Source organism: Hemiscyllium ocellatum, chromosome 23 (genome assembly GCF_020745735.1).
Source record: "Hemiscyllium ocellatum isolate sHemOce1 chromosome 23, sHemOce1.pat.X.cur, whole genome shotgun sequence".
NCBI classification, from domain to species: domain Eukaryota; kingdom Metazoa; phylum Chordata; class Chondrichthyes; order Orectolobiformes; family Hemiscylliidae; genus Hemiscyllium; species Hemiscyllium ocellatum.
The window spans coordinates 57,656,915-57,729,003 of record NC_083423.1 but is presented as its reverse complement, the minus strand read 5'-3'; positions in this window follow the sequence as shown (position 1 = coordinate 57,729,003).

Below are 72,089 nucleotides of genomic sequence, written 5' to 3'. Positions count from 1 at the left end.
ATTCTGTTGGGAGGTAATACCATATACTTCCAAACCAGCATGGGTTGAGAACTCCTAACGGCATCAATCTCAGGATTAATGGAACATGCAAGCCTCTCCACTGTGGCAAGGTGGCAATCCATGCCATAAACCTATCAGACCATAGGTCTGATCATTTATTGGGAGGGATTACAAAAGGGACACCCTGATGGTAACCTCCGTCGGTGTGAGAACAGAAACCATGCTTTTGACATCATTCTGCATCATAAACCAGCTGTCCAGCCAACTGAAATAACTTGATTCCCAGACACCCTTGCTGTGGACTGCCACCTTGTGATAGTGAAGAGATTTGAGTGTTTGGTAGATCAAGAGTGATGCCATTGGGACTTCTGAACTCCTGGCAGGGCCACCTCTAACAGTGAGGTGAGGGGGCAGGACCCAGACAAGGCACAATCCTAAAATTATCCTCAATGGTAATTCAGGCAGAAATTATTTTCATGTTATCAATGGCTGCAATGACGGATGAAGGCTGCAACAGCACCTCGAAAAGGACAGCCAGTCAGGCAGCATCTGAGAAGCAGGAGAATCAGCATTTTGAGGATAAGCTCTTCTTCAGGATTGAATCACTGAAGCTCTTTCATCATTCCTGATGAAGAGCTTATCCTCAAAATGTCGACTCTCCTGCTCCTCAGATGCTACTTGACCATCTGTGCTTTTCCAGCACCACACTCTTCAACTCTGATCTCCAGCATCTACAGTGCTCACTTTCTCCCAGTCTACCACAAGATGTCTACCTGGAGGAACTCAAACCCCCCAACATCACAGACACAGACACAAACACTCACAACATAAACCCTATGGCAGAGAGGTGATGGTGGCAGGATTGAGAGATCTGAAAGACTCTCACTTCAGATCAGAACATAAATGGTGAAGTTTCATTCAGTCATTATGTTCCTGGAATATGAACAGAAGAATGCACCAATGTCCTGGCAGGGAGGTTTGCCAGTACGACAATACAATGGTTTTTACTGTCATAGAGTTATTGAGATGTACAGCATGGAAACAAACCCTTTCATCCAACTCGTAACTGCCAACCAGATATCCCAACCTAATCTAGTCCCATTTGCCAACACTTGACCCATAGCCCTCTAAACATTTCCTATTCATATACCCATCCAGACGCCTTTTAAATGTTGCAATTGTACCAGCCTCCACCACTTCCTCTGGCAGTTCATTCCATACACGCACTACCTTATGCCACATGCTAATTAGCACAAGGGGAAGAAAATTAGGGAAATAAACACGTGGCTAAGAGATTGCTGTGGGAAAGAGGGATTCCATTTCATGGGACATTGGCATCAGTTTTGGAATCGGGGAGATCTGTACCGATGGGACGGTCTCCACCTGAACTGATGTGAAACCAGTGTTCTGGTGAAAAGGATAAATAGGGTGGTCACTAGGACTTTAAACTTGTGAGTCAGGGGAAGGGAAAAGGAAAACAACAGCGAGTATGGAGTCAAGTAGAAAGATAAGCAGCAGGTTAGCATGTGTGCAATTTTAAGTGTGAGGCAGACTAAGAAGAAGCAAAAAGGAAGGTTAACTTAGGACCTACTACTAGAGGTGCTGGATATCATGAGGATAAGAAAATTAGCATTAAGATGCTTTACCTGAATGCTCGTGGTATTCGGAACAAAGTAGATGAATTAACAGCACAAATCATCGTGAATGATTATAATGTGGTAGGCATCACAGAGACGTTGGTTGCAGGGGATTCAGGACTGGCAGTTAAACATGCAAGGATTTACAACTTGTCGAAAAGACAGGAAGGTGGGCAGAGGGGGCAGGGTTGCCTTCTTAGTTAAGAATGAAATTAAATCTATGGCACCGAGCAATACAGGGTCAGATGATATGGAGTCTGTGTGGGTGAAGTTGAGGAACCACAAAGGCATAAAAAACCATAATGGGGATTATGTACAGACCTCCCAGCAGTGGTCAGGACCATGGACGCAAGATGGACCAGGAAATAGTAAGGGCATGTCAGAAAGGCAAGGTCACTGTGATCATGGGGGACATCAATAAGCAAATGGACTGGGTGAATAATGTTGCCAGTGGATCCAAAGAAAGGGAATTCATGGAATGCTTACAGGATGGCTTTTTGGAACACCTTGTGATGGAGCTCACAGGGGAGCAGGCTATTCTGGACTTAGTACAATGTAATGAGCCAGACTTTATAAAAGATCTTAAAGTAAGGGAGCACTTTGGAGGCAATGATCATAATATGGTAGAGTGCAGACTGCAATTCGAAAGAGAGAAAGCAAAATCAGATGTAATGGTGTTACAGTTAAATAAAAGGTAATTACAAGGGCATGAGGGAGGAATTAACGAAAATCGACTGGACGCAGAGCCTAGTGGGAAAGACAGTAGAGGACCAATGGCAGGAGTTTCTGCATGTAATTGAGGACACAGTACAGAAGTTCATCCCAAAGAAACGAAAGATTATCTGGGGTGGCGGGGAGCATGTTTGGATTACACAGCCATGGCTGACAAAGGAAGTCAGGAAATGCAACATAGAAAGAGAGAGAGCCCACAAACTGACCAAAAGCACTGAGAAATCAGAAGACTGGGAAGATTCCGAGAGAAATAAGGAAGGAGAGGATCAAATTTGAAGATAAGCTAGCCAGCAATATTAGAAATAATAGTAAAAGTTTCTTTCAATACATAAGAAACAAACAAGAGGCAAAAGTAAAAATTGGGCTACTCCAAATTGATGCAGGAAGGCTCATGATGGGAGATAAGAAAATAAATGCTTAATGAACTTAAATACTTTATGTCAGTCTTCACAGTGGAAGACATGAGTAATATCCCAACAATTAAGAGGAGTCAAGGGGCAGAGTTGAATATGATAGCCATTACAAAAGAGAGTGTGCTCAAAATGTTAAAAGGTCTAAAAATTGATAAATCTCCTGGCCTCGATGGCTACATCCTAGAGTTCTGAGGGAGGTGGCTGTGGAAATAGCGGAGGCATTGATTATAATCTTTCAAAAATTACTGGAGTCAGGGAAAGTCCCAGATGATTGGAAAATTGCTGTTGTAACCCCCTTGTTCAAGAAAGGATGAAGACAAAAGACGGAAAATTATGGGCCAATTATCCTAACCTTGGTTGTAGGTAAAATTATAGAATCCATCGTTAAGGATGAGATTTCTAAATTCTTGGAAGCCCAGGGTCGGATTGCAACAAGTCAGCATGGATTTAGTAAAGGGAGGTCATGTCTGACAAACCTGTTAGAATTCCTTGAAGAGGTAACAAGTAGGTTAGACCAGAGAAACACAGCGGATATTATCTACCTACACTTCCAAAAGGCCTTTGATAAGGTGCCGTGCGGAAGGCTGCCCATGGTGTTCAAGGTGAGCTACTGGCATGGATTGAGCTTTGGCTGTCTGACAGAAGGCAGAGAGTTGGAATAAAAGGTTCTTTTTTTTGGAATGGCAGCTAGTGACAAGTCATGTCCTGTAGGGTTCAGTGGTGGGGCTAAACACTTTATATATTAATGATCTGGATGAGTGGACTGGGGGCATTCTGGCAAAGTTCGCTGATGATACAAATTTAGGTGGACAGGTAGGTAGTTCTGAGGAGGTGGGAAGGCTGCAGAAAGATTTAGACAGTTTAGGAGAGTAGTCCAAGAAATGGCTGATGAAAAAAGAATATAGGGACGGACTATTTTCTAAACGGTGAAAAAATTCCTTAAGCCAAAGTAACAAAGGGATCTGGGAGTGCCAGTCCAGGATTCTCTAAAGGTTGACTTGCCAGTTGAGTCTATGGTTAAGAAAGCAAATGCAATGTCGTCATTTATCTCAAGAGGGTTGGAATGTAAAAGCAGTGATGTGCTACTGAGGCTTTATAAAGCTCTAGTTAGGTCTCATTTAGAATACTGTATCTAGTTTTGGGCCCCACACCTCAGGAAGGACATACTGGCACTGCAGCGTTTCCAGCAGACATTCACATGAATGGTCCCTGGAATGGTAGGCCTCACATTCGATGAACGGCTGAGGATCCTGGGATTGTGTTCAATTAGAGTTCAGAAGATTGAGGGGGCATGTAATAGAAACTTACAAGATAATGCATGGTTTAGAAAGGGTGGACACTGGGAATTTGTTTCCATCAGACAGGGTAAGTTAGGACCCGTGGGCACAGCCTTAGAATTAGAGGGGGTCAATTTAAAACAGAAATGAGGAGACATTTCTTCAGCCAGATAGTGGCAGGCCTGTGGAATTCATTGCCACAGAGCACAGTGGAGGCCGGGTCATTAAATGTCTTCAAGGCAGACATTGATAAATTCTTAATCTTGCAAGGAATTCAGGGACACAGGGAAATGCCCATCAGCCACGACTGAATGGCAGAGTGGACACAATGGATCAAATGGCCTTACTTCCACTCCTGTGTCTTATGGTCTTACCCTCTGTGTGAAAACATTGCCCCTTGGATCCCTTTTACATCTTTCCTCTCTCACCCTTAAACCTATGCTCTCTAGTTCTGGACTCCCCCACCCCAGGGAAAAAGACCTTGTCAATTTACCCTATCCATGCAACTCTATAATAAACCTCAATAATGTCACCCTGCAGCCTCCAATGCTCCTGGTAAAACAGCCCCAGCCTATTTAACTTCTCCCGATACCTCAAATCCTCCAACCCTGGCAACATCCTTGTAAATCTTTTCTGAAACTTTTCAAGTTTCACAACATCCTTCTAATAGGAAGGAGACCAGAACAGCACAAATATTCCAAAAGTGGCCTAACCAATGTCCTGTGCAGCTGCAACAGGACCTCTCAACTCCTGCACTCAATACTCTGACCAGTAGAAGAAAGCATACTAAACGGGGAGAAAGTGAGGTCTGCAGATGCTGGAGATCAGAGCTGAAAATGTGTTGCTGGAAAAGCGCAGCAGGTCAGGCAGCATCCAAGGAACAGGAAATTCGACGTTTCGGGCATAAGCCCTTCTTCAGGAAGGGCTTATGCCCAAAACGTTGATTTTCCTGCTCTTGGATGCTGCCTGACCTGCTGTGCTTTTCCAGCAACACATTTTTCAGTATTAAAAATACAGTTTGTCTATCTATTGACTGTATATATGCAGTTCTTATGCATACATTCCATAGTGTATTTCTTAAACTTCTTCAGGAAGGACTTATGCCCGAAACGTAGAATCTCCTGTTCCTTGGATGCTGCCTGACCTGCTGCGCTTTTCCAGCAACACATTTTCAGCAAAGCATACTAAACGCCTTCTTCACTATCCTATCTACCTGCGACTCTGCTTTCAAGGAGCTTTGAATCTGCACTCCAAGGTCTCTTTGTTCAGAAACACTCTCTAGGACCTTACTATTAAGTGTATAAGTCCTGCTTTGATTTGCTTTCCCAAAATGCAGCACCTCACATTTATCTAAATTAAACTCCATCTGCCACTCCTCAGCCATTGGCCCATTTGATCAAGATCGCGTTGTAATCTGAGGTAACCTTCTTCGCTGTCCATTACACCGCCAATTTTGGTGTCATCTGCAAACTTACTAATTCCACCTCCTGTGTTCACATCCAAATCATTTATATCAATGATGAAAAGTAGTGGACCCAGCATGTTCCTTGTGGCACTCCACAGGTCTCCAGTCTGAAAAACAACTCTCCACCATCACCTTTGAGGTCTTCTAACTTTGAGCCCTTTCTTTATCCAAAAGGCTGGTTCTCCTTGTATTCCACGAGAACTAACCTTGCCAATCAGTCTCCCATGGGGGACCTTGTCAAAGTCCTTACTGAAGTTCATATATATCACGTAATCCACTCTGCCCTCAAAAATCCTCTTTGTTACTTCTTTTAAAAAAACTCAATTAAGTTAGTATGACATGATTTCCCACACACAAAAGCTATATTGACTATCCCTAATTAATTCTTACCTTTCCAAATATGTGTAAATCCTGTCCTTCAGGATTCCCTCCAACAACCTGCCCACCACCGGTGTCAGGCTCACCGGTCTATACTGCCCTGGCATGTCCTTACCACCTTTCTTAAATAGTAGTTACACTCTAGCCAACCTCCAGTCTTCCAGCACCTCACCTGTGTTTATCAGTGTTAGAAATATCTCAGCAAGGGGCCCAGCAAACACTTCCCCAGCTTCCCATAGTTCTAGTGTACACCTGATCAGGTCCTGGGGATTTGTCCACTTTTATGCATTTCAAGACATCCAGCACTTTCTCCCCTGGTATATGGACATTTTTCAAGATGTCACCATCTATTTCTCTACATTTTATATCTTACATGTCCTTATCCACAGTAAACACTGAAGCAAAATAGTCCTTTAGTATCACACCAACTCCTGCACTTCCACATAAAGGCTGCCTTGCTAATCTTTGAGGGGGCCCTATTCTCTCCTTAGTTACCCTTTTGTCGTTAACGCATTTGTAAAAACCCTTTGGATTCTACTTAACTCTATTTGCCAGAGCTATCTCATATCTCCATTATGCCCTCCTGACTTCCCACTTAAGCATACTCCTATGGTCTTTATACACTGAGGATTCACTCAATCTATCTTGTCTATACCTAACATAAGCTTACTTCTTTTTCTTAACCAAACCCTCAATTTCATCCAGCATTCCCTATACCTACCTTTCCTTTCACCCTAACAGGAATATATTGTCTCTGGATTCTCGTTGTCTCATTTCTGAAGGCTTCCCATTTTCCAGCTGTCCCTTTACCTGCGAACATCTGCCCCCAATCAGTTTTTGAAAATTCTTGCCTAATACCATCAAAATTAGCCTTCCTCCAATTTGGAACTTCAACCTTTAGATCCGGTCTATCCTTTTCCATCACTATTTTAAAACTAATAGAATTATTATCGCTAGCCCCAAAGTGCTCCCCCACTGATACCTCAGACACCTGCCTTATTTCCCAAGAATAGGTCAGGTTTTGCACCTTTTCAAGTAGGCACATCTACATGCTTAGTCAGAAAATTTTCTTGAACACACTTAACAAACTCCTCTCCATCTAAACCCTTAACACTATGGCAGTCCCAATCTATGTTTGGAGAATTAAAAGCCCTTACCATAACCATCCTAATATTCTTACAAATAACAGAGATCTCCTTACAAATTTGTTTCTCAATTTCCCACTGACTATTAAAGGGTCTATTATACAATCCCAATAAGGTGATCATCCCTCTCTTATTTCTCAGTTACACCCAAATAACTTCCCTGGATGAATTTCCAGAAATTTCCTCCCTAAGTACAGCTGTAATGCTATCCTTTTTCAAAAACACTACTCCCCCTCCTCTCTTGTACCCTCTGTAGCTCATAGCACCACGAGTAATCAAAATATTACTACCCTCGAGGAACTCCTTTTTAAATTCCTGCCTAACTTTCGATTTCTTCCCTTCAGAATCTCATCCTTTTCTCTTCCTATATCGTTGGTTCTAGTGTACAATGACCTCTTGCTGGCTCCTCTCCTCTTTGAGAACATTCTGCACCGTCTCTGAGACATCCTTGATCCTGACACTAGGGAGGCAACATGCCATTCTGAGTTTTCACTGCTGTCCGCAGAAGTGTCTGTCTGTCCCCCCAGACTGGAGAGTCCCCTAATACAATCGATCGCTTGGAACCAGACACACCCCTCACTACATTAGAGCTTGTATTGACACCAAAAACTTGGCTGTTCATGCTACATTCCCCGAGAGTTCATCATCCCCTACATTTTCCAAAACAGCATACTTGTTTAAATGGGGATCGCCACAGAAGACTCCTGCACAAGACCTGCCTACCTCTCCTGCCGTTACTGGAGTTAACCCATCTATGTAACAGTATCTGCGTCTTTTCTTCCTTCCTATTCTTTATTGCCTCTAAGTGTCGCTCCAACTGATCCATTCGATCTGATAGGATTCGCAACCAAAGTCAGTTATTGCAGATGTAATCCTCAGTAACACGTAAACTCCCACATCCAACAAGAAGAGCATATCACTCTGCTAAAGGCCATATTTGCTCCTTCACAATCTACAGATGCAGAAAATAGCACCGTCTTATTGCTCTAAAAAACACTGCTCCAGGATAACTTAATACTTAGGACTTATATTTTTAAAATTCAATGAAGCAACAGATCTCAATAAAACATATAATCGAGAAAGAACCTACTCTACACACTATTGTAGATTTACAGCAAGGCTATTCTTAAAATTATGCACTTATCTGTTTCTGTGCTGTGACCTCTCCCAAACAGGTTCCTCCAAGATGAGTTGTGAATTTCGCTGTTTGTTATGTTTTCCTAGATACACTCTGATGTCCAGAGACAGATGAATTTCAAACAGCAAAGGCAGTAACTGTGCAGATTCATCGCTATGTCAGTTTTCTTTCTCTCTCTCCTTCATTGACCATGTGCTACCTATTGTCTGTCCTTCTCCCTTTTAAAAGTCAAAGTTGTTTTGACTTTTTTTCCCAAAGCTCCAAAACAATGCAACAGCATATAAAACAGTCATTGCTACTCCAGAAATACAAGGAAATCATCTCTAACACCTAAAATACCTCAAAAAGGAACAACTCTTGTAGCCAAATTTTTCTGGAGGTGCATTTTGTTTTTATTTTGAAAGAGAGATTGTAAGGCAAAGGTTCCAACACTCAAAGTAAACAGCTTGTGAAGCCATTTGGTATCTCTTTTTAAGCTGGAACAATAGAAGAAGCATGAATGAGTGTGGTCAAGCTCTCACAAAACTAAGATTTTTAGTTTTAGTTCTCAGCAGCTGTTGCTGGGATCTCAGCAGGCTTGGAAACTGCAGGACATCCTTCCCTGCTATACTGTCAGAGTTTCTTGATATTTTTCCTCCTGGGCTGCTAGAATTGCACGTGAGTCAATCTATTTTATTGACTTCACCAATGGTGTGGTTATTGGACGTTACTATATTGGAACATCTACTATTTAATAGTAAATAAAGTTAAGTTGTTCCAATTTCCTCTTTTTGTCATGTTTTAACTATAGTGTATGAATAAAGTGTGTTTTGCTTTAAATTCAGTAGTTTGACCAATCGAATTGCATCTGGAACAAAACATCTGGCACCTACCTTTAAAATGGAAAGAAGTTAGTGTGTAGGCTATCTTTTTAATATATTTTGAGGGGGTTTAATTTGGTCCATAACACCATTGCCACTCTAGAGGGTTTAAACTAGTATGGCAGAGGAGTGGGAACCAGAGAAATAGGTCAGCAAGTTAAATGACCTAAGGAGCCAGAGAATAAGGCCAGCAAGACTAAGAGGAAGAACAGACAGGGAGTAGTTACTGAACACTGTAGGATTGGTGGTGAAGGGTGTTTTTTTAAAATTGTGAGCAATATCATGAACTTAGAGCTCGATTAATACATTTACCTATAACGTTTGAAATTTTTTTTAGACTAGATTAGATTACTTACAGTGTGGAGGTTGAGGGAGAGGATCAAGATTGGCAGCTTGATGCTCCAGGATTTAGATATTTCAGGTGAGATAGAAAGCGATGTAAAATATGTGGGGGAGTTGCATTACTGATTATGGAGATTATCACAGCTGTACTAAGAAAGTACCTTGGAGGCTCAGTGAGGCCATAGTGGGCGGCACAGTCACACAGTGGTTAGCACTGCTGCCGCACAGTGCCAGAGACCCAGGTTCAATTCCTGACCAGGCGACTGACTGTGTGGAGTTTGCACATTCTCCCCGTGTCTGCGTGGGTTTCTTCCCGGTGCTCCGGTTCCCTCCCACAGTCCAAAGATGTGCAGGTTAGGTGAATTGGCCATGCTAAATTGCACGTAGTGTTAGGTAAAGGGGTAAATGTAGGGGAATGGGTAGGTTGCACTTCGGGGGGGAGGGGGGGGGGGGGTCGCTGTGGACTTGTTGGGCCGAAGGCCTGTTTCCACACTGTAAGTAATCTAGTAATCTAATAGATCAGGAAGAGTGCAATCACTTTAATGGGATTATACTACAGGCCTCCCTGCTATTTGGGAAGAAGCCTGGCCAGGTGATGGAAGTTTCAGTGAGGAAGCTTTTTAGGAGCAATGACCATCATCCTCAAAGTTTCAAGTTACTCATGGATAAAGTTAGGTCTAGTCTTTAGGTGAAAGTACTAAACTGTGGGAAAGTAAACGTCACAATATTAGGCAGGAACTGGGAAATGTAGACAGATGTGGTTGTTTCAGAGTAAATCTACGTTTAGCATCTGGGAATCTTTTAAAGGTCAATTCATTACAGTTTAGGATCAGCATATTCCTGTGAATATGAAGGATATGGATGATAAGACTCAGGAACTTTGGATGACAAGAGAAATTAAGATCTCTAGTCAAAAAGAAAAAGGAGCCACAGGTAAGGTTTAGGAAACTGTAGACAGACAGCGCACTCTAGGAATAGAAGGTAACAGGAAAGAACTCACACAAGGAATTAGGAGAGCAAAAAGAGACCATGAAATGTTTTTGGCAAACAAGGTTAAGGAAAGTCTCAAGCATTTTAAACAAGAGTGTTGACTAGGGAAAGGATAGCTACACTCAAGGACAAAGGAGGGAACTTATATGTGGAACACAGGAAGTAGATGAGATGCTCAATGAATACTTTGCAGCTTTATTCATAAAGGAGAATGACATGGTGGATGGTGAGCCTCAAGAAGGTTATGTTCATATTCTAGGGTGTGTCAGTATAAAAAAGGTGGTGGTGTTGGGCGATTTGAAAAGCATTAATTCAACAAGCTCCAGGACCAGATGGGATCTATCCCAGAATGCTGAAGGAGACAGATGAGAAAATTACTGGGGGCTTGTACTTGTGGACAGCATGGTGACGGAGGGGTTAGCACTGCTCCCACAGCACTCGGGACCCAGATTCAATTCCAGCCTCAGTCGACTGTCTGTATGGATTTTGCACATTGCCCAATGTCTGTGTGGGTTTCTTCCTAGTCCTCCTAGTATGCCAACAGTTCAAAGATGTGCAGGTTAGGTGGATTGGCCATGCTAAATTGCCCATTGTGTCGAGGAATGCGTTTGTTGGTGGATTTGCCATGGGAAATGCGGGGTTACGTGAATAGGGTGAGGGGGGAGTAGAGGTGAGATTCTCTTCAGATAGTAGGTGTGAACTTGTTGAGCCGATAATCTTTGTCTCCTCCACACATGATGTCAGCTATGGCCCTCACTGACAGAATCCTTTGAGGTCAAGTCAGGGATCAAAAGGGGTGTGTTATCACCCTCACCTTTTTCTCCATCTTCATCATCAGCGCTCTTCATCTCAAGAACAAGCTTCCCAGTTGTGTGGACATTGTCTAATGATGGATGGAAAACTTTTCAACTTCAACAGGTTGAAATCCAGAAAGCAAACAATACCAATACTGCTGTGAAACTTCAATATGTGGATGACAATGTCATCTCCACTTACTCAGAGAATATTCAAGCCTCAATTAATGTCTTCGTGGAAGCATACTGATGAATTAGTCTCAGCCCCAACCTCAAGATGACTCAAATCCTTTAGCATCCTGCCTCAGGTCAAGTTCCAATCAATCCCTCCAGTAAGATCATAGTCAAGTCATATAGCACAGAAACAGCTCTTTAATCTAACTCATTCATGCCGACTAAGTTTCCTCAACTAAACTAATCTCATTTGCTTCCAACTCCCTCTACGCCTTTCTTATTCATATACCTGACCAAATTTGTTTAAAATGTTCTAACCACACATGCATTTGCCATTTCCCGTGGTAGATCATTCTACATACAAACCACCCTGGGTGAAAACGTTGCCTCTCAGATCCTTTTTAAATCTTTCTTTACTTATCTTAAAATTACATCCCAAGTTTTGAATACCCCCACCCTACGGAAAAGACCTTTGCTACTTACATTATCTATTCCTTTCATGACTTTACAAACCTCAATGAGGTCACCCCTCAACCTCCTATTCTCCAGGAAAAAAAGTCCCAGCTTATCCAACCTGTCATAGAGATGTACAGCACCGAAACAGACCTTTTGGTCCAACTCGTCCATGCCGACCAGACATTCTAACCCATCCTTGTTCCACCTACCAGCACTTGGCACTTATCCCTCTAAACCCTTCCTGTTCATGTCCCCATCCAGATGCCTTTTAAATGCTGCAATTGTACCAGCCTCCACCACTTCCTCTGGTAGCTCATTCCATGCACACACCATCCCCTGCATGAAATAGTTGTCAGTCAGGTCTTTTTTATATCTTTCCCTTCTCACCCTGAACCTCTAGTTCTGGACTCCCCCACCCTAGGGGAAAGACTTTGTCTGTTTCTCCTATCGATGCCCCTTATGATTTTATAAACCTCTATAAGTTCACCCCAGAGCCTCCAATACTCCAGGGAAAACAGTCCCAACCTATTCAGCCTCTCCCTATAGCTCAAATCCTCCAACCCAGGCAACATCATTGTAAATCTTTTCTGAACCCTTTCAAGTTTGACAACATCCTTCTGATAGAAAGGAGACCAGAATCACACGCAATATTCTAAATGTCCTGTACAGCTGTAACAAGACCTTCCACCTCCTATACTCAATGCTCTGACCAATAAAGGAAAGAATACCAATTACCTACTTCGCTAGAACTCAAATCCCCCATTCCCAGTAACATATTTGTAAACCTTTTCTGTTCTGTCTCCAATGTAATAACATCCTTCCTATAGCAGGGTGCACTCCAAGAATGGCCTCACCAACATCCTCTATAGCCACAACGTGAAGTCCTAACCCCCAAACTCAATGCTCTAACCAATGAAGGCAACCATGCCAAACACCTTCTTCAACAGAGAAATCCTCACAAAGGTGGAATATATCCCCTTCCTGGGAAGCTACCTCTCACCTAGGGTTGAGATCAGTGCAAGGATTGAACATCGCATCCGATCTACAAGTGCCGCTTTCAGACACCTCAGGATGACAGTCTTCAATGACTGTGATATCAGCGCTGCTATGAAAATCCTTGTGTATAAGATAGCCATCCTTCCGACTCTTCTCTGTGGCTCCACAACTTGAACGAGGTAGCCCTTGAGAAGTACCATCAAAGCTGTTTGAGTCAGATTCTCTGCATCAGCTGAAAGAGCAAGTTTACTAACATCAGAATCCTTGAAACAATCAATAGCACCAGCAAAGAGGCCACGATCATCTGAAACTGACACTGCTGGACTGGCCATGTGCTTAGGATGCCTGGGTTCCAACTGCCAAAGTAAATCATCTTCATCCAGCTCAAGGTAGGCACTTGAATGAGAGAAGGACAAAGGTAACATTTCAAAGACTCCCTGAAGGCTTCCCTCAAGAAATGCAACATAGATGTCACAACAGGGAAACCCTCATTCAGAGGAAACCATGTTGGAAGAAGCTCTTGCTTGATGAGATACCATTCTTTGAGAACACATATCAGCAGGAAGAAATACAGGGAAAGAAAATCAGAGAAAGGAGTGCCAAAAACTTCAAGGTCAAGGACCACAACCCCCTCCCAGAAACATCTACCAAATTTGTGGTCAGAGATGCAAGGACCCAAGAGCCTATGCCCAGTGACGTGGAATTTTGGAGCTAGACAATCATAAACGTTAGCACATGATTCCTGATAATGAGATTGATAGCTTCCAGATAATGAAAGTAAGAAAATGAGACATGTGATCCATTAGTGCTCAAACGGTTGACAAGCAACTACATCAAGAATAAAGGGTCTCAATAGCAAGTTGCATGGCCACGGTGCACTGCAGTTTTCATGAACCCCACTTTTCTTACATTCCCAATTTGTAATGAAATAACATCTAAATAACATCTTCCTGTTACATATCTGTGGTACATAAAGCTGTATAGTGCTTTCCAAAATGCTCACTACTCACCACATACTGAATCATTAACATACATTTTTAGAGCAACACAATAATGAGTAAGAATAAGGTTGCAGAGATGAGTACCTGAGTGACTTTCACTCACCAGACTGTTACTTGCCATCTATCCCATCTATCTACCGAGAAAGAGGGGAAGAGGAAAGTCATATACTTGTCAAACCAAGACCAAATTTATCAAAACATAAAAACAAAACAAAAGAACTGTGTATGGTGGAAATCTGAAACAAAAGCAGAAATTGTTGAAGAAACTCAGCAGGTCTGGCATCATCTGTGAAGAGAAAGCAGAGTTAACGTTTTGAGCCCAGCGACTCAAAATACCAACTCTGTTTTATCTCCACAGATGATGCCAGACCTGCTTGGTTTCTCCAGCAATCTCTGTTTTTATTTATTGAAATACAGTTCAGTTACAAGGCCACTTGCTGAATGAAACCAGAACAATGATGTTCTTTGTTAATTTCTCAGTGCCCAATTTATATCTGTGTGATTATTCTTTGAAGTGTCTTGAAAGCAGGGCCAGCCTTCAGAAGGACATGATCCAATGGCTTTTGAAATTTTCTTAGGAAATCCAGTGCCATAAGAGCTGCTTTGTTTATCTGATAGTTAGCAGTTTTCACAAAACAGCTGACAGATGGAGGACGCTGTGCAGCTGCCAATGAAGATTAAAATATGCAGTTTTGTCAAGCAGGATTAGTGCAGCAAAATCCAAATGTATTCAGCTTTTATCCTTATACATCAATTAAAACCAATAATTGAAAGGAATTGAATGCTACAGCAGTAAATTAAGATATTTCAGAAGGTCAAACATGAGGCAAGGATCAACTAGAAGTCCAAAGTCCATGGAAATGGAAGGCAACCAAACGGAAGCAAAACAAGAGTCAGTGCAGAAGCCATCACACAAATGTGTGCTGAATATTTTCCAACCTGGAGTCTCCTAGACTATTAGTTCCGATAAAACAGACAATTTACTCTTGAAGAAATTTGTTTTCTTGAAACAAACTGGAGTATGCCGTCAAAACAGAACAACTCATTTAACAGAATGACACCACCCTTTAAAAGCCTACACAGCAGGCTTGCTTACTGGAAGTTTACTGTATTATTGCGATTTTTGCAACGTCCCATCAGTCAGTTGAGGATACAAATGAGAAGGGTCTCTGCCAAAAAGTTTTATTTAAGCCAAAGTTGCACTTTTACTTAAGTGATATGTGCTGTAAAGTCGAAAAAAGTGTGGTGCTGGAAAAGCACAGCAGGTCAGGCAGCTTCCCAGGAGCAGAAGAATCAATTGATATTTCAGGCATAATCCTGCTGAAGGGCTTATGCCCGAAACATCAACTCTCCTGGTCATAGAGTCATAGCGATGTACAACACGAAAACAGACCCATCCATGCCAACCAGATATCCGAACCCAATCTAGTCCCACCTGCCAGCACCAGGTCCATATCTCTCCAAACCCTTCCTATTCATATACCCATCCAGATGCCTTTTAATGTTTCAATTGTACTAGCCTCCACCACTTCCTCTGGCAGCCCATCCATACACTTACCACCCTCTGCGTGAAATAATTGTCCCTTAGGTCTCTTTTATATCTTTCCCCTCTCACCCAAAACCTATGCCCTCTAGTTCTGGACTCCCCAACCCCAGGGAAAAGACTTTGTCTATTCATCCTATCTATGCCCTTCATAATTTTGTAAACCTCTATAAGGTCATCCCTCAGCCTCCGATGCTCCAGGGAAAACAGCCTCAGCTTATTCGGCCTCCCTTAAAAGTTCAAATCCTCCAACCCTGTCAACATCCTTGTAAATCTTTTCTGAAACCCTTTCAAGTTTCACAACATCTTTTCGATAGGAAGGAGACCAGAATTGCATGCAATGTTCCAATAGTGGCCTAACCAATATGCTGTATAGCTGCAACATGACCTCCCAACTCCTGTACTCAATACTCTGACCAATAAAAGAAAGCATACCAAATGCCTTCTCCTTGGATGCTGTCTGACCCCTGCTGTGCTTTTCTAGTACCACACTTTTCAACTCTGATCTTCAGCATCTGCAGTCCTCACTTTCGCTCAGATGGTGTAAATCAAGCACAGCAATGATGTGCAAATCCTCTGCATCTATTACTTAGTATGTGTTTTTACATTGATAATGTAGACCTGTTAAACAACCAGAATATTTGATCAACCAGCACACTCCTAGTCCCATAGGTGCTGGTTAATAAAAAGTTTGCTGTACTGTGTATATTTTGTGTCATGCAGCAAGTATGATATGATGACCTGATTGCTACAAGTTTAATGAACATTGAAATCCTATTCAATAACACTACTTTACTAGAACCAGCAGCACGTTTTTGAACTCTAGAATGCTATTCATCTACAAAATACAAACAAACTATAGCAGCACATTCCCCTCTCATCTGTGCAATGATTACTGCTTCACCTTTTTTACACTTCCGTCTTCAATCACACTTGCTTCTTCAACTTATTTACCTTGCCTGCCAATTTGAAATCTCTACTGTCCAAAGATGTGGAGGCATTCTTCCGCTATAAGCTCCTAAGACCACTCACCTATTGAGCAGTTTGCTCCAACAGGAAGACCATGCTTGGGTTTACGTGGTGAAACAAATGGTTCCATAGCAATCAGTAGATCCAAATCAAGCTCATAACTCTTCCAGGCCAGATTTTCATTTTTCTGAAAATGAATGAAAAAGTACAATCTTGAAAGATAAGCAGGAGATTCAGTTTACAGCTCACTGTGTTTATCAATACAGGCATTACCCTTAAGAAACTGAGAAGTGGTGCAACGATGATATCGAATACTTCCAAGTACTCATAGCAGAATGCAGTCTTTGCAAACCTTACAGCAGCCTCCACACTTACACCATCCTCACCTATAAACATCAAATAAAAATAAAAGGTTAAGAAATATTGCATAAGTATGTGATTTTTTCTTCATTCTTGCTGTGTTTGAAAGTTTCTAGGAAGTTGACACAACTACATGACTTGCTAGGTCACTTCACAAATTATTTAAGACTAAACTTTGACTGGAGTCACAGATGGGCCAGCAAATTTGTTTTTCACAATTATCCAGTAATATCATGGTTATTTTCACTATATTTCCAGATCTTCTGAACATAATTCAAATTCATAGACAGCTATGCTAGGTTTGCAAAGAATCATTGCATTATGAAGTGCAGAATGAGCTATTTGAATTCAACGAAAACGATCTTGAATTGAATGCTAACCTGAAAGTAACCATATAACCACTGCTGGCTGTTGTAAAAAAAAAGTCTCATCTGGTTCACTCATGTCCTTTAGGGATGGAAATCTGCCGGCCTTTATTTAAAGTGGAAGGCAGGAGGTTGAGAGGTGGTGTGAGGAAAAATGTTTTCACCCAGAGGGTGGTGGGGCCTGGAATATACTGCCTGGGAGGGCAGGCGAGACAGTAAAATTTACAATCTTTAAAAAGTGCTTGAATGAGCACTTATAACGTTCCAGGCTATGGGCTTAGTGTGGGAAAGTTGTACTGTGTAGGTAGTAGAATATTTTTGGCAGTATAGACTTAATGGGTGAAGTACTTTGTCTGTACTGTATGATTCTATGATTCTAACCACTTGGCCCCAATGCCCAATTATTTCCATACAATTGATACACTTCAAGTATTTATCCATTTTGCTTTTGAAAGTTCTTAGTGAAGCTGCTTCCACTAATCTTTATAGTAGTGCATTTCAGAACATTAAAAACTCATTGCATATGTACTTTTACTTTATCTCACAGTCTTAATGATGCACTTTTCAGTTAATGGACCTTCTGCCATTGTAAGCAGTTTCTCCCTATTTATTTCAGTCCTCACCATTAACTTCATTCTAGTGTTAAGAACATGGGACTTTATCCACTTAGTCTGAAATGCCTTTTTCAAGGTGAAAGAGAATGTACTAGACAGGGAGACGGTAATCATATGGAACCTGTAACCAGAGAGAAGTCCTTGTGATCTGGTTGACCCAGGACAAGAAACCCAACCTGAAACTTACTGAAAGGTAAGTGAATTTTCACACCTCAACACAGGAAAAGAAATGGCAGCTTTTTTGGAGATAAAAACAAAAAAAAAAATTCTTGTGTGCAGAACAAAGATAGCTTGTATTGTGTGAGCACCAAGTAGAATGCCTTGTTTTCAATTCAAAATGAAGAAGACAAACACAATTAGACTTTTGGAGATTTAAGGAACAAGGAGTTGCTGAGATGGCCCTTGCTGTGTAAAGTCCTTTCTGGAATAATCAGGCTGAGACGAACAATTTTCTAATGACAATGGAAGATTTGATCTGAATCTACTGGAAATCAGGGAGTAAACCTGGTGCTTAATTTCATTATTCGCCACAGCTGCCAGAATGCTACGGGGAGAATGCTGGTAAGTGGAGTTGAAATGCCCATCAGCCATGATTGAATGGCAGAGTGGACTCGATGGGCCGAATGACCTTACTTCCACTCCTATGTCTTATGGTCTTAAGAGCAATGCACACCAAAATGAATTGAGGTGTTTCAGACATGCATTAATGAATTAACACAAGATTACCTTTTCTTTAGTTTGGTGTATTAGTTGCCTGTTAAGTGATGTTTAGTTTATGTTGCTTTTGCTTCTGTCTTACAGTAAAAATTTAAAATTGTTAAATCTCATCTTGGCTGAAAATGTGTTGCTGGAAAAGCGCAGCAGGTCAGGCAGCATCCAAGGAGCAGGAGAATCGACATTTCGGGCATGAGCCCTTCTTCAGGAATCTCCTGAAGAAGGGCTCATGCCCAAAACGTCGATTCTCCTGCTCCTTGGATGCTGCCTGACCTGCTGTGCTTTTCCAGCAACACATTTTCAGCTCTGATCTCCAGCATCTGCAGTCCTCACTTTCTACTCGAAAATCTCATCTTGGCACAGGGAAATTCATCTTATTATTGACATTGATTTTTATGAGATTTCACTTATCTTATCATAACATGAGCCACAGACTCCCTTTCCTCCTCACTTTCTAAGGCTAAACTATGTTCACAACCACAACATTCAATTTGAACCAGAATTTGACCTTTAATTTAAAGCCTATTTAGTTTAACTACCTTTGATCAACTACCTTCACAATCTCTTTATATACCACAGTCCTAAATTTGCTTTCTAATTTCTCTGTACAGTATATTACAAGGTTAAAATTCTGTGGAAGTGCAACTTGTTTCTATTGCTCATCACCTTTTTCACACAATACACACTGATTGATAATCTACTCTTTTGCCTGCCATCTGTAATGAAACTCAAATCCTATGAGCAGAAATCACCATCCGGGGATAGGCTAAGAGCCAGAAACAATGTCAAAATAGCATTGGTGGGTGGAGTGCCTGTCATCTTCCTGCTGGAAAATCAATGCCTACTTGGCATCCAACTGGTCCCATGTGGCTAACTGAAGAGCTACCTCCTGTCTCTGCTGAAGAGGGCCATATCACATGAGGAGTCTACCAGGGTAATTATGCAAGTTCTTGTTGAGGCATCGCCTTTGCAAGTGTTCTTTGATCCTCAGAGGTGATAATAGCAGTATCGGTCCTCAACAGCTCCCCTGCTACCTTACCAAAGCCTGCTTGAGTATCCAGAACCCCAAAAATGTAAAATATGAGAGCACACACTATTGATGTGGTGCAACATCAGCACTGGCCACCACTAGCAAAGGCATTGCTGAGCATGATGAGCTGCTGGGGTGGGGTGGGGGGAGGTCACCATCTTTCATAGGGGCAGCAATCCCAATAGTAACCATTTAATTGACTAACAGCAGGAAAAAGGTAGCCCGGGATCCTGCTGCCCACTAAAGTAGGATTGCTTCCTACTATCAAACCCATAGTAGAGAACCAAAAAACATGGCAATTACATTGTCTAGTATCTCTGTAAATGAAGACAGATAGGTCTTGGGTGTGTTTCCTTGCCATCCAATGACTTCACAGATGGCAAGTTACCCTAATAATTTTAATTGTTTACATGCCCAATTTCCTCTCAGGTGGGGCTAATACCCATTCTATCTATAATGAATACTGAATTCTGGGAATGCAGATAATGCAAAACTAAAATATATAGCAAGATACCACAAGTATTTCAGAAATCAGTCAAAGTTTGCAAGTATTACAGCTACTGAATCATCAAATCTAAGCCAAACGTTTAAAAACCTGTCTGAAATTTGTAAGTCTTCCATCATATTTCTTATCCTAAATTTTCTTTGGTACATAGAAAAGAACAACAAATGTAGCACAATAATTCTCACCTGCAGCTGCAAGTTTTATAAGGGAACTTGACTTGATTAACCCACCAATTGGGTCTGTGCAGGCAGGTGCATTCAGTTGAGTATTACCAGCACCACCTAAAAAAAACACAAGTTTCAGTATCTTTGCCATTTTCACATGTGGTTGTATGCAGCCTAAATTCGATTGTAAAAATACTGAACAAAGATTATTTCCAAAAAACGTGTCAAAATACTCTTGCATTGTTGCCAGAGAAACAGATTTAAAAGCAGAAACGGTATGTTTCTTCCTTATTCATTCATGTGCGTATCACCAAATGGAGCACCATTCATTGCCCATTCCTAATTGTCCCTGAGGCCATTTCAGGAGGCACTTAAGAATCATCCACATCTATGGGTGTGAGTCATATCAATGCCAGAACACATAGCATTAACAGATATCCCTCCCTAAAGGACATTAGCAAATCAGATGTGTTTTACATCAATTAATAGATTCATAGAGGCCTACACCACAGAAGAAGGCCTTTCAAACCAAGTCAGCGCCAGTCCAAAACAAGCACCTACTGTTCATATCCCAGACAGTCTAATTCTATTCTGATTTCCAATACTCAGCCCACAGCTTTGTATGCTTTGGCATTGCAAGTGCACATCTAAATATTGCTTAAATGTTTCTACCTCTACCACCCTTACAGGCAGTGAGTTCCAGATTCCCACAACACTGACTGAAAAAAAATCCTCACAATGCCTCGAAACCTTCTGACTGATATCATAAATCTATGCCTGTATTCTAGTCATCGATCCACTGGGGTAAAAGTTCCTGCTGTCTGCCTAACTGCACCTGTCATAATTTTATGCTTCTTAATTATATTCCCTCATATTCTCTGCTGCTCAATACGTTTTCAATACACAACCTTCAGGATAATTGTAACTAGTTTCCCCTGAACCTTTGTGACCTCTTTGACAGTAGTTTCCATCATTCTCTATGGTCAATAGCTGTTGACTGCGATACAATTTAGTTGGCCAATTTTCTGTTGGACCAGATTTCTCCTGTTCTATCCAATTTTGGGCCTATGGTCGTTTGACCACAATACTCTATTCCTTTAATAATAAATGCCAAAATTCTACTTGTTTTCCTCGTTGCCTGCTATACCAGCATACTAAATTTTCTGCAATTCGTACACAACACCCAGATCTTTCTGCACTGAAGCACTCTGACTTTTCTCTCCATTTAGATAATGAGTTTCCTTTCTGTTCCTCCACCCAAATGGAAAACTTACACTTCTCACATTAAACCTCATTTACCAAATTTTGACCCATTCTCCTAATCTATCTATATTAATTTGTAAATTTTTTATTTCTTCATTGCAATTTACCTTCTCACCTATTTTAGTGTCATCTGTAAATTTAGCTGTCGTACTTTCTATCCCTGTGCCCCAGTTATCAATATAGATTATAAATAGTTTGATAGAAATCCACACCAGTTACACCTTGCCAACCAGAAAATACTGGTTTATCTGAACTCTTATCTGTTGGTTGGCTAATCCTCTATCTAAGCTAGTATATCTTAATCCCATATGATCTTACCTTAGGTATTAACTATTTGTGTGGCACCTTATCAATTTTTTGCTCGAAGTTCATATACATCTGCAGGATTCCATTATCCACATCTTCAAAGAACTGACAAATTGGTCAAACACAGTTTACCCTTCATAAAACCATACTGACTCCAACAAATTGTAATTTGACTTTCAAAATGTCCTGTTATTACTCCCGTAACAATTTTGCAATGGCATGTTAAACTGTTATGTAGGTTTCTACATTCTGCCTCCTTCCCTTTTTGAATAATCGTTTTATATTCTCAGTTTTCGAACCTACTGGAATCTTTCCCACATCCAGGGAATTTTGAAATATTGTCAGCAATCAATCCAATGCCTCAACTGCCATTTCCTTTAAGATTTTAGGATATAGGCCATCAGGCCCTGGGATTATATCTACCTTTAAGCCCAATAGCTCTAGATTACTCCCTTTATATAACCTCTGCATTATTTGTTATTTTTGTATTGTACTAGCGTCCTCCACTGTGAAAACTAAAGCAAAATAGTGATTTTAAGCCCCCCATCATTTCTATAGTCCCCACTAGTAACTCCCCAGTCTCATGCTGCAATGGACAACTTTCACTTTCGTCTCTTCCCTGTATTTACACAAGCTGCTCTTATTCATTTTTTATATATTACTCCAATTTTCTTTCATTGTTTATCTTCACTGTTTCTAGGAGTTTTTTCATAACACTTTCTTGATGGTGAAACATTTCCCAATCTTTCAGCCTACCATTCACCTTTGCAATATTATATATTTAACACCTTTGCCTTGCTATTAATGTCTTCCCTCCTCCTACAACATTGCTTCCTTAGAGTCATGGAGATGTACAGCACAGAAGCAGACCCTTTGGTCCAACTCATCCATGCCAATCAGATATCCCAACCTAATCTAGTCCCATTTGCCAACACTTGGTTCATATCCCTCTAAATCCTCCTTTCACATACCCATCCAGATGTCTTTTAAATGCTGCAATTGTACCAGCCTCTACCACTTCTTCTGAAAGCTCATTCTATGCATGCACCATATTCTGCATGAAAAAGTTGCCCCTTGAGTCCCTTTAATATCTTTTCTCCTCTCACCTTAAACATATGCCCTCTAGTTCTGGACTCTCCCACCCCAGGGGAAAAACCCTTGCCTGTTTATGCAATCCATGCTCCTCGTGATTTTACAAACCTCTATAAAGTCATCCCTCAGCCTTCAATACTCCAGGGAAAACAGCCCCAGCCTATTCAGCCTCTCCCTATAGCTCAAATCCTCCAACCCTGGCAACATCCTTGTAAATCTTTTCTGAACCCTTTCACGTTTCACAACATCCTTCCTTCTAGATTATATTTTAATTGGTAGCAATCCAATATCTCCTGAAATATCTGCCAGAGCTTTTTAGGGTCAAATCTGTCCTCTTAGCTATGTAATTATCTTCACTTAATTCCAGAACACTAGTGTAGAACTCCAATTTCTCACTCTCCAATTGAAGTTGAAATTCCAGCATGCTATGATCACTCTTTCCTCGAGGATCCTTTACTATGAGATCATTAATTAATCCCATCTCATTACACAATACCAAATCCAGAATAGCCTGCCCCCGGTTGGATCCACAATGATTCACCAGACTCTCAAAACAAAAATCTCTAATATACACAATAAACTCTCCCTTGAGGCTACCCTTACCAATTTGATGAGTGGATTAGAATGCTTTCTACAAATGGCAATTTGTAGATCAACCATCACCTCATTGAATGGTGGAAAAGACTCAAGGACATAGATGCCCGCCTCCTGTTTGTATGTTCCTCAATCTACAGGCAATTTGTACCAACTATTTAGAAACCTAAAAATGACTGCAGGTTCTTCTATGCCTTGTGCCCTTCATAAAAATAATCATCATGACAAAAAAAGCTAAATAGTACAGTAATTATTACATTATAAAGAAAACACAATGCAGTGCAATGTTAATGTCAAGCTATAATATCACACCTGAGAGGATCAGCAGTCCTGCTAGGAAAAGTTCGGTTGTTACATCAAATATTTCATGTTCAGGAGGAAAAGGAGGCCTAGGCTGTAGAACACGTCTACTACGAGCTGACAAGGCCTCTATAATGGCAAGGAACTGGGCTGCACTGCCATGAAACAGTTCTGCTAAAAGATGTTCTGTGGTATTGTGTGGCCAGGGCAACTGTAATAAAATTAAAAGGAGAACATTAATCGGGACTAAAACAACAAACATTGCACCAAAACAAATTGTTTTGGTTTGTGATTTATGTAGCCTTAACAAGTTAATTTTTTGATTTGTTATGAAGACTGGGATTGAACACTTTCATATTTCAAGCACACAATACATAAAGCTTTCCTGGATGAGATACAGCACTGTCATCTACAGATAGAATTTTCCCTTTATTTCACCAATTTGGCATGTCAGTTCTCACTCTCACAGAATGTATTGCCTTTGTATGGAATATTATTCATTCAAATTTAGTTTAATTCAAGGTCATAGCAGTTTTTATGGGTAATCATACTTGTATTAGGCACTGCTTAATCTATACTGATGAATTAAACAAACTGGCAAACATCCATATGGCACAGAAAAAGGCCCTTTGGCACATCGCATCCATGCTGGTCAAAAACAAGTATTTAACGATTCCAATCCTATTTTGCAGGAGTTGGCCTTAATCTTTATAAGTGGACAGCTAATACTTCTTAAATGTTAAACAGGTTTCCCACTCGTCTCTGCTTGAAAAATTTTTCCACACATCTCCTCTAAGTCACCTGGTCCTTACCTTAAATCTTTGCCCCAATCATTAATTCCCCCATCACAGGGAAAAGTTTCTTCCTATCAACTCTATCAACGTCCCCCTAATTTTATACAATTCAACACTGCCCCTCTTAATCTCCTCTGCTAAAAAAGGAAAACAACTCTAGATTCTCCAGTCATGAGGCAGAGTGTAACATGTCTAAGTTTGTCGATAATACAAAGCTAGTTGGAAACACAACTTGTGAGAAGGACATAGATAGACTGCAAAGACATATAGACAAGTCAATGGGTGGTCAACAAGTTAGCAAGTGGAACATAACATGAGAAGTAAGGGGTAAGCAACGAGGTTCAGGCCTCTGGCACGGAGCCTGGCCCCGTTGCTCAGAAGGGTAGGGTGGAGAAAGGTAGAGCAATTGTTCTTGGGGACTCGATAGTGAGGGGTACAGACAGACGGTTTTGTGGGGGCGACAGGGACTCACGTTTGGTATGTTGCCTCCCAGGTGCAAGGGTACGTGATGTCGCTGATCGTGTTTTCCGGGTCCTTAAGGGGGAGGGGGAGCAGCCCCAGATCGTGGTCCACGTTGGCACCAACGATATAGGTAGGAAGAAGGGTGAGGATGTAAGGCAGGCTTTCAGGGAGCTAGGTTGGAAGCTCAGAGTTAGAACAAACAGAGTTGTAGTCTCTGGTTTGTTACCCGTGCCACGTGATAGAGAGTCGAGGAACAGGGAGAGAGAGCAGTTAAATGCGTGGCTACAGGGATGGTGCAGGAGGGAGGGATTCCGGTTTCTGGATAACTGGGGTCCTTTCTGGGGAAGGTGGGACCTCTATAAAAAGGATGGTCTACACTTGAACCTGAGGGGCACCAGTATCCTTGGGGGGAGGTTTGCTAGTGCTCTTTGGGAGGGTTTAAACTAACTCCGCGGGGGCATGGGAACCAGGACTGTAGCTTTAGGGTACAGGACCTTGAGTGTAGGGAGGTTAGGAATAATGCAGCGATCTCTAAGGAGGGTGCCTGTAACCAGAAAGGTGGATTGAAGTGTGTATACTTCAATGCCAGAAGTATAAGGAATAAGGTAGGTGAACTTGCAGCGTGGGTTGGTACCTGGGACTTCGATGTTGTGGCCATTACAGAGACGTGGGTAGAACAGGGACAAGAATGGCTGTTGCACGTTCCAGGGTTCAAATGTTTTAGTAGGATCAGACATGGGGGTAAAAAAGGGAGAGGCGTGGCATTACTTGTCAAAGACAGTATCACAGCAGTGGAATGGACGATGGAAGAGGACTTGCCATCTGAGGTAGTTTGGGCTGAGGTTAGAAATAGGAAAGGTGAGGTCACCCTGTTAGGTGTTTTCTACAGGCCTCCTAATAGTCCTAGAGAAGTAGAGGATAATATTGCGAGGATGATTCAGGAAAAGAGTGAAGGTAGCAGGGTGGTTGTTATGGGGGACTTTAACTTCCCAGATATTGACTGGGAGAGCTATAGCTCGAGTTCATTAGATGGGTCGGTGTTTGTACAATGTGTGCAGGAGGGTTTCCTGACACAATATGTCGACAGGCCAACAAGAGGGGAGGCTATATTGGATTTGGTTCTAGGTAATGAACCAGGCCAGGTGTTAGACTTGGAGGTAGGTGAGCACTTCGGGGACAGTGACCACAACTCGGTGACTTTTACTTTAGTGATGGAGAGGGATAATCGTGTGCCGCAGGGCAAGAGCTATAGCTGGGGGCAGGGAAATTATGATGCAGTGAGGCATGACTTAGGATGTGTGGATTGGAAAAACAGGCTTCAAGAGAAGAACACTAATGAGATGTGGGGAGTGTTCAAGGAGCAGCTACTGCGTGTCCTCGATAGGTATGTACCAGTCAGGCATGGTGTAAAGGGCCTTGTGAGGCAGCCGTGGTTTAGTAAGGAATTGGAGTCCCTTGTGAAAGGGAAGAAGGCGGCATATGTAAAGATGAGGCGTGAAGGTTCAGTAGGGGCGATTGAGTGTTATAAGGTAGCCAGGAAGGAGCTAAAGAGGGAGCTAAGAGAAGCGAGAAGGGGACATGAAAAGTCTTTAGCTGGTAGGATTAGGGAAAACCCAAAGGCTTTCTATAGGTATGTCAAGAATAAAAGGATGACTAGGGTAGGTATCGGTCCAGTCAAGGATAGTAGTGGGAAGTTGTGTGTGGAGGCGGAGGAGATTGGAGAGACATTAAATCAGTACTTTTCCTCAGTATTCACTCAGGAACAGGACACTGTTGCTGATGTGAATATGGAATCACAAATAATTAGAATGGATGCCCTGGAAATATGCAGGGAAGAGGTTTTGGGAATATTGGAAAGGATGAATATAGATAAGTCTCCTGGGCCTGATGGCATTTACCCCAGGATCCTATGGGAAGCTAGGGAGGAGATAGCAGAGCCATTGGCCTGGATTTTTATGTCGTCGTTGTCAACAGGAATAGTACCAGAGGACTGGAGGATAGCGAATGTGGTCCCATTGTTCAAGAAAGGGAGTAGGGATAGCCCTAGCAACTATAGGCCAGTGAGTCTGACTTCAGTGGTGGGCAAAGTCTTAGAGAGAATGGTAAGGGATAAGATTTATGAACATCTGGGTAGGAATAACGTGATCAGGGATAGCCAGCATGGTTTTGTGAAGGGCAGGTCGTGCCTCACAAACCTTATTGAGTTCTTTGAGAAGGTGACCAAGGAAGTGGATGAGGGTAAAGCAGTAGATGTTGTGTATATGGATTTTAGTAAGGCGTTCGATAAGGTTCCCCATGGTAGGCTAATGCTAAAACTTCGGAGGTATGGCATTGAGGATACATTAGAGGTTTGGATTAGGAATTGGCTGGCTGGAAGGAGACAGAGGGTAGTAGTTGATGGATTATGTTCATCTTGGAGCGCAGTTACTAGCGGTGTACCACAAGGATCTGTTTTGGGACCATTGCTTTTTGTTATCTTTATAAATGATCTAGAGGAAGGACTTGAAAGCTGGGTAAGCAAGTTTGCGGATGACACAAAAGTCGGTGGAGTTGTGGATAGTGAGGAAGGAAGTGGTAGGTTACAGCGGGATATAGATAAGTTGCAGAGCTGGGCGGAAATGTGGCAAATGGAATTCAATGTAGCTAAGTGCGAAGTCGTTCACTTTGGTAGGAATAACAAGATGATGGATTACTGGGCTAATGGTAGGCTACTTGGTAGTGTGGATGAGCAGAGGGATCTTGGTGTCCATGTACACAGATCTCTGAAAGTTGCCACCCAGGTAAATAGTGCTGTGAGGAAGGCATATGGTGTACTGGGCTTTATTGGCAGAGGAATTGAGTTCCGGAGTCCTGAGGTCATGTTGCAGTTGTATAAGACTCTGGTGCGGCCTCATCTGGAGTATTGTGTGCAGTTTTGGTCGCCATACTATAGGAAGGATGTGGAAGCTTTAGAACGAGTGCAGAGGAGGTTTACCAGGATGTTGCCTGGAATGGTAGGAAAATCTTATGAGGAAAGGCTGAGGCACTTGGGGCTGTTCTCATTGGAGAAGAGAAGGTTTAGGGGAGATCTGATAGAAGTGTATAAGATGATTAGGGGTTTAGATAGGGTAGATACTAAGAACCTTTTACCGCTAATGGAGTCAGGTGTTACTAGGGGACATAGCTTTAAATTAAGGGGTGGTAGGTATAGGACAGATGTTAGGGGTAGATTCTTCACACAGCGGGTTGTGAGTTCATGGAATGCCCTGCCCGTATCAGTGGTGAACTCTCCTTCTTTATGGTCATTTAAGCGGGCATTGGATAGGCATTTGGAAGCTATTGGGCTAGTATAGGTTAGGTAGGATTCGGTCGGCGCAACATCGAGGGCCGAAGGGCCTGTACTGCGCTGTATCCTTCTATGTTCTATGTTCTATGTTCTATGTTCTAAGTGTGAGGTCACTCAGTTTTATTGTATAGGGGATTCCCAATTTGCCGTAGCTTCGGCCTTATGTTGTTGTGTTGTCAGCCTTCTGTGCCACACTGGAGCAACTTACGCAACCTCTGACATTCGGTGAGAAATAAGAAGTGCAAGCAACACCATCAGAACAGGAGAAACAGCAGCAACACCCAACAGCAGTTGCCTTCTCTAGGGTCATATGGGTGGTCAGAGTAGATACAGTGCAGATGCTCAAAAGGAGGGAATACTGCCAGCACAGAATGAATAAACAGTGGGATCAGTGAGATAACAGTGTCTCAGGAAGCTCAGGCTTTTACATCAAGTCATTGCTGATATCTGCAAATTCCTGAAACAAGCTGCCCTTCCCAATCAACCAGTTGGCCATGTATTCAAGTCACCACAGACCTGAACTTGTTTGACTCTGGCTTCTTCGAAAGTTCTTCTGGTGACCCTTGCAGCTTTTGGTACCTACTCATATGTCTCATAGGTGACCAATATTACATTTATCAGAGACTTGCATTTGCTGCTGATGAAGATAGTCAGAGTCAGAGATCTCTCTCACTTTTGTTGTGCTAGTTGGATTCCCACACAGACTGCACACAAGCAGCAGTCAAGACACCATCAGTACAGCAGCTGTTTATATTTTGCTAATTCTATCAATGTCAGCTGATCTGTGACCACTGGATTTTTTTGCATGCAGGTCTGTGCAAGATAACCTGGAAGCAGCCACAATTCTATCTGTGCCAGTCACACCTCCAAGCACAGAAAGATGACACTTTCTAGCACTAACTGAACATGAAAGACAACATTTTATCTTTGGTGCTACAATATACACTTGGTTAGATGAGCACTGGGGACTAGATTTTCTTTCAATGTCCCACACAACATCAAGTAGAATAATTATGCTAAATAGGCAGCAAGGCTTACCTTCACGACCTTTTTTGTTTTTGTTTCTGTTTTTGTTACCTTTACGTGCCTCAACAACTTTCTCACCTGCCGTCACCAACCTTTCCCATTCATTGCACATAACTGTCGGAAGCAAGTTGAATAGCATAAACAGCCAGGTTTCTAAGTTTAATGCTACTGTCACCCCATCAAAAGAAAGATGACAGAAGCATGTTGGATCAAGGAGTAAACATCCCACCTCAGACGACTGACTGTGTAGAGTTTGCACATTCTCCCCGTGTCTGCGTGGGTTTCCTCCCACAGTCCAAAAATGTGCAGGTTAGGTGAATTGGACATGCTAAATTGCCCGTAGTGTTAGGTGCAGGGGTAAATGTAGGGGAACGGGTCTGGGTGGGTGTGGTCGGTGTGGACTTGTTAGGCCAAAGGGCCTGTTTCCACACTGTAAGTAACCTAATCTAATCCAAATAATGAATATTGGGAGAGAGTCCTATAAGACCATAAGACATAGGAGTGGAAGTAAGGCCATTCGGCCCATCGAGTCCACTCCGCCATTCAATCGTGTCTAATGGGCATTTCAACTCCACTTACCTGCATTCTTCCTGTAGCCCTTAATTCCTTATGACATCAAGAATTTATCAATCTCTGCCTTGAAGACATTTAGCATCCCGGCCTCCACTGCACTCTGCGGCAATGAATTCCACAGGCCCACCACTCTCTGGCTGAAGAAATGTCTCCGCATTTCTATTCTGAATTTACCCCCTCTAATTCTAAGGCTGTGTCCACGCGTCCTTGTCTCCTCGCCTAACGGAAACAATTTCCTAGCATCCACCCTTTCCAAGCCATGTATTATCTTGTAAGTTTCTATTAAATCTCCCCTTGATCTTTTAAACTCCATTGAATACAATCCCAGGATCCTCAGCCGTTCCTTGTATGTTAGACCTACCATTCCAGGGATCATCCGTGTGAATCTCCGCTGGACACGCTCTAGTGCCAGTATGTCCTTCCTGAGGTGTGGGGACCAAAACTGGACACAGTACTTCAAATGGGGCCTAACCAGAGCTTCATAAAGTCTCAGTAGCACAATGGTGCTTTTATATTCCAACCCTCTTGGGATAAATGACAACATTGCATTCGCTTTCTTAATCACGGACTCAACCTGCATGTTTACCTTTAGAGACTCCTCGACGAGCACTCCCAGATGCCTTTGTACTTTGGCTTTACGAATTTTCTCACCGTTTAGAAAGTAGTCCATGCTTTTATTCTTTTTACCAAAGTGCAAGACCCCCGCATTTGCTCACATCGAATTCCATCAGCCATTTCCTGGACCACTCTCCCAACCTGTCTAGATCCTTCTGCAGCCTCCCCACTTCCTCAGTACTACCTGCCTGTCCACCTAACATTGTATCATCGGCAATCTTCGCTAGAATGCCCCCAGTCCCTTCATCCAGATCATTAATATATAGCTGCGGCCCCAACACTGAACCCTGCGGGACACCGCTTGTCACCGGCTGCCATTCCGAAAAAGAACCCTTTATCCCAACTCTCTGCCTTCTGTCAGACAGCCAATCCTCAATCCATACCAGTAGCTCACCTCGAACACCATGGGCCCTCACCTTGTTCAGCAACCTCCCATGTGACACCTTATCAAAGACCTTTTGGAAGTCTAGATAGACCACACCAGGTTTCCCTGGTCTCACCTACTTGTCACCTCTTCAAAGAATTCCAACAAGTGTGTCAGGCATGACCTCCCCTTACTAAATCCATGTTGACTTGTTCTAATCAGACTCTGCTCTTCCAAGAATTTAGAAACCTCATCCTTAATGATGGATTCTAGAAATTTACCAACAACCGAGGTTAGGCTAATTGGCCTATTTTCCATCTTTTGGCTTGATCCTTTCTTGAACAAGGGGGTTACAACAGCGATCTTCCAATCATCCGGGACTTTCCCTGACTCCAGTGACTTTTGAAAGATCTCAACCACTGCCTCTGCTATTTCCTCAGCCACCTCTCTCAGAACTCTAGGATGTATCCCATCGGGGCCAGGAGATTTATCAATTTTAAGACCTTTTAGCTTTTCTAGCACTTTCTCTTTTGTAATGGCAACCATACTTAACTCAGTCCTGTTGTAGATCTCTCTCCAAAACAGACTCATAACATGAATATTTAAAACAGAAATCTTCTGCGCTTCTCCTTTCTGTTCTCACACACACACACACACACACACACACACCTCCCACCCCATGCAGATACTGCAACTGTGAGCTTGAAGCATTCTCTTAGTGATGAGGGTCCCACAGTAGCCTACCTAACTCCAAGTGAGATATAACAAAGAAAACAGGTTAGAGTTACAGCAGCATCTGAAATAGTGAGTAGTTACCATTCTATCACTACTGTGCTTTTAAATTTCAGACTTCATGAAGTCAGTCTTTACCCATATTTTAGATTTAATCACAAATTGAGGCATCAAACATGCTCTATTCCTAACTCTACAATGCAGCACCAGTTCCCAAACTGCCATTTTATATTCTCCAGTAGCAAATGAACAAAACTAATTAATGAACTACAATTTTAAGGACACCACAACTGAAAATCAAGACTTTAAAGCAAGCTTAACCAATCTATTAAAAAGGCAATGTCCAGAAAGATAATGCAGTCGAGGCCTTCCTGAGCCCATCAGTTATGGAAAGCCTCAAATATATCATTGGATACTGTGCACATGCTCGCCAAGGACTCCTGGGAATGAACACTGCCCCTCTTCAGAACTATCAAGCCGAGCAAACTCCTCAATCACCTGAACCTACTTCAGGTTTCTATGTCCAGGCCAGGAATAGGTTAACAAGAATGTTCCCTTCCCTACCTGCCCCCACACCCAAAACTGGACAGCCAAAGATCAGAAGTGTTAGGAAAACTGTCCCTATCTTTAACAGGTAACAAAATATGGAGCAACATTTTCCCTTTGGAGAACTGATCCCTAGTTTCTTGCATGATACTAATCACTTTATTATCAAAAGGCTGTTGTTACAACATGGTGGTAAACTCTTCTGCTAATTAAACCAAACACACAGAAAAGCTCACCTTGCCCCATAATCTGTTAAAGGATGAGTGGCACAGACCTACCCAAATTCCACTATTTAACAAAATTATCAATTTTATTCTTTAACACTAAAAGTGAACATTAAATAACAAGTATTTACAACTCTAAGCCTCCTTTCTCTCAAGGATTTGTTATCTACCTCCCACTCTAACAATATACTGATCCAATAAAGCCCGTATTAAATTTACAGCAACTTAATTTTCAAAACCTGACAGTAGCTGTCATCTCCAGTGTCGATCTTCCTCTGTTTGTAGATCTTCCTGGGTCGTTTTTGGTCTTCTGGTGCAAAGATGATTCAGATGAAAAAGGTACCTTTGGCAGAGAGTGTGGTGAATATTGTCTTTCAATGGCAGCTGGTGCTCTTTCTGGCTAACTGTCCAAAATGCCTGCTTTTTTTTAAACTCCCAAACATTGGATTGTCTCATTGGTTAATTGTTGTCAAAGCAATAAAATTCAAATTCAAGTGAGTTTTAGTATTTTGGGGCATAATTTCAACTGACCAGTTAACTTCAAACTGCTGTGAAAACAACTGAGGTAACTAGGTTACAGCCAAATGTTATACCTTTCAATTTTCCAGAACACACAGTCACATGACAGGTGCTTGCCAACTTTGACTCTCTCTTAAAGGTACAGTACATGCCTTCAACTTCATAACACCTCCTTCCTTAAGAAAAATAAACCATCATAATGAAAAGATGGCTTCATTATTTTTTTCTAATTCTTAAACCTATTATCATGAAATCCATGATAATGCATCTGCTATCATATTTTTATGACCCGCAACATACAAGATTTGTAAATTAAAAGCTTGTAACATAAGACTCTGATGAAGGAATCTCATATTCTTGTCTTTGTATCGTTCTAAGAATGAAAGAGGATTGCAATCAATGAACATAACCATCTCCTATGCATTATCCATCATATAAATATTAAAATTTTGTAAGGCCAGTACCAAACTCAATAATTCTTTTTCTATCGTAGAGTATTTTTTCTGGTAGGTGTTGAGTTTCTTTGAAAAGTAACCAACTGGCAGATCAATTCCATCATCACCATCTTGTAGCAGTACAGCTCCAACTCCTATATTGCGAGCATTGTTTGCAACTTCGAAGGGTTTCAAAATGTTTGGTGTAGCTAAAATAGATGCGGTGGTTAATATTGCTTTTAAATTGTCAAATGCCTCTTGGCATTGTTCTGTCACCAAAATGTTGTGTTCTTCTTCAGCAATTCTGTTAACAGTGCCACTGCGCTGCTGAAGTTTAGAACAAACTTCCAGTAGAATCCACTCTGTCCCAAAAATCAAAGCACATCTTTATTTGAGGTTGGTCATGGAAATTCTTTTATGGCCTTCATCTTTGCATTCCATCACCTCTACCTTCACAAGTTCTTTTTTCTTTAAGCTTATTACCAGTTTTATTTCTCTTAATCATTCAAAGAGCTCTGCCAACTATACCATGTGTTTTTTCCAGACTCACTGAGGATCACTACATCATCCAGATACACTGCACAGTTTGTTAGCACAGTCAAAACTCTGTTATTGAGTCTTTGGAATGTGACTGGTGCATTCTTCATTCCAAAGGGCATCAATTTGAATTGATATAGCCCATCTGGGGTTACAAACACAAATTGCTTTCAGTTTCTCTGACGAAGGTACCTGCCAATAACCATGCACTAAGTCCAACTTTATGATGTAACTAGCTTGTCCAACGTTCTCTGTATAGTCCTCCAATCTTGATATTGGGCATGAGTGCGATTTTGTTACTGAATTGACCTTCCAATAATTCACACAAAATCGTTGAGTCCCGTCAAGTTTGGAAACTAACACGATCAGCAAGCTCCACTCGGTCTGACTTAGTTTGATGATATCTTAATTGAGCATCGCATTCACTTCCTTCTGGACCTGAGTGGCTTTGAAAGGATTAAGCCAATAGCGATGCTGTTTTATTGGAACAACATTCCCTATGTCTACATCATGCATAAGTGCATTAGTCCTCCCCATCTTATTCCTGCATATGTCCTCATATTGCTGCAACAAACCTTTCAACTGCATTCCTTACTCCTGAGACAGATGGTTTACTAACCTACCCACTCCTCAAGGACTTTCTCATTGTTTAACATGTTTTGAGGCACATCAAACTCCACAACATCTGGATTTGATTCTTCACTCTGTGGGACAGTAACGAACACCTGTTTCTTCAGTTCATTCTCTCTATTATAATAAGATTTCAACATAATCACATGACATATGCAATATAGTTTTTTCCTATCCAGCATCTTCACCAGATCGCTTAATTTGATAGGGACCACCACTGCTAACAATATATTAATATGTCATTCCCAAGGGAAAATGTCTGAATTTCAGAGTTATACCTGCCACCTGATTCATTCTGTGCTGAGCCCGCTTCAGGTGTTCAGCTAACTCACCTACCCCATTTAATCTCTCCCTCACCTCCGATACATAATCCAAGTGTGAGATCTCTGACTTTGGTCCTGTCAATTTCCCTTTAATTAATTTCAAAGGCCCTCCTACTTCATGTCTGAATAGTAATACAAAGGGAGTAAACTGAGTAGATTTGTTTGGGGCATCTCCAAGGGCAAACAACACAAACTGAGGAATTTCTTTTAACTTCTCAGTTCCCTGGTCTTGTTTAGGCTTCTCTACAACAAGGGGTGTCACTCCCACCTTGGATCCTGCTAAATCATTTCCAAGAATAAACTGTATTCCTGGAACTGACATTCTGTCAATCACACCTACTGTTACTGCCCCAATCTTGAGTTGACACTCTAACTTGATCTAATTAGGGGAGTGCGAAATTTCTGTCCATCTATCCCACAAATTACCACTCTTTTGGAAAGTGAGAAAGTGTGTAAATACATTCATCCATTACTATTTGAGACGAGTTAGATCCTGGTATCTCTCAAAATTATAACTTCTTTCCCTTTACCCCCAGAGGTGAATTCTTTACAGAAATCATTCACTAACTCCATACCCAGCCCCAGCCTAGGCTGTGCATTCTCCTGCAGCTCCTTGATTTTTCTTGGGGTATCCTTTACTACTTTCACTAATGCCACTGGCTTAGCGTCTTTTACCACATCTTTTCCCACAGTGTCTTACTTCAGCGACCAGCACTGACTTTAGATGTCCCACTTTCTGGCAGTGAAAATACCTTTTCCCAGCGCTTTTGTTAATCCACTGGCACTGTAATTTTATATGTCCCACCCCATTCACCTTCTTTCCACCCTTTTGGGCTTCTTTACCAGTGTTCCCTACTCTCTGTTTCATAGTGAAGGACGCCCCCTTCTCCCAATTTCTATCCCTGACAGGATGAAATTCTTACAGATAGCTAAACTTTGCCTTATACACCAATGTATACTGATCTGCCATCTCTGCTGGTCCTCTCACTTCTTGAACTTTCTGTTCAATTCTCTCTCCATTTCTCTTTCTTCGCTCTCTCTTTGCTCAGCTAAGAACCTTCTCTTTCTTTTTCCTCTCTTTCTTTGTTCTCTCTCTCTCTCTTTCTCCCTTTATTTCTAAACTCCATTTTCCTCAATTGTAATTTAAGTTTTTTCTGACTCTACTGTACTTATCTGCTTCTCTGGCACACCTAAGTGTTTGAGTAACTTCCATACAATTTCAGCTTTACTTTTGTCCTTGGTTAAACCCAATTCTAACCACTTAGCTAATTTTAAAAGTATGGTCTTTCTAAACTTTCTTGGCAAATTTAGGAATCATCTTCAAACTCTTGAACCTCTTTAGCATTTTTACAAGCCATTTCTCTGATATTTAATTTAACCAACCACAAAATAATCAAAATTACACAAATTGTCTCCTCTTAGTCTTATATAAAGATCTAGGACACTAATTGGCAAGTGCTTTAATCTGCTGGGATCCTTCGTATCCCAAATCTGTTCAAATCTGACCAAATTTCAGACTGGATCTGTCTAAATGGGTCTAAATCCTGGACAAACCCCCAAACTGTTACAAGGTGGTAAAACCTTCTGCTAATTATGCCAAACACACAGAAAAGCTCCCCTTGCCTCATAATCTGTTAGACTATGAGTGACAGAGAACTATTCAAATTCCACTATTTCATAATAATATCAATTTTACTCTTTAATGCTAAAAGTGAACATTAAACAACAGCTATTTACAACTCTAGGCCTCTTTTCTCTCAAAGATATGATATCTACTTCCCACTCTATAACAATATACTGATCCAATAAAGCCCCTCTTAAATTTACAGCAACTCAATTTTCAAAGCCAGGCAGTCTCTATCTTCCTCTGTTCGTAGATCTTCCTGGGTCATCTTCGGTCTTTTGCTGCAAAGATATTTCATATATAAAAGGTACCTTTGACTGAGAGTTTGGTGAATAACAGTCTTTCAATGGCAGCTGGTGCTCTTTCAGGCAAACTGTCTAAAATGCCTGCTTCTTTTATACTCCAAACATTGGATCATCTCATTCATTCAATATTGTCGAAACAGTAAAATTCAAATTTGATTGGGTTTTAGTATCTTGGGGCATAATTTAAATTGAATAGTTAAATTCAAACTATTGTGAAAACAACTGCAGTATCTAGGTTACAGCTAAATGCTACATCTTTCAATTTTCCAGCACACTCTGTGACTGTTGCTCAGTCATATGTCAGGTGCTTGCCAGCTTTCATGCTCTCTCAAAAGTACAGTACACGCCTTAAACTTCATAACACAAATGAATAGCCTCTTTTCAGGTGCATAAATAATTAACCAATGAAGGCATCCGCACCTATCCGCTCACCTTCACACCATCCCTCCACTTATATAGTTAATGTCAATTTATGGAAATTACAACTACCAGTAGGACTGATGACAAATCATTCCAGATTTTCTGACATTGTCCTGAAATTTGGATTCCAATTCTGTGTCCAGGCATGGGCTTTGGTAGCCACCAAAGTGTGTGTGCACATATGGCCTGACATAGGTTGGTAAATTCATCTGAGAATTGTCTGGCTTTCAAAGGTGGATAATTGTGGCTGGGTGTGGGTTGAGGCAGTGGTAGCACTCAGACATGACTCCAGCCTGGAGAAAATGATGCTGGAGAAATAGTAGTGGGGAATAAGGAAATGGCTGATGAACTGAATAATTATTTCACATCAGCCTTCATGTTGGAAGATACAAGCAATATCCCAAACATTCAAGAGAGTGAAGAGGCAGAAGGAGTAAGGTGGCCATCACCAAGGAAAGATGCGAGAAAAACTGAATCGTTTGAAGGTAGATAAATCACCTGGACCAGATGGACTACACCCCAGAGTTCTAAGGGAGATTGCTGATGAGAAAGTGGAGGTATTAGTGGTGATTTTTCAGGAATCGCTGCAGTCAAGGATGGTCCCAGAGAACTGGAAAATCACTAACGTGACACCCCTATTTAAAAAGTGAGTGAGGCAAAAGACAGAAAATTACAGACCGATTAGCCTAACCTCGGTCATCAGTAAGATCCTAGAATTCATTGTGAAGGATGAGATTTCTGAATGAACATGTTAGACCATGGAGGACCAATGGATGTTACCTACCTGGACTTCAAGAAGGCCTTGGACAAATTCTTAGCAATAAATTAGAAAAATTTTTTTAAAAAGCAAGTTCCCAATAACAGTCCTTCCAACTCAGGTTGTGCCAACATCTAGCCTTCCAGACCATGCCAGGCTTCACCCCAAGGCTCTCGAGGCCAGAAGTCTACATTGGCTTCACGCCAAGGCTGAAATATGCACTTAAGCCAGAAGTCTGCAATTACTTCACTCAAGGCTCAAGGATGGAAGGCAAGAAGAAAGGGGGCAAAAAAACACTAAAAGAGAGAAAAAAAACAAATGGAGTAGATGAACTCTAGATGATGAGTCCTACTCCTCTGCCATCTTGGCAGTTGATGTGACAGGTAAGCAGGCTGCTTTGTCCTGGATGTGTTGAATGTATTGAATATCATTGGAGCTGCACCCTTCTGGACAAATAGAGAGTATTCCATCACACTCCTTACTTGTGCCTTATAGATGGTGGATAGGCTTTGAGGTGTCAGAAGATAAAACACTTACTGCAGAACTCCAAACCTCTGATTTGCTGTTGTAGCTACAGTATTTACATGATAAATCCAGTTCAATTCTGGTCAATGGGTAACCCCAGGAGGTTGTGAATGATAAAATCATTGAATATGGTTAAAAACCTTTTTGCTTGTGATGGCTACTGCCTTGCAATTCCGTGGTGCAAATATTCTTAACCAACTATGAGCCCAAGCCCAGAAGTTGTTCAGTTTTTGCCAAATATGGACATGGACTCCTTCAGTGCCTGAGGAGTACCAAATGGTGCTGCTATTTCTGACCTCATGTTGGAGATCAGATTATTGATGAAGCAACTAAAGAAAGTTCAGCAACCAAAGAGGTTAACCACACTGAATGGAAACTATGGAAACTAAACATAGGTATTGTTGGTTTGAGTTACGTCTTTTATGAGATCTGTTTTGTTGAAAGTTTATTCTGTTTAACTAAAAGCAGATCGCACATGCTATTGATATTAAAACTAGAAATTTCAGGGACTTTTCATGTTGTGTGTCGGTGAGTCCTTACAGAGTAATATCATGGAATTTGAGAAATGTGTAGTTATCCTGATTAAAGTAGAATTTAAGGTTCTAAGTCAAATGTCGGAGTATTTTAAATATTTGGAGTCAGACATAATACAGAATAGGTCTGAGATAATTTAAATCAGGAATCCCATTTACAGTGTTACTCCTCTTCTGCGTACCGTGTCTGATCACTACCGAAAGATGATATCACATCTAAAGAAGAAACTGATTGGTTGCAAAGCTCGATTAGTCAGTTAAGCACTCAGACAGGAACAGGTGCTCTTTTTGATGTCTGGATCTATGTATTCCAATGAAGCACCCGAAAATGGAGAATGTTTTGAAAGACAAATAAAACACTTAAAAAGTTAAATATGGGAAAGCAGACATTACATTTTCCAAACTTGGGTGGCCCAAGAACATGAAATTAGTTATTTGTTGGTGATATTTCTCATGTCAGTCTTCCCAATAGATAGCTATGATTTTTGCTATTCACTCCTGGAATGTGGACATCTCCAGCTCGGCCAGGTTTATTACAAATTCCTCATGGCCCAGAGGGCAGTTAAGGGTCAGGGCGCAATAGGTGTGGAGTCACGTGTTGGCCAGACAAGGTAAGGGTAACAGACTTCCTTCTTTAAAGGACATTAGTGAACCAGATGGGTTTTCCTGACAATCAACCATAGTTTCTTAATTATCATTAGACCCTTAATTCCAGATTTTTTTTTGAATTCAGATTCCACTCTCTGCCAGGGCAGAATTTGAACCCAGGTTTCCAGAACATTTGCTGAATTTTTAGAATAATATAGTGATAATACCACAAGGCTATTGCTTCCTCAACTAGTGTAGGTGCCCTCAAGATTTTTTGATGGATGAAAACAGGGAATATTGCCCTTAACCCAAGAAGCTAAGAAAATAAAAAGAATTGTTGTAAGTAATCTAGCTGCAGAAACACGAGTTCTTATTGAAGCAGTGAATATGGGATTGTAAGTGGCATGTATTTAAGGGTAGATTCTATACAGGACGGGTACTGAAACATTTTGTCCATTAATGTTACAAAACCATCTTTGGCAAAAACAAACTCTTAAAAAATGCATAAATGGAAAAAATGGTGAAGAGTCGACCTTGCAAGCAAACAATACATCGTAAAAAAAGGAAACTTCCAACACCAAATGAATTGATGCAAGCCTTCAAATACTGGATGGTTTTACAAAATCAAGTGATTAAATCTGAAGATTATTGGAGATCATACAAGAAAGGAATATTGCAATGCGTTTTAGAAACAAAATGACGTTTTTTTCATTTGTTTCTAAATAGCATGACTTATTGTTTCGTTCTCAAAGTCTAAAGGGAATCTGGTAATTAAAATTGACAAATTAAGACTAACAGTTAACAGCTCCCGAAATAAACACAGAAATTTCTGAAGAAACTCAGCAAGTCTGGCAGCATTCTGTGGATGGAAAGTAGAGTTAATGTTTCAGGTCCAGTGATCCTTCATCAGAGCTAGTGGGAACTAGGAATAGCTTGTATATAGGCTGTAGACAGGGATTGGGTTGGGGGGTGGGGAGGTTGAGGTGAAGGAATGAGCAAATAGGTGGAGGTGGAGCCCAGACAGAGAGGAGGACAGTTCAGCAAATCAGGGGTTGGATCAAGCCTGCTGACGAGGTGGTCTTGTTATCTTGCATAAGGACTTCAGTGTTGCAGAAATCAAGCACCAGCTTTCAGATCCTTCCTCCCATCTCCCCTTCCACCACGACCCTATCAAACACAGGTTATAGAGTCATAGAGATGTACAGCACAGAAACAGACCTTTCAGTCCAACCCATCCATGCCAACCAGATATCCCAACCCAATCAAGTCCCATCTGCCAGCACTCGGCCCATATCCCTCCAAACCCTTCCTATTCAGGTTGTTCTGCTATAACAAGTGTTAACGCAAATTCACTATAACACGATTGCTAAATTGTGGACACTGTTTCTAAAGCACAAAGTTTTAAAACAGGTATTGTTTGTAATGCAATTAAATAGGCCAGCACTTTAAGAGCTATTTCTAAAGCGCAATTTTTCTATAATGCAAGGTAGCACAAGAACGCTTCGCATTATACAAGAACCACCTTTATAATCAAGCCTGCCGACAAAGCTGCTGTTGTGGAGGCTCAGCTCTCCTCCTATCTCCCCTATCTCCCCTTGTACCATGAGCCCATCGTTAAACATCTGGCCATTGGTGACTATCACACCCAGGGAGCTCTCCTCAACAGCCTCCAAGCTCATAGTCGCCCAATCCTGTACAGCTGGCTTCTACCTTCTTCCCAGAATTCACAAACAGGGACGGACACAGATAAAATGAATACTTAGAACTGTACCCTTGGAAGGGTAAAATAAGGTCAAGTCAGCATGGTTTCCCGACTCAGGTGACTGACTGTGTGGAGTTTGCACATTCTCCCCGTGTCTGCGTGGGTTTCCTCCGGGTGCTCCGGTTTCCTCCCACAGTCCAAAGAAGTGCGGGTCAGGTGAATTGGCCAAGCTAAATTGCCCGTAGAGTTAGGTAAGGGGTAAATGTAGGGGTATGGGTGGGTTGCGCTTCGGCGGGTCGGTGTGGACTTGTTGGGCCGAAGGGCCTGTTTCCACACTGTAAGTCTAATCTAATCAAGGGGAAGTCATGCCTGACAAATCTGCTAAATTCTTTGAGGAAGTAGCAAGCAGGTTAAACAAGGAGAGCCAATGGATGTTATCTCCCTGGACTTCAAGAAGGCCTTTGACAAGGTGCCACACAGGAGGCTGCTGAGTAAGATAAGGGCCCACGGTATCAGATGCAAGGTGCTAGCATGGATCGAAGATTGGCTGTCTGGCGGGGATAAAAGGATCTCTTTCAGGACATCAGTTGGTGAAAAGTGGTGTTCTGCAAGGCTCAGCATTGGGACCACAGCTTTTCACTTTATACAGGCTGACCGCCATACCTGCAGTTCCAGTTATCATGATTTCAGTTACCCACAGTTTACCACGGCCTGAACATATTACAGAGAACTTTCCTGAACCAGGGACCAGGAGGCTGCAGAAAAGGTACGTTTCATATTTAAGTGAATAGGTTTGCAACCATCTGCAGTTTCAGGCTTCCATGGTAGATCTTGGAACATATCCCTCGAGGGTACGGGGATGTCTACTGTACATTAACAATCTAGGCGAAGGAACTGAGGATATTCTGACTAAGTTTGCAGATGATACAAAGATAGGGAGAGGGACAGCTAGCATTGAGGCAGCTGGGAGACTGCAAAAGGATTTGGACAAGTTAGGAGAGTGGGCAAAGTGAGAGTGGGCAGATGGGGTACAATGTGGGAAAGTGTGAGGTCATAAACTTTGGTTCGAAGAATAGGAGCATGGACTATTTTCTAAAGGGGGAGAAGATTCAGAAGTCTGAAGTGCAAAGAGACGTGTGAGTTCTAATGCAGAATTCTCTCAAGGTAAACTTACAGGTTGAGTCAGTAGTTAGGAAGGCAAATGCAATGATGGCATTTCTTGACAGGACTTAAACATAACAGTAGGGATGTACTTCTGAGACTCTACAAGGCTCTGGTCATGCCACATTTGCAGTTTTGGGCCCCATATCTCAGGAAGGATATAGGGCCCTGTACTGTGTTCAGAGTAGATTCACGAGAATGGTCCCAAGAATTAAAAGCTTCACATATGAAGACTCTGGGTATATACTTGATGAAGTTTAGAAGGATGAGGGGGGATCTAATCGAAACTTACTGAATACCGAATGGCCTGGAAGGAGTGGATATTGGGAAGATGTTTCCATTGGTAGGAAAGAGTAGGACCCGAAGGCACAGCCTTACAGTAAAAGGAAGACCTTTTAGAATGGAATAAGGAGAAACTTCTTCAGCCAGAGAGTTGTGAATCTATGGAATTCATTGTCACAGAAAGCTGTGGAGGGCAGGTCATTGAGTGCAATTAAGACTGACTTAGATAATTTCTTGATTGTCAAGGGGATTGAGGGTAATGGGGAGAAGGTGGTAGAATGGGCACAAGAAACTTATCAGCTATGATTAAATAGCAGAGCAGAATCAATGGTTTAAATGGCCGAATTTCTTCTCCTACATCTTATGATCTTAATAACTAAGGTCTTTTTTCCTCAGGGTACGGGAGTCCAAAACTAGAAGACTTAGGTTTAAATCGACAGGGGAAAGATTTAAGAAAGACTTGAGGGGCAACCCTTTCGCAGAGAGTTTGATTTTGATTTGATTTTTCTTGTCACATGTACCCAAGTACAAAAAGTACAAGAGTACAGTGAAAAGTGTATAATGTCACCACACAAGACACAATCTTAGGTAACGTACCCTAGGTACAGAATCTTAAGAACGAGATAATAAGAAAGAACAAACTTAAGAATTGGTGCATATATGGAATTAGCTGCCAGAGGAAGTAGAAGAGTTGGGTACAATTACAATATTTAAAAGATATTTGGACAGCTACATAGCCAGAAAACATTTAGAGGAACATGAGCCAAATTCTGGTCGGCCATGGATGAATTGGCCGAAGCACCTAATTCCATGTTATATAACTCTATGCCACCTTTGCACACCCATTGTTTTTGCCTAAAGATACCCCACAGGCCTCATCTCTTTCTGTTTTGACTAATTTCTTTCTCCACTTGTCTAGCCCCTTCCCAATTACGTCTGTGATTTTCTGATGCTTTACGTCACTTTCAGAATTTCCAGTTCGAAGGTCCAGGCACCTCCTCTTCACCATGGATGTGCAATCCATTTATATATCCACCACCCATTAGGGTGGTTGCAAGGCCGACCCCTTTTCCCTGAGAAAAAAAATGTCTGAACCGTGACCATCCTCCATCACCTGGTCACTTTGAACAACTTCCCCTTTAACTTCTCTCATTTTCAAAGGTGTGGCCATGGGTACCCGCATGGGTCCCAGTTTTATCTCTCCTTTCATGGAGTACGTGAACATTGCTTGTTCCAATCCTACTCAGGTCCCTCTCCACAACTCTTGCTCTGTTATTTCAATTACATAATAGGTGCAGCTTCTCTTTCTTGTTCAGAATTTCTTGTTCAAACTTGATTAACTTTGCTCACAATTTCTCACTGTAACCTTCACGTGGCCCATCTGTCTCCTCCCTTCCTTTGTCCCCATTTCTGGGGATAGCCACCAATATCCACAACAATCCCATTGATTTGGACTCTACGTCCTTGCACCCTGCTTCCTGCAAAGACTGCATTCCACTTTCCCAGTTTCTCCATCTCTGTCATAGATGATGCTATCTTCTGCACCAGGCCTCAGAAATGTCCAACTTTCTCCTCAACCAAGGACTCCCCACCTCTGCAGTTAACAGGGCCCTCAGCCAAGTCGAACCCATTTCCCGAACATCTGCACTCACCCCTTCTCTTCCTTTCCACAACACCAATAAGGTACCAAATTAGTCCTCATTTTCCACCCCACAGTATCTGCACCCAAAGGATCATAAGCTGCAAATTCAATCAACTCTAACATTATGCCACTACCAGACATACTATCATGTCTTGTGGAATCAGTGGCCTCCAGTTGCTGCAGCAGCAGAAGTGGTGAGAGCAAGGACCAGGGGGCTGCCAGGCAAGTAAGTTTTCATCTTGAATACCTACCTTGTGAGGCCTCTATTTGCAGCAGCAGGAGCAGTGAGAGCGAGGACCAGGGGGCTGATGAGATGGGAAGTTTTCCTCTTAAATATTTACCTTGTGAATAGGCAGAGCAAAGGCTCAACAGGACTGCATACAGACACAGGCATTGCTGGGCAGATGAACTGAATAAATATCAGTTGTGGCTAAACTCAAGACACTACATGTGTAGTGTCTCCCACCTGTCCACCTCCTATAACCCCCCAAAAAAAAGTGTGTATGGAGGGTTAGTAAGGCTTTTTTGGTGTTTTCATTTATTCAATATCTCTTGGCAATTTAGAACAGAGGGGATGGAGGCTAGGGCAGATGCATGCTTCTCTTGCAGGATGTGGGAGGTAAAGGTCACCAGTGGAGTCCCTGCTGACTTCACCTGTGAGAAGTGCACCCAACTTCAATTCCAGACCATGTTATGGAGCTGGATGAACTTCAGATCACTCGGGAGGCTGAGAGGGTGAGAGAGAAGAGTTATGAGGAGATTGTCACACTTAAGTTACAGGATAAAGTTGGCAGGTTGACCGTCAGGAAAGGGAATAGGCAGACAGTGCAGGGACCCCCTGTGACCATTTCCCTCAATAATAAGTATACAGTTTTGGATATTGTTGGGGTGGGGGGAAAACCACAGTGGCCAGCCTGGCTCCGTGGCTCAGAAGGGAAGAGGGGAAAATAAGAGAGTGAGAGCAATAGTGATAGGACATTAAATTCTAAGAGGAACCAACAGGAGATTCTGTAGTCACTCGCAAGTGCCAGGGTCAGGGAGGTCTTGGATCAAGGCTACAGGATTCTTAAGAGGGAGGGAGAGCAGCCAGAATTCGCGGTATACATCGGTACCAAAGACAAAGGTCAGGAAACAGAGCAGGACCTGAAAAGGGAATACAGGGAGTTAGGCTGGAAGCAAGAAGGCAGGACCAGCAGAGCAGTAATTTCAGGATTGCTCCCAATGCCAAGTGCAAGTGAGACTAGGAATAGAGAGTGAGTGCAGATGAACATGTGGCTGCAGGGCTAGTGTAGGAGGGAGGGCTTCAGAAATGTGGATCACTGGGATACCTTCTGGGGAAGGTGGGACCTGCACAAGAAGGACGGGTTGCACCTGAACTGAAGAGGCACCAATATTCTGGGTGGGAGGTTTGCTGGAGATCTTCAGGAAGGTTTAAACTAGCAGGGGGATCAGAACCTCAGTTATGGATCAGATGACGGACTAGGTAGTGAACTTTCACATAGAGAGTCTGTGAGGAGGGATAGGTACTTGTTAGGTCAAAGGTGCAGTCAGTGTGATGGTTGAAGTGTGTCTATTTTAATGCAAGAAGTATCAGAAATAAGGGTGACAAGCTCAGAGCATGGATCAGTACTTGGAACTATGATGTTGTGGCCAATAAGAAACCTGGATATCACAGGGGAAGGAATAGTTGTTGGATGTTCCAGGGTTTAGATGTTCAAAGAGAATATTGGGGGAAGGTAAAAGAGGTAGAGGAGTAGCATTGCTAGTCAGGGAAATATATCACAGCTGCAGAAAGGGAGGTCGGCAAAAAGAGTTTGACTATAGAGTCAGTACGAGTGGAAGTCAGAAACAGAAAAGAAGTAGTCACTTTATTAGGAGTTTTCTACAGGCCGCCTAAGAGCAACAGAGACATGGAAGAGCACATTGGGAGGCAGATTTTGGAAAGCTGCAGAAATAATGGATTGTTGTCATGAGAAACTTTAACTTCCCTAATATTGATAGGAACCTCCTTAGTTCAAATAGTTTGGATGAAGTAGTTTTTGTCAGGCGTGTCCAGGAAGGATTCCTGACGCAATATGTAAATAAGCTGACTAGAGGGGAGGCCATATTAGATTTGGTGCTTTGCAACGAACCATGCCAGGTGACAGATCTCCCAGTGGGACAACAATTCGATGATAGTGATCACAACTCCCTGACCCTTAGTATTCTTGAGGAGAGAGATAGTAGACGGTATTTAATAGGGGGAGGGGGATTTACAATATTATTAGCACGAACAGGGGCACCTAAATTGGGAACAGACGTCTTCAGAGAAAAGTATGACAGAAGTGTCAAGATTAGGAAGTGTTTAGGAAGCACTTGCTGATAGTGAGGCAACCCTGTCCTGCACTGAGGCAAGAAAGGGATGGTAGAGTGAAAGACTGAGGTGACAAAGGATGCAGAATATTTAGCCAAGAGGAAGAAGGAAGCTTACTTATGGTTGAAGAGGCAAGGATCAGACAAGGCTTTACAGTGTTACAAGATAGTCAGGAAGGAACTGAAGAATGGACTTAGGAGAGCTACAGTAGGGCACGAAAAAGCTTTAGTGGTTCGGATTAAGGAAAACCCTAAGGTGTTCTACACTTATGTGGGGAACAAGTGTATGGCCAGTGAGGGTAGGGCCGAATAGGGAGAGTGGAGGGAACTTGCACCTGGAGTCGGAGGAAGGAAGGGAGATCCTTAGGAATACTCTGCTTCAGTATTCACGACTGAGAGGGACCTTCACTTTTCTGAGGACAGCATGAAACAGACGGATATGCTAGAACAGGTTGGTGTTAGGAAGGAGAACATGCTGAAAATTTTGAAAAACATAAGGATAGATAAATCCCCCAGGCCAGACAGGAAATATCCATGGTTACTGCAGGAAGTGATGGAAGAGATTGTTGTGCCTTTACATACATATATATAATATATCCAGATATATCTTCCAGATGAAGCAGATTTACTTATATTTCATTCAATACAGTTTACTATATTCACTGCTCACAGTGTGGTCTCCTCTACATTGAGGAAATGAACTGCAGGCTGAGCAACCACTTTGTGAACGCTTATGTTCTATCCTCAAAAATAACTCCAAGCTTTCAGCTGTCTGCCACTTCAACACACCAGTGTTCCCTGGCCATCTGTATTGGCCTTGCTACAGTACTCTAGCAAAGCTCAGCACAAGGTAGAAGAACATTATCTCAGTTTTAATTGGGGACCCTGCAGCCTGAACACCTTTTTCCAAATCCTTTACCCATACCTTTGTCACCATATGGGCTGCTTTCAAAACACCTAACCCATTTTCACTTACTTACAGTCCCCATTATCAGCTTTTCTCCTTCCCTGCCTTCCCACTATCCATCCCTTTGTTTGCCTAACTATCCTTCTCTCCATCTCGGCTTGGTCTCCACATACGTTCTCACTCCTTTACTTCCCCACCCCCAAACCCTCATGTTTTCGCGTATTTACCATCTTTTTCTAGCTACTACTTATTCTAATGAATCGGATTTCCAGCATAATTTCATTTCTGTGGTTTGCAGTTCCAGTTGCACCTCCACTGCGACCATAATTCAACCAATCAGCACCTCTGATCATGTTGGGTTTTTTTGTTAAAATTGATTTCTTCAGTTTCAGTTTTGATAAGTGCAAGACAAGAACCTTGACTTCATGTCCCTTTTGGTCCCATCTACTCCAGAGTTTGTTCTATGTTCTAAGAACATTACAGCGCAATACAGGCCCTTCAGCCCTCGATGATGCGCCAACAAGTCATACCAATCTGAAGTCCATATAACCGACACTATTCCATGTACATCCATATGTTTGTCCAAAGACAACTTAAATGCACTTAAAGTTGGCAAATCTACCACTGTTGCAGGCAAAGCATTCTCTGAGTAAAGAAACTACCTCTGACATCTGTCCTATATCTATCACCCCTCAATTTAAAGCTATGCCCCCTCGTGCTCGCTGTCACCATACTTGGAAAAAGGCTCTGCCTGTCCACCCTATCTAACCCTCTGATTATCTTATATGTCTCTATTAAGTCACCTCTCAACCTTCTTCTCTCTAAAGAAAACAGCCTCAAGTCCCTCAGCCCTTTCTCGTAAGACCTCCCCTCCATGCCAGGCAACATCCTAGTAAATCTCCTCTGCACCCACTGTGCCGTAACATCTCTGAACAGGTTCATTAGAAAATATCGAGTCATAGAGATATGCAGCACGGAAACAGACCCATCCGTCCAACTTGTCCATGCCCACCAAATATCCTAAATTAATCTAGTCCCATTTGCCAGCACTGATCCAGAATCTGGTTTCCAGCATCTGCAGTCATTGTTTTTACCCCATATCCCTCTAAACCCTTCATATTCATTGACCCATCCAGATGCCTTTTAAATTTGCAATTGTACCAGCCTCTGCCATTTCCTCTGGCAGCTTATTCCATGTACGCACTAGCCTCTATGTGAAAAGGCTGCCCCTTCGATCTCTTTCAAACCTTTCTCCCCTTGCCCTAAACCTAAACCTATGCCCTCTAGTTCTGGACTCCCCCACCCGAGAGAAAAGACCTTGTCTATTTACCCTATCCATGCCCATGATTTTATAAATCTCTAAAAGGTCACCCCTCAGCCTCCAATGCTCCAGGGAAAACAGCCGCAGCCTATTCAGCCTCCCCCTTAAGCTCAAATCCTCCAACCCTGGCAACATCTAAAGACATGCTTAAGAATAGTGATAGTGGGAGCAATCCAAAATGGTGGCAGTGACATTTTGACCCCCCACCTTACCATTTTTTTGGAGAAACTTGATGTTAAATGGTTGTGAAACCATTTAAATCCATTTGTGGTGGAGCCTCAGTTGCCCAAACAGGTCGGGTGGGGAGTAATTTGTTTGGATAGTTGATCTATCAGGTGGCCAGAAACAAGTGGTAATCTATGAGCGCCAGTTGCTCAAGCATTTCTCGATTATCCGGCAATGCACACCATAATGCTGGTTAACCAAGAGCTGCCGGTTATCAAACAGCTCTCAATTATGCATGCCATAATGCCATTTAACTGATACTTGGTTGCCTGGTGTCGTTATTGCAGGGGTTTGAGATCTTATTCAGATGGTCGGAATTCGGATGCTTGATGTTCAGCTCGTCAAGATTCTACAGTAAATTCTTTTTGAGTGAGTGAGGATGATGAAAAGAAAGTATACAGTTCAGCTCCAACAAACAGGACACTCACCGAAGGCACTGGGCTGGCCCATGACTGTGGATGCAGCTGCAGCTTCTTTAGCAGCCAAGAAAGCGATACCTACACAGCAGAACGTCACTGAAGTCCTGTGGTGATCGAGGAGTTGATGGAAGCCAATCGTACTCAGCTGGAGCCGATTTCAGTCATGTTACAAAGCACAAGAAGGAATTGGAAGAGCTTGGGAGATGAGTTGAAGAGGTCGAGTGGGTGGACCACGGCATCGGAGACTAAGGTCGAGTCTTCTAGCGAGGCGGATCCAGGCCCTTGATAAACAGGTCCATGCCTTGACTGAACAGGTCCATCTGGAAAATCAAGGTCTGAGAAAAATATCCAAATCGTTGGGCTGCCAGAGGGAGTGGAAGGTGGGCAGCGAGCAAGTTTTTTTGAAAGCTGGCTGCCACAGTTTGTTGGATGGGTTGCCGAGGCAACTGGCTGAAGGTTGACAGAGCTCACCAGGTTACAGTGTGCAGATCCATTCTGAATCAACACCTCCACCCGGTCCTGGTATGATTTCAAAGCTACAGAGACAAGCAGAGTCCTGGAATCTTCTAGAAGGATAGGGAAAGATCCATAGGCCCTGACCTATCAGGGAACTAAAGCAATGTTTTTCCAGGACTACATGTTTTTCAGCGATGATCCGTAAAAGGGACCTTTTACGAGAAAATTAAGAGACCTTGATATTTAATATTTGATGAGATAACCAGCGGTGCTTTGTATTACTCACAAGGAGACAGTGTAGTCATTTGACTCTTCGGAACAAGTGAAACATTTCTTGTACACTTTAAAATAATTCAGATGGATTTATAGACATGGACAATAATGTTTTTTTTCCTCTTGACTATATTTCTTGTAATGTTACCCTTTTCTTAAAGTTACTGCTGTTGGTGTGTTTTTTTTTCTCCGATTAGTATTGGTGTTGATACGTAGTTGCAGGTGGGCGGAGTGCTCGCTATTTGTCTGTTTCCTTGGGTCTGGGGTGTGGCTCAAGATGGACGGGAGAATGGAAGTGTGTGTGAGAGAGATGTAACTGCCCTCTGTAGACAGGGGTAGAGTCCCCCACTAACTGTCTTTTGTGCTTTGTAGTTAGTTTAGTTTTTTTGGATTTTCGTAAACAGACTCTACGAGTTTTTTGTAAATGCTCAGCAAACGGTAAGTCGAATTCTTCCTCTCGGCAGGTCGAAGGTGGTTACAAAGGATCATGGATAGCAGTGTTCTTAAATGGTGCACCTGGAATATTAGAGGGATCCATTCACCAGTTAAAAGGAGAAAGGTTGTGTCAAGCCTCAAAAAGACGAGGGTGGATGTTGCCCCATTGGAGAAGACTCATCTTAATGACAAGGAACACTTGAAGTCACAGCAGGACGGGTTGATCGGGTGTTTTTCTCATCCTTTAACACTAAGAGTAGGGGGTTGGCCATACTCGTCAGAAAGAATCTTCCATTTAATTTAATAGATTGTGTTAAAGATGAATATGCTGGTTTGTTATCCTTAAGACCCCAATACATGGCAAGGAATATGGTATTTTCAATGTCTGTTGCCCTCTAGCCCAACGCCTTAAATTTTTGACTGATGCACTAAGCTGACGGCCTTTGCATCGCGGCATATTATTATTGGGGGGGGGGGGGGGGGGGGGGGGAGGACTTTCACTGCTTGATGGATCCTGTCCTGGATAGAATGCCCAAAGGCCCTCCAAAGCTTTCTCCACAATCTAAATAGTTGGGCGATTTATGTGCGGAACTGGGGTTGTTAGATGTTTGAAGACGTCTCCATCCCATGGGCAGCGACATAGTGCAATACGAGGATTGATTTTTTTCCTAACTCCTCCTAGATTCAGTGGTACCTTGTTCAATTGGGAATATTGCCATATCTGATCACGCAGCAGCATATTTAGTGGTCGAGTTTAAGGGCAATGCAATAAGCTCACAGTACTAGCGAGTGGATCCCATCATGCTCAAGGACAGCAAGCTTGTTGAGTACTTTTCTAGGGAACTAGAGTACTTTTCTAGGGAACTAGAGGCATTTTTGTCCACCAATTTGGGTATAGCTAGTAATCCTTCCATTCTTTGGGAGACTGCTAAGGCCTATTCTAGAGGAATAATTATCTCATACTTGGTCAGTCAGAAGTGACAAAAGAGAGAGCAGCAGCATCTGCTCGAGGCATGACTGAAGGCAGCTGAGATGGCATATTACAGTAGACCGTTAGTGACGAAGCTGAGCAGATCACAGCCCTTCAATCCACCTTAAACTCCATGTTTACACATACAGCCAGGAAGGAACTTTCCTTTGCAAAGCAAAGATTGTTTGAGCATGGTGATAGGCCAGGTAAATATCTGGTTAGGAAGAAGAATACTTCTTAATCTATTGCTTCTATTAGGGAAGGAAATGGGACTCTTACTTGTAATGGTAAAAAGATCAATGCAGCATTTCGGAGGTTCTATTCTGAACTGTATCAGCCTGAATGTCGTGAGGACAGACAGGATAAAATGGAGTTTTTTTTAGGAACTTGGATATTCCTGGGGTGTCTCTGAACAGACGACTCTCCTTCATGCTCCAGTAACAGCACAAAAGATACAGGAGGCAGTGAGACAATTTCAAAGTGGAAAGGCGCCTGGCCCTAATGGTCTTCTCAGTGAGTTTTATGAAGAATTTATCAAGATTCTGTTGGGGCCGATGCTAGACATGTATAACTATTCAAAGAGTCGTGATTGCCTCCCAACATCCTTGAGAGAGGCTAATATCTCTCTTATACTCAAGAAAGAGCAGGCCCCAGAGGACTGTGCTTCTTAGAGACCTATCTTGCTCTTAAATTATTTTAAAAGACTTTGGCATTGAGGTTGGAAGGGGTGTTGCCCTCTATTGTTAAAGAAGATCAGACGGGCTTTATAAAAGGTCGCAGATCCTCAATAATAGTGATTTTTTTAGAAGATTTGTAGCTCAGGTTGATAAGTACTTAAGTAAGCTCTCAAAACTTGAACCTTCAAGCTCAGTGAGCTAATTTTCATACTTATCCTCTCATAATGTTAGGGGGTTGCTTAACATGATTCAAGAGTGCCAATAATGATCAGTTCAAGGGTTGGTGTCCTCTTTGGACATGGAGAAGACATTTGATCGGGTGGAATGGCTCAATCTTTTTAATACCCTGAAGCGGTTTGGCCTGTGTGAAGTTTTTAATAGATGAGTAAGGGCACTTCGCAGTGATCCACTGGCAGCGGTTCTCAATGGTATGTGGTCTGACAATTATAACATTGGTAGGGGCAGTCAGCAAGGCTGTCCCCTTTCACCTTTGCTTTTCACATTAGTGATTGAGCCGTTAGCGGAGCCCACTTGTGGGGACCCTAATACAGCTGCCCCAAAGGTGGGGCCAAAGGTATATAAGATTACACTAAATGCGGATTATGTTCTTATTGTTCTCTCGAACCCAACAGTCTCTGTGGGTTTGATACTGTGTATCAATTCATTTGGTTCTTTCTCATGTTACGAGATCAATTTTTCAAAGTCAGAGTTATACCTATGGGGGGTCTTAGGGGAATACCTGGTGTGGAAGGTGTGTTTACCCCTTTAAGTGGCACAGGGAGGTTTTATTTACTTGGACATCTGTTACACCTAGCTTTGAAAAGTTATTCAAGGCTAATTTTGTTTATTTGTTCTTGGACACAATTAAACAAGACCTTCAAAGATGGGGTCTCCTTCCAATATCATGGTTTGGTCAAGTTGAAAGGAGACCACACTTTTGACTGAGTGTTATCAATCTGATACAGAAAAGAAGGTGCTTCAGGCTAAGAGCACTCTTTCAGTGAGTACTCTCTATCATTTGTTTTGGGGGGGGGGGGGGGGGGGGAGGGGGGGGGGGAGGTTCCTCAGGTGACATCGAGCGTCTACATCAGGTCTGGGAGAGAAAGAGAAAGTTAGGAGTTAAGATCATTTTGGAAACATGGGAGGATATTTGTGAGATTGCGAAAAGGATTTTGATATGTAATAGGACCCATGCTATGCAGTTAAAGACTCTTCATAGGGCTCATCTAGCCCCAGATCATCTTGCAAAATTTAAGCCGGTAACATCTTCAATGTGCCCCAAATGTAAAATAAACATGGTACTCTCACTCATTGTTTGTGGTCCTGTCCCAGGCTCCGTGTGTATTGGAGCACTGTGGCAGAAGCAATAGCGAGGGTCTTGGGGACCAAAGTCAAGCTGGGCTCTGTCTCTTTGCTCCTGGGTCTGCCAAATTTACCTCACTTAGATGTACATGGGAAAAAGCTTTTTAACATTCTCACTTTTTGTGGGAGGAAGAGCACTCTGATGTATTGGGTGTCTGAGAACACCCCCACATCTGTCAGGGTGATGCAAGTTAATTATGGAACACATTCCTTTGGACTTTCTTACAAATATGGTGCACCAGAAAATGGACAACTTTTACAAGATGCGGCAGCCCTTTTTGAATTACTTGGAAGCAGATCTGTCGCCATTTTCGTTAGAACTTTCATCCAGCCATGATTGTTCGGTCTGATAAACCTAAGGCCATGAGAGGAAGAAGTTCGAACAAATATGAGTTCAACAATTGATGCTCTTGAAGATTGAGAACTATGGTTTTGTTGCATTAAGCAGCATTATTTATTTATTGATTTGTAATGAATGTAGTTTTGATTTCTTTTGCAGAGTAGTACAGTAGTTGGTTTATTGTTTTTTGTGGTTTTTGATGTTATGGTGCTATGTTTTCATGTTGCTGTAACTTTCTAATTTTGTAAACAAAAATGTTTCAGTAAAATATTTTTAAAAAAAGAATACTGGGAGTGGGTTATAGAATTGAGAGTTAGACATTTATAATGAGTGACTTTGGGAATAACTTCTGGTTTCCTCCTTACCAACTGGCTGTCACAACTTTAACAGGAAATCTGTTATAGCAGTGTTTGAATGTATACAGTCTCTGATTCGCCTTAATAGAAAACGTACACCTTATTATAGTGAAATTATATTATTATATTATTATGAAATTGAAGCAGAAGCATTTTAGAAAGCAATCATAACGTTGCATTCAATAAATAAATCATGACTCACATTTTGAGACTCTTTGTAGTTAGTTCTTTGTTTAGGTCGCAAAATTCCTTTTGGTTTTCTTCTACTTTCAAATACCGCTCTTTTAAATATCATTATTGATATCTAAAGGAAACAAAACCATTTCAAGTAAATGCACAGGTTAATTGTAAGTGAAGACTGACTTGGTATGATTGGATCTTGATGCTCCTGATACCTTGACAGTGGCCTCTCTAAAGGCTTTCCCAATATGATGACTTTGAGGAGACGGATTCATGGTTTCTAACTGGCTTAATTCACTGATCTTGCCTAAAGCACGACGAGCAAACACCTATTTTAAAAATAACAGAAACATCATTGAAATTCTGGATGATGACTATGGATATGGACAGTCTTAGCTTTCTATAAAATGTTTTACATTAACATCAATCTGCATATTAAATTTCTATTACGGAAATATTTACAACAGTGTCAGAAGCACACCATTATTCTTTCATTTTCTAATTTAAAATAGACTCAAATTATCTTTCTGCTTTAAAATTTGTTTACTATGTTTGATCTGTATCAGATTAAATTTAATAAGTAATTTGTATGATTCTACAACAATGCTCAGTTTAAACAGCCTATCAATTAAAATATATCACAGCGATTACCAGGAATGAGGTGAGACAGTTACAAAAACCTGAAAAAATCGAGCTGAATTCATTGCATGACAGAATGGGTGAGTAAATATCGAGTACAGTGGAACCATAGAGTCTTGCATAGCCCTCTTTCCAAGTAAACCCTAAAATCAATCCCTTTTCCACACACTGAAATGGGGCACTTCAATACCACAAAATTGTAAATACAGTAGAGGAGTAAAGAGGAGAACTGAATAACCGGGAGAGAGTGGTTGAACTACAAACAACATGCAGAGCAAACAGCAAATACTTCTTAACAAAATATGTAAAGACAAAACTGTGAGGAAATGCTAAAAGTTTAGTAGTCTGCAATAACCAGCTCAGACGCAAGTAAATGAGTGAGATCCAGTGTCCTTTCAACTTCAGTTCCATTTATGAAAGTCAAAATGAAAAGAAAGTATGCAAGAATTTAGGCATGCAAAATTACATAATTGCCATGGTGCAGAAGGAAATCATTCTGCCCTTTGTAAACTTTGAAACTGTAAGAAACATTTCAAAAAAATCAAATGTTAAGTGCAGGTAAAAAATGCATCAAAAGAAGAAAAACAATGTTTTCAAGAACATTATAACCATTGCGAAAAACAACTATTGACATGTTCCTTCTGAAATGTTTTATATTAGGTGGAATATTCGCAAACCCTGAATGCCATGGGTGCAATGATTGGAACGAAGTCAGCCAGGTGGAGCACATAGAATATGAGCTCCCTGATTGAGGTTAACTGGTTCAGTCAGGGAGCCCTAGCTGACAGATATAGACCAGAGTATCTGGGGTTCTGTTCATTCTAGGAATGGGCTCTGAGCTAGGTGGATCAGTGTCATGCAGTGTGCACATGTAAATGCAGAGTGACTTGCAGAATTATGTCAATGGGCAATAACAAACCAGTTGTGAAAATATGGCAGAGTTGGAAAAAGGGAGATTTTTGACATCAAGAAAAATGTTGAAGAGGCATGGTGAATGCATAACCAGGTAAGCTACAGAAAACTGTAGGAGATAACATGCTAGAGCTCTTAGAGAGAAACCCTCGAAAAAAACTCCCCGAAATTGACCCTTAGCTAATTTTTGGTAAAACTTAGTCCATTGTACTTGTCAAAGAACATATTTTAAGGCAATGTATGGCATTAAGAAAATTAAGTGAGTTCTACAACAAGAGTGCAATAGATATATTTTGTAGTTAACATTAACAAAATACTATACCTCTGCAGTCAGGTCATATTCACAGTCATAATAACACTGACACACAGCAGCATAAAGAGTTGCTCTCCATCTTAGATAGCGAACTGTTGAAAGTGGAATAGATGTTTCCATGCAGATGCTGGCCCATAGTAGAAATTCAAATGCCTGATCAGGAGCAAAATAATTATTTAACATTGTCAAAATTGAGATATTTAAAGTAAATATAAAACTCATATAGCATGGAATCAGACCCTCTACCCAACCCATCTATGCTAAATGAACTGATCCTATTTGCCTGCATTTGGCCTATATCCCCTCTAAACCTTTCCTATCCACGTGCCTGTCCAACTGTCTTTTAAACGTTGTAATTATATTTCATCTGATAGCTTGTTCCATATATGCATCCTCCCACCATCTGAAAAAGATGCCCCTCAGGTCCCTTGTTAATCTTTCCCATCTCACCTTAAACCTATGTCGTCTTACCTTGGGGAAAAGACCTTAACTTTTCACCCTATCCATGCTTTTATAAGCCTCTAAGGTCACCCCTCAGCCTCCTATACTCCAGGGAGAGAAGTCAGCCTTTCCAACCTCTCTTTATAATTCAAACCCTCCAGTCTTGGTTGTCCTGTACAGCTGCAACATGACCTCCCAACTCCTGTACTCAATACACTGACCAATAAAGGAAAGCATACCAAATGCCTTCTTCACTATTCTATCTACCTGCAACTCCACTTTCAAGGAGCTATGGACCTGACTCCAAGGTCTCTTTGTTCAGCAACACTTCCTTGGACCTTACTATTAAGTGTATAGGCCTTGCTAAGATCATATTGAAAATCATACCAGCACTCTTTCCAGTTTAACAATATCCTTCCTGTAGCAAGGCAACCAGGTTTATATGCAGTACTCCATATGTAGCCTTATCAAAGTCCTGTACAGCTGTATCATGATGTCCCAATTCCTTTATTCAATGTTCTGATTGTTGAAGGCAAGCATGTCAAACAGCACTTTCACCATCCTGTCAAACTCCAATGATACTTTCAAGGAATTACGTACCTGCACCGCTAAGATCTCTATGCGACAACACTCCCTAGGGCCCTACTATTAACTGTGTAAGTCCTGTCCTGATATCTTGCCAAAATGCAATGTTATGGACCAGATCAGACCCCCTCAAAATATTTTCAGAAGGTGGCCAAGAGGTAACCTTTCCCTATTGTAAAGTGCTATTTTCTAGATGCAATTTGATTAACATTTGATTAACTTGACATGAAGCAAACTACAATTTATTCAAACACTGTCGTCAAAATACAACTTAGAATAACAACTCTATTGGAAAACTTTAGAGAATAATAAATACAGTAACTATTACTAATTAACTATTCCAATGTAGTCACATCCAAAACACATCCTGTGACAAATAGACAAATTCAGAAAACAGATTTAGTCTCATGCAATCCAGCAGCCTAGGAAAAGAACCCTCAGCTTTTGGCTATCATTGAGAGACTGGAAAAATAGCTTCCATTTCCTCAAGACCCCAATAGCAACTGCTGAAAGCTAACTAAAAATCCTCGATATGAGAGAGCTTGATGACACCCATTCAGGCTGCTTCAATTGTTCTTTTTTTTTTTAAAACCCAAGGCCTCACAAATGATCTTCTCTGACTGCTCTTCACCTGTCTTCCAATCTCACTTTAAAAGAAACCAGGACAGAGCCTGCATCTTAAAGCCACAGCATCATCACGTGCAACAATTTACTTCAACCTGCACTGCATTCGCTCATTTATATGTTTATCCAGGTTTTCTAGCTTCCATTGACACATATTGAAACTTTACATTGCTGAAATGGCACATTATATTTTGTTGAAGCTATCTCAAACTCATGCAGACAATTTGCAAGAAATGCCAAAGTAAAGGTAAAACAACATTCATTTTAGTATTTCTTATGAATTGTTCTAATGAGTGCAAGACAAAAAAAATGCTTTGACTAAAATGTGTTTTTTTTAAACAGCAATATTAAATTTTTTTTAACCAAATGATTACATGGCTAAACATAGTCAAATTGTGGTTTTCACATACACAAATAGTGTCAGCATACATCTGAAGAAATTTACTTAAATACATATGATGGCATCAGCTAAAAAAAACCTATAAAGTATGTATGAAGTGGAAAGATTAATAATGTCTCAGAAAAAGGAAAACATCTTCACAATATTCCATACAAATCAAAGGGCATGGAGAATGAGCACATGAAAATCTACCTCTATAACTGCTTGCCTTTCAGCTCCCTCTCCTGGCACATTTTACCTTCCAAAATTCTACTCCTTTTCTATTTTTCAAAGATTCGATGGAGCATCTAGCACCAATCCTTTATTTCATTCTGTATTTTCCTTCTGATAGGATGTCTCTTCAAAACTCCTCCATACGTTGAGGACATTATATTTAAAATTTGACGTGGTTTACAACTGACTTCTAGATCCACCCTCAAGTACAACCACTCCAACACAAATTTTTCAGACTCTGTAGTAGGAGGAAGGGAGGCTCCACTCTACCCATAGCATGGTCAATGTGGTGAAAATGAAATTATAGTCCCTGTACTTTTTCCTTCATTCATGCTGAGAGTGTCCACCATTCTTCTGCAAAATATTCCCCTCCATGTCTTCAAGTTGATCGTTTTAGTCTCTAAAATTATGCCAATGATCACTCTCCAACTCAGAGACCCCTTCTCCTATTCTCTCATCTCCAAGCCCCTGAATGCCACCTCCTATTTTTGCAAACCCCTTAATTGTTCCTCAGCTCAGCTGGCTACAGGGTTAGCATCTGGACCAGATTAATGCCATCAGCCTATGTTCCAGCAGAGATCTGCCTCCTAACCCTATCCATAGTTTACAGAAATCAAAACTAATCAGCAAGGATAACTGAAGAATTAGGTAAGACCAAGGCTTTGTCTACCCACTAAAGTGTATGTAAACAAACCCATGACATTCTTGGAAAAAGGGCAGGGAAGCTTCTCTGGTGCTCTGGCCAATAATTATCATTCAAGCAACAGATTATCCATGATAACAGTGACTACATTTCCAAAAGTACTTAACTGCTAAACACCTTAATGTTCTAAGATCATGAGCAGTCCATTTTAAATGCAAATTTAATCTTTCTACAATTAACAACGATCAGAGAGAAGCAAACACTTAGAAATGGAGAGAAGGCTGAATCATTAGCACATACGTACAAAAAATAAAAAAGTATTAAAAATTCAGGACAGAGGGAGTAAGTATAAAATTCTGTTTGATAACACTACCATGTATTATTTTACCATGTGCAGGCTCTTTATAGAAACAAGTTATTTTGTTGTTATAAAGAATCAAAAGATACAGAGTAATGGTTATGTTTTCATTTATTGTAAAGATTAAACCTACAGCAGAGGCATATCATGGGTGAAATTAGGCCTATTTGTATAAAAACTATTCAAAAAAAACAAAGAGCCATAGAAGATCAAAATTTAATATCATTGTTACTTTACCTGGGTATAAAGTGTTAAAACCATTAAATGTCTACAGATGGTATAAATGTAAGTTGTACCTAAAACACAGAAGTATGTTAACACATTTCAAACCAATAACTGTATAATACAAATATAAAAACATTAAGTCTATGTAGAAATGTCAGAAGAAATTATGTATTAATAATTGCATTTTGTTTTGTCTTCTGCAAAATATAAATTTAATTTGTAGATGACTGTAAATGAGTTAGCACTGCTGCCTCACAGCGCCTGAGACCCGGGTTCAATTCCCGACTCAGGCGACTGACTGTGTGGAGTTTGCACGTTCTCCCCGTGTCAGCGTGGGTTTCCTCCGGGTGCTCCGGTTTCCTCCCACAGTCACAAAGATGTGCGTGCCAGGTGAATTGGCCATGCTAAATTGCCCATAGTGTTAGGTAAGGGGTAAATGTAGGGGTATGGGTGGGTTTCGCTTCGGCGGGTCGGTGTGGACTTGTTGGGCCGAAGGGCCTGTTTCCACACTGTAAATCTAATCTAATCTAAAAGTGTACTTTGAATGTCAGATTATCTAGAATTTACATAAATACCTGATAAACTAAAATTTATTAATATGTGCTCCCGAAATATTAAAAGGACATAATTCTCTAAAGTTCACAGGCGATAGTTTTAAATCATTGACTTGAAAACTATGAAAACAATAAAGACAGCCATTACAGTATTGGGTTCACAACTAAGTAGCTACTTTGAAGCCAAAATGGCCACAAGCACAATGGCTGCAGGCAGACCAATATGTCTCTCATAATACTGGGGGCGGTGGTACTTGACCATCCAAAAAGCCTAGAAAACTGATGAAACCAAACATAAAAGAAAAAGTATTCAATGCCTGTTATTTATTTACCTCTATCAAATGGTGAGCACAATGAAAGGTGAAGAACTTTCAAAGGTCATACAGTAAATAGTCATAGAGATTTCCAGGACGGAAACAGCCCCTTCGGCCCATATCCCTCCAAACCCTTCCTATTCAGATATCCATCCAGATGCCTTTTAAATGCTGCAATTGTACCAGCCTCCACCACATCCTCTGGCAGCTCATTCCATACACATACCACCCTCTGTGTGAAAAAGTTGCCCTTAGGTCTCTTTTTTTCCTTTCCCCTCTCACTCTAAATTTATCCCCTCTAGTTCTGGACTCCCCCACCCCAGGGAAAAGACTTTATCTATTTATCCAATCCATGCCCCTCATGATTTTATAAACCTCTATGAGGTCACCTCTCAGTCTCTGACGCTCAAGGGAAAACAGTCCCAGCCTATTCAGCCTCTCCCTGTAGCTCAATTCCTCCAGCCCTGGCAACATCCTTGTAAATCTTTTCTGAACCATTTCAAGTTTCACAACATCCTTACAATAGGAAGGAGACCAGAATTGGACGCAATATTCCAAAAGTGATCTAAACAATGCCCTGTACAGCCGCAACATGACCTCCTAACTCCTGTACTCAATACTCTGACCAATAAAGAAAAGCATACCAAATGCCTTCTTCGCTATCCTATCTGCCTGCGACTCCACTTTCAAGGTGCTATGAACCTGCATTCCAAGATCTCTTTGTTCAGCAACACTCCCGGGGACCTTACCATTAAGTGTAAGGTCCTGCTAAGATTTGCTTTCCCAAAGTGCAGCACCTTGCATTTATCTAAATTAAACTCCATCAGCAACTCCTCAGCCCATTGGCCCATCTGATCAAGATTCCGTTGTAATCTGAGGTAACCTTCTTAGTTGTTCCCTACACCTCCAATTTTGATCAACTTGTCAACTAATGGACAGATTCAGCAACAGCTTCTAAAATTTAAGCAGCTCTTCAAGTATTCTAGCAACACCAATGTCACAATAAAGAGTGAATTCCTTTAAAAGATAATGCATCATGTCTAACTGAGATTTGGACATAACTAATATTGAAACGATAACAAGGAAAGTTTGCCAATGACAAATTTATAATATACATTAGTAATTGAGGATCCATCATTTGTAAAATCCTCTTACAATGATTTCTGATGCAGGGAGGGGGCTAAAAGAAAGTTACTAGTGATGGCAAATTAGTAACCAACATCTCTGCTAGGTATGCCTTATCAAAGTATATAATTGTTTACAATCCTTTTACACCAACATGTATCAATCATGAGAGCAAGCCAGTCATGATTAACATGAACAATTGTATTTGCATCACTATACTGGTGATTAATTTACATTGAAAAGAGCAAAGATCTCAATGCCTATCTTCTAGAGTCACTACTCAGAAAAACACTCGGATTCACCCAGGTTTCAATTTTGCCAACAAGTCTTCATGTTGCATTTATTCAAGCCCTTTTTAAAGTTTGTGTTCACAACTTCAACTGCAATACCTTCATTAGCACTCCCCATCATTTAATCACATAACTCATCCCTTATCAGATATGATTCACCTTTAACAAATCCATGTTAGCTATAATTTATAACAAATTCTTCAAAGAAACAACTAACTTTATCCCAAATTGTGGTCTCCAGAGGTTGCCAATTTCAACTCTTATCTTTTTTCCAAACATCTATTCATAGCATTTATGATCTTCCAATCCTCATTTTGATATAGAATTGAAAGACTGCAGCCGATATCTCTGCTACTTTCACTCTAACGTCCCTCAACCAGGGATGCATTCATTCAAAGCCATGTGAGCACACTCAATCTTTTACATCCTTCCACTTTTAACTATTTCTCATCAATCTAACATATACCCATTTTTCTTTTACCAGATATGGTAGAATTCTCATCTTTAGTGAAAATAGATGCAAAATACTCATTTAGTAGCTCCACAAGAAGATTCCTATTTTTCTTAGTAGCCATAATGTGGAGGAGCCGGTGCTGGACTGGGATGGACAAAGTTAAAAACTCACAACACAGGTTATAATCCAACAGGTTTATTTTGAAGGACTTGCTTTTGGAGCGCTGCTCCTTCATCAGGTGGTTGTGGAGAATAAGCCCATAAGGATGACGATCCTGGGATTGTATTCATTAGACTTTAGAAGGTTAAGGGGAGTTCTAATAGAAACTTACAAGATAGTGCATGGCTTAGAAAGGGTGGACGCTGGGAAGTTGTTAACCTTAGGCGGGGAGACTAGGACCCATGGGTACAGCCTTAGAATTAGAGGGGGTCAATTTAGAACAGAAATGAGGAAACATTTCTTCAGCCAGAGAATGGTGGGCCTGTTGAATTCATTGCCATGGAGTGCAGTGGAAGCCAAGGCATTAAAAGTCTTCAAGACAGAGATTGATAAATTCTTGATCTCACGAGGAATTAAGGGCTAAGGGGAGAGTGCGGGTAAGTGGAATTGAAATGCCCATCAGCCATGGCAGAGTGGACTGGATAGGTCAAATGGCCTTATTTCTACTCCTATGACTTATGGTCTTATAAGACAGAATTTACTGTAAAAGGTTACAAAGTCATGCAACTGAAATAATATATTGAAGAAACCCAATTGTTTTTCATCCTTTAGAATGGTTTCCAGGTTTCGGTGTATTAATATGTAAATCCCAGAACTTCTTTCAAGTCACCTTCTCGACATAACTCAAGGTTTTATAAGAAAAGATGATTTCTCAGCTCAGACAATGCATTAAAGGTGTGAGGTTACAATCTGTCTGTATCCCAATCTCAAGTCAGACTGGTTCTGTTTCCAAAGTAAAATTTACAAAATATTAGATGGATTGACTGCCTGCAGATTGTGCATTTCTTGGGCTAAATAGAATGGATCTTATTAACTACAAAGTCAGAAAGAAAGAGACAGAAAGAGACAGAAAGAGACAAAAGAGACAGAGAAAGAGAGAGGGAACAGGAGTATGAGTGCATGAGAGAGCATGTGTTTGTGCATCTGAAAGCTTGGTAAAGTATGTGTGTGGATGTGATGGAGTATAAGCCTACATTGTCCAGTATGTCCCAGAAGCTGAAAGACTCTTCGCAACCTACAACACATTATCAATGAGGATGTGCATCTCACCAAGACCTTCCCTGCACCTCCACTTCTCCCCTTTAATCAACTGCCAAACCTTGAACAGACAATTGTTCGCAGCAAACTGCTTCGCCTTCAGGACAACACTGTATAACCCTGTCATGTCAACCACTGTAAGATGTATCAGAGAGTCAGCATGGATACTGCTATTACACGTGGAGACACTACCCAGCGTGTACGTGGCAAACACTCATATGATTCTGCCAACGTTGCCTATCTTGTATGCTGCAGGCAAAAATGCATCGAGGCATGATACATCGGCAAGACCAAGCAGACGCTACGACAACGGATGAATGGACACCGTGCAACCACCACTAGACAAGGGTGTTCTCTGCCAGTCAGGGAACACTTCAGCGGTCAGGGACATTTGACCTCGTATCTTCAGGTGACCGTACTCCAAGGTGGACTTCTTGATAGGCAAAAATGCCAAGTGGCCGAGCAGAGGCTGATGGCCAAGTTCAGTACCCATGAGGATGGCCTCAACGAGGACCTTGGGTTCATGTCACACTACAGGTAACCTCACTGCACTGTTCTCTCTCACTCACTCACACACAGACCCTCTCAGGGGTGGCGGAAGTCTTCCACAATCACAACTTCCCTTCCCACAAAGTTGACGATGCCATCCGATGCATCTCCTCCCCTTCACGCACCACCGTCCCTGAACGTCACCTCTCCCAACACAACAAGGACAGAATCTCCCAGTCCTCACCTTCCACCCCACCAGCCTCCGCAAACAAAGCATCATCCTCTGCCACCTACAAACGGATTCCATCACCAGAGATATATTTCCTTCCCCACCCCTATCAGCTTTCCAAAAAGACCATTCCCTCTGCAACTCTCTCATCAGGTACACACCCCAAATCAGTCCACACCCCACTCTTGACACCTTTTCCTGCCACCGCAGGAAGTGCAAAGCTTGCATCCACACACACTCCCCTCACCTCCTTCCAAGGGCCCAAGGGATTCTTCCACATCCACTAGAAATTCACCTGTACTTCTACCAATGTCATCTACTGCATCCGTTGCACCTAGTGTGGTCTCCTCTACATTGGGGATATCCGCACTCACCAATCCCAACGCCCCGTGGCTGAACACTTCAACACCTCCTCCCACTCCTTCAAGGACATGCAGGTCCTGGGCCTCCTCCAAACTGTTACCACCCAACACCTGGAGGAGGCACGCCTCAAATTCCGCCCTGGAATTCCACCCTGGAACCCTACAATCAGACTGGATAAATGTGAATTTCAATAGCTTCCTCATTTCCCTCTCCCCACATTATCCCAGTCCTAAGCATCCAACTCGGCACCGCCCCCTGGACCCATCCAACACTGCCCCCTCTGACCTATCACCTTCATTCACCTATTGCTTTCCTACTTACCTCCCCCCAACCCAACTCCCTCCCATTTATCTCTCCGCCCCGACCCACAAGCTTCATTCCTGATGAAACATTGATGCTCCTGCTCCTCGGATGCTGCCTGTCCAGCTGTACTTTTCCAGCACCACACTCTCGACATACGTACACACACACGCACTTTACAAAGCTTTCTCACACACAAACACATTCTCTCTCTCCCCCCCCCCCCGCAGATACATTCTACTTTGCCCAAAAAATGCATAGTCTCCCGGCAGTCATACATGTAATGTTTTGTACATTTCACTTTGAAAATATAACCAGTCTGACTCAAGATTGAGATATAGACTCTAACCTCACACCTTTAATGCATTGTTATAAAACTTTAAGTTATCTTGAGAAGGTGACTTGAAGGAAGTTTCAGAATTTACACATTAATGAACAAAACCTGGAAACCATTCTAAAAGATGAAAGACTTAACAACAATCTGGATCTGTTCAATATATCATTTTAATTGCATGACTCTGTAACCTTCTACTATAAATTCTATGTCTTATGATCTTATTCTCCAAAATCTAGTGCTTCCAAAATAATCTGTTGGATCTTAGATTAGATTACTTACAGTGTGGAAACAGGCCCTTCGGCCCAACAAGTCCACACCGACCCGCCGAAGCGCAACCCACCCATACCCCTACATATACCCCTTACCTAACACTACGGGCAATTTAGCATTGCCAATTCACCTGACCCGCACATCTTTGGACTGTGGGAGGAAACCGGAGCACCCGGAGGAAACCCACGCAGACACGGGGAGAACGTGCAAACTCCACACAGTCAGTCGCCTGAGGCGGGAATTGAACACAGGTCCCTGGCACTGTGAGGCAGCAGTGCATGTGATTTTTAACTATATTTTTCTTGAGAAGCTCTGCAATTCTTCTGACTCTTCTTATATTCCTCCCATGTTTATAATTGACTTAGCAGGTTTATTAATCTTTTATCAAACGAACAAACACTTTGCCCTTTCTATTTATTTTCTCACTTCTCCCCTTCTGCTTGAATCAGAATCATCATCCAGCCCAAAACAATAAATATGCTGACTATAAGTCAATAATTCTGTTCAAAGAAAATACTAATGAATATTTTTATTCTTATAGTATTGAGTATTATTATTGATTATATGCTGCTATGAAAAGGTCTTGGTTCTGAATTGTGTTCCACAGAAAGGTAAGTGTTCCTACAATATCCAAATATGTGTAGCTCATGGATAAGACTCCCCATCAGCCTAAAAGCTCTGAAAAGTAACCTTTAGATAATTCAGCTAAATACGAGACAAAGAAAAAACAATATCCTGACTGAGAACTGTGGTATTTGAACACTGCAACAGGGAAAAAAAAATTCTCACCCAGTTAATACATTTGTTTAAATGAGATAAATCTGATATAGAAGATAATACAATACCATTGTAAATAAGCCAGCAAAGCTGTTCTTTAGGTAGGGCCACTTGCATAATAAGTCGAAGGAACTTAAGAATGCTTGTGCACTTCCTTTGTGAATCCATTTTCAGCAGTCTTGAATCAGCTTCTTTCACCATGTAGTAACTGCAGATGCAGTTCATTTGCAATGCATGAAGCTACAGGGTGGCAAATAGAGAATAGTCAGGTGGCTGTGTTTGACTTGTGCCAATGCAATGGGCCAAAGAGCTATTTTCCTTAGATCTCTACAACTTTATATGGGACAATACGACATAACTAATTTCTGAAAAAAGGTAAACAATAATAGAATAATTCATATCAATGAAAGTTTAATTCAACTTCCATTCTCCTTCTGTTGCTGAATAATTTGAAAAATAATCCATCTTGTAATGCTGCTTAATGCGTGCATTTAAAAATCTTAGGTTTCAACAATTAACAAGCCCAATTTTAACATAGGTTGTCATAAGAGCTTATATAAACATGACTTGTAATCAGCTGATTTATTTATTTAATTCTGTTTATCCACTGATGATTCAAAATATTTATTGCCACTATTCAATGAAGAGAGAGGGGAGTAAAATTCATTAACGACTGAAAACAAAACATGGATAGTGATGCTCAATTTACTCATGTTTATGAAGCCAGCATGCAACTTTTGTGCAGCCTGATTACATGTTTTCAACATGCAGTCAGCATCAAGCATGGGTACACAGGAATATCTTAGGAGGACTGGGGCTAATATCTGTGCAGGAAAGTTGCATATTCTTGAAATAAAAATCAGAATAATCCCAATGAGATGGCAATGAAGACAGATGAAGTACTAAGTTCGTAGATAGGCTGACAGCATGGAACAAAGTGGCGAGTAATCAAAATGGAGGATGGAGGTAATTACGCTCAAGATGCTGAACTCAACATTGAGTCCTGAAGGCTGTTACGTGGATTCACTTTCCACCAATTAAACAGAAAATGAGGTGTTATTTCTCAGCTTGAGTTCAGCTTTACTGGAACACTGCAGCAAGCATAAGACACTAATATTAACAAAACGAGCAGGAGAAATGACAAGCAACCTGAAAAGTTTGAGTCATTCTTATCGATAGAGTAATGGTGTTCCACAAAGCAGTCACAAATTTATCACCAACAAGAAACTAGATTGAAAGAAGACAGAAATAAACTGCTGCTTCATCTGTAAAATATGTTTGGGGGTCTTGAAAGCAGGGAAGGGAAGAGATAAAAGTGCAGATGTTACAAATTCTGTGATTGAATGGGAAGGTCCTATGTAGGATGGAGATGGGGTTGAGGAAGCGTGAGGAGAGATGGAGTGAACCAGGTTGTGATGAAGTGAATGGCACCTGTAGAATTCCATCTGTGGAGGAGAGAAAAGATGTGCTCGTTGGTGGCATCTGCTAGAGGTGCCGGATATGGTGGACGCTGATCCTTTCAATGCAGCAACTGGTGGGTGGAAAGAGAGGACAAGAGTAACCCTACTGTGGTTCTGGGAAGGAGTGAGGGCAGAAGGTAAATGGATGAAACACAGCTCAGGGCCCTGTCAGCAATGGTAGGAAGAGTCCTTTGATGCGGAAAATAATGTCTTTGGAACGCTTTCCCACAGACAGCTATGGAGGCAGAGTCCTTGTATATGTTTAAGGTTGAGGTAGAGAGGTTCCGCATCAGGGTAAAAAAGATTATGGAGAAAGGGGAGGAAAGTGGATGTGAGGAGTACTGGATCAGCCACAGTCCTGTTGAATGGCAAAGCAGGCTCAAGGGGCCAAACAGCCGCATCTTGTTGCTATTTCTTATGGTCTTACATCGATACCCCTTCAGGATGGTCTGAATACTCTTTGCTTCTCCCATGAAAAAAGGCCTGAACAATGCCCATCTAGATTACACATAGGAGGACTGCATAGTGAAGAGAATGTGGCTAAGGCCAGGAAATTGGAAATTGTGGAACTGATACATAGCATCAAAAGGATCAAAAAAATGAAGTCAAAGAAAATGTTGAGTCTAAACAAGAAGAAATAAGTTATCTGGGACAAGAACAGGCTGAAAACAGTAGGTCCTCCAGGCCAGTCCTGTTTGTCCAATTAGGGAAGGTGATAGGACAAGTCACTGACAATCCTGGAAACAACAGCTTGCTGTTTGATAATGGGATCATGTACTCAGGGAGATAGGAAAAAAATGTTTTAGAGCTGACAAATCAGCCATTGCAAGAAAGGTCTCCTTTACATCAGTGAGATGATCACAGATGAAGAAACTGAAGATGGTTGGGCATGGAGGAATTTGAGTACTGATGATCTAAGTCTGAGATGACTGAACTCAATCACCTTTTAGTCCGAAGAATGACTCTTTGCAGCACAGTGTTTTCCCCTTGAATCCCATTCACTCCAGTTTTGCTCGGCCTCCTCAATGCCACACTCAGTCAAGTGCAGCCATACTTATTTCTCTTTTTGAGTTCTGCTCACTTTTCCACATTTGAATCAATGTTATAATTTGTTGTTAAGGATCAGAGTGATCTTGGTAGAACCCAAACTGAGCAGCAATAACCAGGTTATTGTTGATTAAGTGTCCCTTCACAGCATTGTCAACAACACCTCCCATCACTTTGCTGGTGATTCAAAGTAGTCTGATGGGTCAGCATTTAGCCAAGTTGGATTAGTCATAGAGTCAGATGTACAGCACAGAAACAGACCCTTTGGTCCAACTCGTCCATGCCGACCAAATATCCCAACCCAATCTAGTCCCACCTGCCAGCACCAGGCCCACATCTCTCCAAACCCTTCTTACTCAGATTCAGATGCCTTTTAAATGTTGCAATTGTACCAGCCTCCACCACTTCCTCTGGCAGCTCATTCCATACATGTACCACCCTCTGTGTAAAAAAGTTGCCCCTTGGGTCTCTTTTATATCTTTCCACTCTCACCCTAAAATTATGCCCTCTATTTCTAGACTCCCTCACCCCAGGGAAGAGACTTTGTCTATTTATCCTATCCATGCCCCTCATGATTTACAAACCTCTATAAGGTCACCCCTCAGCCTCCAATGCTCCAGGGAAAACAGCCACAGCCTGTTCAGCCTCTCCTTGTAGCTCAGATCCTCCAACACTGGCAACAGCCTTGTAAATCCTTTCTGAACCCTTTCAAGTTTCACAACATCTTTCTGATAGGAAGGAGACCAGAATTGCACACAATATTTCAAAAGTGAACCACTGTCTTGTACAGCCGCAACACGACCTCCCAACTCCTGTACTCAGTACTCTGACCATACAAGATAGATATGGACAATTTTCTACATAGTCAAGTAGATATTGTTACAGTTGACTGGAACAGCTTGACTAAAGGTGTGGCTACTTCAGAAGTATAAATTATCAGTACTATTTCTGGAGTGTTTCCAAGTTCCACTTCTTTGCAGTACTCAGTGCTTTAGACATTTCTTGGTAGATCCACAATACTATTTGAGATGAAATTCCAGGGCCTAATCAGGTCTATCCTAGGACTTTGTGGGAAGCTAGGGGATTGATTGCTGGGCCCCTTGCTGAGATATTTGTATCATCAATAGTCACAGGTGAGGTTGTGGAAGACTGGAGGTTGGCTAACGTGGTGCCACTTCTTAAGAATGGTGGTAAGGACAAGCCAGGGAACTATAGACCAGTGAGCCTGACATAAGTGGTGGGCAAGTTGCTGGAGGGAATCCTGAGGGATAGGATTTGTATGTGTTTGGAAAGGCAAGGACTGATTAGTCATGTCTCACAAACTTGATTGAGTTATTTGAAGAAGTAACAAAGAGAACTGATGATGACAGAGCAGTGGACATGACTCGTATGGACTTCAGTAAGTTTGTCATGAGGCACTGGTTAGCAAGGTTAGATCTCATGGAATACAAGGAGAACTAGCCACTTGGATACAGAACTGGCTCAAAAGGTAGAAGACAGAGGGTGGTGGGGCAGGATTACTTTTCAGATGGAGGTCTGTGACCAGTGGGGTGCCACAAAACTCTATGCTGGTCCACTGTATTTAGTCATTTATATAAATGATTTGGATCATTTATATAAATGACACAGGAGGTATAGTTAGTAAGTTTGCAGATGACACCAAAATTGGAGGTGTGGCAGTCAGCAAAGAAGGTTACCTCAGAGTACTACAGGATCTTGATCAGATGGGCCAATGGGCTGAGGAGTGGAATTTAAATAAATGTGAGGTGCTGCACTTTGGAAAGGCAAATCAGAGCAGGACTTATACACTTAATGGTAAGGACCTAGGGAGTGTTGCTGAACAAAGATTTTAGATTGCAGGTTCATAGTTCCTTGAAAATGGAGTCGCAGATATATAGGATAGTGAAGGAACATTTGTTATGTTTTCCTTTATTGGACAGAGAATTGAGCATAGGAGTTGGAAGGTCATGTTCCAGCTATATAGGACATTGGTTAGGCCACTTTTGGAATATTTGTGAAATTTTGGTCTTCCTCCTATCGGAAGGATGTTGTGAAACTTGAAAGGATTCAGAAATGATATATATAGGATGTTGCCAGGGTTGGAGGAATTGAGCTACAGGGAGAGGCTGAATAGGCCATGCTGTTTTCTCTGGAGTGTGAGGAGCATGGATAGGGTAAATAAACAAGATCTTTTCTCTGAGGCAGGGAAGTCCAGAACTAGAGGACATAGGTTTAGGGTGAGAGGGAAAAAATTTAAAAGGGACCCAAAGGACAACTTTTTCACACACAGCTACGTGTATGGAAGGGTTTAGACGGATATGGGCCAAATGCTGACAATTAGGACTACGTAAGGTTAAGATATCTGGTCGGCCTGGACTAAAGGATCCAGTTTCCGTGTTGTACATCTCTATGACTCAAAATGGCAACGGATGCCAGATTAAGTTATTACTGTAAAAACTGTTACAAATAAATCGTTGTAAAGCAAAGGTAAAAGGGATATTGGTAGATGTATCGAGTTAAGCCACAAGTCAGCCATGATCATAGAACCTCAGAACAGTCTTCAAGGGCTGAATGGCCTACGTCTGTTACTGTGTTTAAATGGATTTTTGAAGGAAAACTAGGCCATTGTGATACAGTCGGTTCTGTTATTACACATGTTTTTTCAATGTGAATTGGCTTTAATGCGATTGAAGAATTTAGATTGTTATTTGTAGAACATGATTTCCTTACCTGTATTGGCTATAATGTTGTTCTGGCCCCATTACTTAAAATGGCACGGCTACTGTGCAATTTTCTTAATGCAAGATTGCACAATAACAGTTCTATGGCACTATATCAGAACCAACTGAACTCAATTTTCCATATTGCTTGGATATGAAAATAGAAAAACCAAATTTAGAACGCTTGTGGACAGTTCATTTAAATTTAGAAAAATAA